Raw genomic sequence first — 72089 nt, 5'->3', positions numbered from 1 at the left:
ACTCGATCATCATATTTGCCTGACAGTGAATGCAAGTAGTAGAAGAAAAGTTCAAGACTTGGAGTTAATTGTTGATCTATTTTACTTTCTCTAGGACAGTAGCCAGTAGGGGATAGATGAGCAGATGAAAGAAATAATCTATACTCCATATTTAATAAGATGAACAATTAATGAAGCATGCTAATCTCTGGTGATTTATACTTGTTAGTTATTAAATTTTGCTTATCCAAATATTTAATTAGCTTGACTAAAAAGTAGATTTGCCTGACAGATACCACATGTATGCATTCATAGATAGCACAGCAATATCTCAAAATGCTCCTTATAAAAACAAAAAAGAATACAAAATTCAATATTTCTATAGCATCTCGTTCCCACACAAATGCAAAAATGTTATAGTATGGCATGACTAATAATTTTTTTTTTGTTTTTTTTAAAAGCAGACATGTGAGTGTGATAATGTTGTACATATGTGATTCAAATCTGTTTTTTTTTCATGTCCATGCAGGAACAAAAAAAAAGCGATACAAGATGGATCTGAAAAAACTACCCCTGATGTTGACATTGATTTCATTTTTGGAGCTAACATAGATACGTCTACAAATAATTCAACCTTTTGCACTCAGGTGGATCCTGTTGAGCAGCGAGATGCTCCTAGCATTTCAGAGGTTAGAATGTCACTCAAAGAGACACACGTATGCTATATGCTTATGCAACTTAGTGCATATATACTTATGCAACCCATGGCATATATGGTTATACAACATATGCTTCTACATACTATTACATTTTGCTTCTACGTTTTGAAAATATGCTTCTACGAAGGAGGAAATATGCTTCTACAAGAACAAATTTTTCTTCTTGTTCATTGCATATATGCTTATGCAACTCATTGCATATATGCTTATGCAACATATGCTTCTACAATACTACTACATTTTACTTGTACCTTTTGAAAATATACTTCTACATACTATTAAAATTTGCACTCAGGTGGATCCTGTTGAGCAGCGAGATGATCCTAGCGTTTCAGAGGTTATGTTGTTACTTGAAGAGACACACTTAGAAGAAATTCAGTAAGTTGTTTATAACACAGAATTGGCTGGTGGTCAAACTGGTACAGAAAGTCTTATTCCAGATGCTACTGAGACAGAAGTGTGGTCTACACCTCAAGGGTCACACATTGAAATGACATTCAACACTATATTAGAAGCAAAATAGTACTATAATTCATATGCTAAAAGAATTGGATTCTCAATCAGGACAAACACATCATGCAGATTAGCATTTACCAAAGAAGTAGAAAAGAGTAGAAAAGGTATAATTTGTTTGCAACAAAGAAGGTAAAGGGAAGAAAAGTAAATCGGAAGAACAAATTGATGAGCTCATATATGATTCTAATGATGATTCTAATTCTGATCAAGAGGAGGGTGCTAAGATGCTAGGAAAAGGAGAAGAAGACAGGGAGCGTAACAAAAAGAGTGCTATCAGCAAAAGGAAGAGGAAAAAAAGTATATGCAATGCAAAGTAAGAATGGTTGTGAAGCTCATTGGTGCTAGGTGGCATGTGATTTATTTCATATCTGAGCACAATCATACACTCATTACTAAGCTTTTACTGACAAAATTTCTTAGGTCACATAAAGAAATTCCTAAATAAGATAAAGCCTTTATGTCTTTTCTGCATGGTTTCGACTTAAAAATTGGGCGTGTTATGCAGCTAATGTCTGAATTCTATAGATCTAGGCTACTAGTACCATATGAAGTTAAAGATGTGCACAACTTCTGCTCAACACTCCGTACAACTGAAAAGTATAAAGATATGCAAGAAACGCTGGAATATTTTGAAGAATTGAAGCAACATAACCTAGATTTTTTTTACAAGTTTAAGTTGGATGATGATGCAGCAAGGAAGGCGTATGAAACATATCATGTCTGCCTGTCTTTTGATATAACATATATGACAAACATGTATGATATGCCCTTTGCACCCTTCATTGAAATAAACAGACATGGTTAGTCGTTCCTAAGAGATGAAAATACACCGAGTTTTGTCTAGCTTTTTGGAACATTCTTGGAAGCAAAGGGAAAGCTCCGCTGAATATTATTACTGATCAAGATGGTGCTATGAGAAGTGCAATTGAACACATGTTCCCACTTGCAAATCACAGGAACTGCCGATGGCACATTATGAATAAAGCATCTGGAACTGTAGGTCCGTTACTTAAGGAAGATAAAGTATTGGAGGACAACTTCAAGGATTGTATAAATTACAGTGTCACGCCGGAAGAGTTTGAGACAAAGTGGCATGCTATAATTCAAAATCATGGCTTAGAGGACAACAAGCATTTTGGGCATTTGTATAGCATCCGATAGAGTTTTGTGCCAGCGTACTATATGCATCGCTTCTTCCCGTTCCTCCAATCCACGCAAAATAAGTGAAGATTTTAACGCAGTCTTAAAGTTGTATGTTAGCCCAAAATTATCAATACTGGATTTTTTCAAGCAACACCAGAAGATTCAACGCGGGTACACATGTCAGCGTCCGTTCCAGAGATAGCAAACCGGAGATAGCGAGCGCTTTTGCATCGATGGAAGTAGCGAGCGGATTGGAGGAGATGGTGAGCCCCAAGCGACAGTGAGTGGAGTAGAGAGCTGGTTGGAGCGATTTTTTTCACCGATCGTTATATGTAGCAACAGGGAGGCGGTTGGCAAACTGGTTGGAGTTACTCTAAGGGTCTTATTGGAACGCTGGAGTTGGAAAACATTTTAATAGAAAAAACACATGAATTTGATAAGGATGCATTTGTAAGGGAGGAAAAGCATCATCCATGAGGTTGGTCCTCATGTTAGAATTCCTCCAATATTTCCTTGGAACAAGCTACTCCATAATAATTTCATACAAACTTCGGAGGCCCAACGGAGAAATTTTTATAGGATTCAAATATCCATTTTTTTCATGTTAAGGAGAAGACCTCACTATCTATGCTGCTGGTCACAAGCTATATTTAGAAGAATAGCCCTAGTTTTAGAGTCCCGAGCTACATATAGCCCTCGCTGCAGTACTACATTGGCAGGTTTCTATAGACCATGACTTACTGCACAACAAAACAAAGGTTTGCTGCAGTGGCGACATGATTGTGCATGCATCTTTCTGACTCAGCGGACTAATAATAAGCATGTCATTAATGTCAAATCCTTGCATAAGTAATTTGCCGCAGGGCGCACTTTTGAGCTGGCACGAAGAAGTTATGGTAGTTGAAGATCCTTGAATATTTAGGATGGGTTTAATCGGAATATAAGGTTAGAAGGGATAATATTATTTTTATTTTTTAATAGGATAAGTCTGTTTTTTATTAGATGGATGAGATGAATCGGCTTTTTTTTAGTTGATGAGATTAGTGTGATATAATAAGTCAATTTTATGTTTGGTTGGATGGATGTACAGATCAGTGACATCATAAGAGGAGATGAATTAGGACACTTAGAAAACTAACTAAATTAGCTCCAAAATCTTCACAAGATAAATGTATCTCAATTTACATCTAAACGTGCTCTAGATTTATCTAATGTGTCTACTCTACCATTTAAAAGAGATTGCAACATATCTTGGAAGGTAAATTGCAAGAAAGTAAACACAGACATGTAAATAAGGTAGAGAGAGTAAACTCGATACAAGAGATTTTTATCCTGTAGTATCAATGGCATTAATGACACTTATAATTCACGTTAGAGCTCCACCAAGATATGCTCCCAGTCGACACCCGATTATGACTCTTGAGTTACCAAGGCAAAGCCTCAAGGCTGATGAGCCACCAAGCCAATAAGGCAATATCTCACCATTAGTCTCTCTTCCAGTCATTTTCCACCGTGATCACTTCGGAGCTTGAGCCACCAAGAAAAGGGTCTTCACGTCCTTGTACACGTGTCTTGCTGCTGCTCCATATTAAATCGGAGGGTCAACAAGCTTGAGCCATCAAGGCCCAGGATGCCGACGAGTCATCAAGACTCCAAGACGTTGGTGTACCTCTTGGTACAAGCTCGGATCACTCCTTGATTCACTCTCTAGGTAGCAATCACATAGCAACACTCTCTCTACACCTAATAGCACTCATCACTCCCTAATCTATGTGCTAATTGCCTTGAATAATCACTTTTAGCACTTTGGTGGCTTGGATGTCTTCTCAAGTGTCTCTGTTTTTCTGGACTCAAGCTCCTTCAAATGACTGAGTGGAGGAGTATTTATAGCCTTAAACTCGCGCACTAGTCATTAACCTAATGGCTCTTAGAAAAGCTGTTAACATCGGATGATTCGGTAATAACAGTAGTACTAATACCGGATCATCCGATAAGTACATATTCAGAATCTAGTCGTTGGACGTCCACTTAAAGCCTCTTTGAATACCAGACATTCCGGTGTTTACATCATCTCCATCACCGGACTATCCGGTGAGTACATTTGAGCCATTCAACCCTATATAGCCTCTCTGTGTAAATTGCTCTGGTGTAAACCTCTGGTGTACGCAACACTTATCACCGGACCATCCGGTGAGGTATTCTTCGATCTTCAACTCATGAAACGCTTCTGTACAAAATACTCCGGTGTGAAGCATCCGGTGTGTACAACACAAGTACCAGATCTTCCGGTGAGTTGATATTCGTTCTTCTATGCTTGGATTCTGCTCTGTAAGAATTAGTCTGGCGTGATCCTCCGGTGATTACTGGACCATCGGTGAAGCCATCTGCATTCTCCCCTTTGTCAACAATGCTCCGCTGCTTCTGCCCATTTAATATAGGACCATCTGGTGAGGTATAACTGCCTCTGGACACAAAGCTCTAGTGCGTACAATTCTTCTAGCACCGGACCATCCGGTGAGTACATTTTTCCTGGGACTTCTCCAATTCAACTAAACTTTGTCCCGATTGCGGTGGCTTCTCTATGTATTGCATCCATAAGACATACTAAAATATTTACTTGATAAATATGTTAGTCCCATTGCTTATATTATCATTAATCATCAAGATCACAATCATGATCTAATAGGGTCATTTCGCTATAATCTCTCCATTTTTGGTGATTGATGATAACACAATGAAAGCAAATGGCAAATAATAAATTATGCCAATTGTAAAGAGCAAAAAGCCTTACCATATTGCTGGGATCTATATTCTTACCATTTAGTCTCCTTTTGTTATGGCTCCCTCTTTTTCTATTGCCACTATATCCCTTTAACGATCCATGCAAGAGCTTCTCTATTTGCATGCTCTTGATGTCAAATGTAGATGACTCACCCTTTGTCAATATTGGATTTCTCCCCTTTGTGAATCTTGCCATTCTTAGGCATCTTCTTTCTCTACTAGGCATACCTCTTTATCATCTTGTTTCTTGTTTTGGTTGTCAAACTTCTACCCCTTTGTTAATAATCTCAAAAAGGGCTACAAACATATGTTGAACTCTATGAAGAGTGTTAGGGCACATAGGAGAGAGTACCATAAATTATGATCCATAGAAATGATACCAATTGAAAAGTTATCATTTGTGAGGATACAATTACAAGAATATGGTACCAATTGAAAATGAAAGCACACGGATCACAAATCATGAAACTCACATAATATGATTTAAACTCCATATATATATATATATATATATATATATATATATATATATATATATATATATATATGCATACATATGATAAGAGATAGACATATGCACAACTAAACAATATATCAAGATAAAAGTTTAAGCCATCTTATTTTTGAAGGTAGCTTAAATGAACAAATGAATTGATAATGATACCAATTGAAGACTTTAAGCATTGCATACCTCCAGCGTGTTGATTGCTCCATAAGACTACAAAAGATGTAACTTGCAACATATATAGTCTCAAAATCACAACCTATAGGATATACTCCCCTAAATGGGTGCATACGTGTATTGAATACTTGCGAGACATATGCACTTTTTATTAATAACAATAGGGAGGATACCCTATAGATTGGTTCATGTCACATAAAAGATACTAATTGTAAAACTAGTACAATAAAAATAACTTACAACTAATAAACCATGCAGGTTGCTCATAAGAAAGAGAAAAATAAAAATAACCTACCATATAAAAACCTACATTATGCATTACAATAAATTGAAATATGCACATGCTATCATAGACAAAAACAAATAAGCTACAATAATTGAAAGATTTTGCATCTAGATCCATTACCTCTTTTGCTTTTGGATGAGGATTTTGGTATATGATGATTATAATCTTTATCAATACGTTTAATCTTGTACAATTAGCTTGTTTGCTTGAATTTTCACTTCATCTTTTATGCCAAGTCTCCAAATTCTCGAGTCGTGTGGATTTCAAGTCTTCTTTGAAACCTAAATCGATTGGACCCCCTTCATATTGGTGATGACTACCTTGGGCACCCAAATGGGTTGGTTCCACTCCGGTCCTTTCGCCCAACCATATATGCAACTACCTTGCCATTGTCTTTTTTCTTGAGCTTGTAGTGGTTGCTGTTGGTCTTACTATTATAGTTGGGCTTGGTGTAGCTGTTGAAGGTCTTTTTGGGGAGGTTTATTATTTTCTTGTCCTCCTTGGTCTCCTTCTTGACTTGCTTGTATTGGAACGATTTGTGGCCATCTTGATGGCACTTAAAACAAGTCACGATGGACCTCTCCGCAAGCTTGTTCACCATGGTTGCATGATTATCTTGAGAAGGTTGGGACATGATTCTTGTCCTTTAATCTCGCCAAGTCCTTCTTGAGCTTCTCCACTTCTTGCTTGAACTCATCATTTTCTTGTGCAATAAGGTCATTAGATGGCTCTACAAAAATATTCTCAATACATTTCTCATTGCAAAGGGGTGAGCATGATATATCAATTAAATCATCACAAAAAGTAAAAACATCTACCTTAGAATTGAAATTAAATAGAGAGATAGAATGCTTCAAAAGGACCTTAGTTTGAGATTTAATGCACTCAAATTTTACCTTAAGCTCTTCATACTCCTTTGTGTTAGAAAATTGCATTTGCTCAATAATAGCTCATAATTAGAAACAAAGGTAGCATGAATGTCATTGAGGGCATTTAATTTCTTAAGCTCTTTAGATTATTTTTTAAGGGCCCTTTGTTGCTCATTGATTAAATCAAGAAGTTCTTATTGAGAGAGAATCATCATCAGATTCATCATCGCTTACATCGTTTTTCATACTTTTGGCCATAAGGCACTTATGTGATGACAACTTGCGTGATGACAATCTTGAAAAAGAGATTCTCTTGGAGGAGTGGGTTGTGAAGCCCTCATCACTTGAGCTTGAATCTTTATCTTCAGTTACCTATCTTCCTATGCTTGCAAATGCTTTGGCTATTCCCCCTGTCTCTCTCTTGCTCTTGGTATTTTTCTCCTTCTTGATGTGATCAATTATTTTGACAAAGTCTTTCATGGAGATTCGATGATCAATCATGGCATTTATCTTCTTGGTGTTCTTCTCCACTTGAGAGGTGAGCTTGGTGACTTCGGGATCTATCTCTTCATCGCTTGATGTGCTTTTCTCATCATCTTCATTACTCTCTTCATCTTCATCTCCATCTCCATCATCTTCGCTTGAGTTTGACTCTTGCTTTTGCTTTCTCATCTTTGCCTTTATATGTTGGTATGATGCTTGCTTGCTTGTGAGAGTAAGATTCTTGGCATCGGATGAGGAAGAAGCTTCTACCACATGTTCATAATCATCTCATAGGCAGTGATTTGCTGAGAATTTGACTTAGAGTCATCTTCTTGATATCGTTGTTGTCGTAGATGATAAAGACAATCAACTTGTATTTCGAAAGAGGAGCTTGAAGTATTCTTCTCACCACTTAATCATCATCAATTTGCGTCAAATCTAACTCATTGATCTAATTGACTAGAACATTCAAACGTAAGTACATGTCATTAGCATTTTCATGGGGTAGTTGTTTGATGCCACTAAGCTTAGTCACAAGCACATGATATTTCTCATTGTGCACATCCTTTGTGCTTTCATGTATTTCAATAAGGCTAGTCTAAATATCATGTGCATTGGTGAGAGAATAAACACGATTAAATGCATCAATATTAAAGCTAATAAAAGGATACTCTTCGCTAATGCATATAAGTGCCTCTCCTTATTGGTGATGTGAGGTCTCATCCCTTCCTCGCTGACTCTCCAAACATCTAAACCCCTGGCTTTCAAATAATAAGACATTAGAATTTGTCAACAGGAGAAATTTGTGCCATCAAAAAGTGGAGCACTATGGTTATCCATCCCAACCTCGAACTTCAAAACTCACTAGGCGGTGAAGCCTAACCGATCAAAATGAGACGGGGTCTCAAATGCTACTTGAATGGCATGCCCTGACTCTGATACCACTTGTGAGGATCAGTGACGTCCTAAGAGGGGAATGAATTAGGATACTTATAAAATTAACCAAATTGGCTCCAAAATCTTCACAAGATAAACCTATCTCAATTTTTATCTAAATGTGCTCTAAGTTTATCTAGTGTCTCTACTCTATCGTTCAAAAGAGATTGCAACCTATCTTGAAAGGTAAATTGCAAGAAAGTAAATGCGGATCTGTAAATAAGGTAGAGAGATCAAACTCAGCACTAGAGAATTTTATGTATTGGCGAAGAGTTTCTGGAAGTTTCTAGCTCTTTGTATATGTAGGTTATGTATATATGCTTGTTTTAGAGTTTATGCCTATCCTAGTATGTGTAGACTTTATTGCAATCTTGTCATGTCTGTTTTATATATCCATACATGTCTTGATTGCTTTCTAAGTGTGCTATGAATTTATTTCTAAGTGCATATAGCTTTTTCTTACCAACTAGTATCTATAGATCATATAACTAGTATGTGTAGGATGCATTACACTTTCATGTGTTGATAGTGGTTTTGGAGCTTTATTTGATCTTATTTGTCTTATTGAATTTTATTTGGCTCTCTTTTGTAGATATTAATAGATTATCACATTATGGGGAAGTATTATGTTTTATGCATCTTAAATACCCATAATTTGTGAACATTTGAGCAATACCATTTAGAATTGATATTATTGTTTATCTAGCATCTATGTGGTATGTCAAGTTCATATAAAGCTCATTTTTGCAAAAAATCCATTAATTGATCTGCTTTTGGTTTAAATTGAAACTTGAGATTCGTGGTACTTATCTAGTGATCTTTTCAATCTCAAGATTTTAATTTGAATCATTTGTCATTCGGATCAAATCAACTATTATTTTTATTTGTGTTTTCTTGTAATAGTTGACTTTGTGAAGAATGTGTTTGAAGCATGATGTTTAATTTATAAAATCTTTCTTCTCGTACTTCTTGAAACAAAGTTGATCCATGCCTTATTGTAATCATCAACTTGTGAAATCTTCATATACCATTATTTTTTTACAATTAGTAGTAATACAAGTGGTAATCCTTGTTGATCATCTTTGTTTCAACTTTTGCTTCTAAGTGATTTCTTTATTTGTGAAAGACCATATTTAACTCCTATGATTAGGAATATTAGTTTCTTTAAGAAAACTTTCATTTTGGAGTTTTCGGAAGCTTGATATCTCAATGCTTGAATCCTTCTCCATATTCTTTACATGCTCAAATCTTGCTTAGTTCATTTGTTGAACTTTGTGAGTGATCATTTGTTGATCTTTTGGTCTTAGATGTAATTTGGACAACCTTTTGATATCTATATTTCAATTGGTACATTCAAGTCTTATATGCGATTTTTGTCCAAATTATATCTTTTTTATCTTGAAAGTGATGAGCATGTTTGTTTGACTTAAATGTTAAAATCTATAGCATGTTTGCTTTTTTTATCCTACATTTAGAGTAAGCCTCTCTCAAGTGCTTTTATTGTCTAAAAGTTGCATAGAGCTTTCATTTGACTTCAATTGATATATACCTTCATTCGGTATATATTTTCAATTGGTTTCTATCTATTGGTATGAATTTCAATGTTATCATTTCCATATCATATCTATATGCACATGTTTATGGGAGAGCTTGCTATATGTTGTGAAAACCTACCACATAGAGTTTAGCTATGTAGGTTTCACTAACCTTTTTGACCCAATGAGTTTGTGGACCAAATTGTACTTGATTAAGTTTAGGTACAATAAAGATGCATTGGATGCTTGGATTAATCATAATGAAGGTCCTTTAAAGTAGAGGATCATTTCAATTGAAATTCATGAAGATGATTTTTTCCTTTCAATTAGTATCTACAAAAAAGACAATCCCCTTCAATTTCAATTGGAATAAAAGGAATGACCATATCAAAGTGAGCAATTCAATGTCATTCCAAGTAATTTGCTCTTAATTCATGCATTTAATGTCGAAGATTCAATCTTGTGTAGATTGCATCATAGCATGAAAATAACTTGCGAAATTTTATTTTTCATGCAAATGTTTAAAAACCTCTTTATTGCAAATATGAGCAACTTGAAGTAGCATATTTTTGTAGAAACTTTATAATCATGTTTATGATTCATACAATCCCAAATATACAAAATATTTCATATCAAATGATTGAGTTGCTCCTATATGCAATATTGATGAAAATTGCAAAATCCTTTGCTTGAGGTTTATAGTCCGATTTAAATTGTTCTTTTGGACATATATGCTCATGTGATGTTGACACTTTGTGATAAATGAGAAATTCGTTATATTGTCAATAATTTTGCTATGTTCAACTTAGAGCCTAATCCATTGTACTTGTGCTTTGGATATTTATTTCGGACTCATGCTTGATTTTTCTTCAATTGAATTTATTTCAATTGGCATCAATTTCAATTGGAATTGATATCTCTTTCAAATGGAATGCTTTGGATTTTCAATTGGTATCTCTTGTAGGTATGCAATTAATATCTTTTGATTTTTGATTTTTTTTTTGCTATGGCATTTGATATCATTTTTCAATTGATATCTTTTAAAATCTCTTTTGGCATCCTTTTGAGCCCCTTTTCACCTATTGTATAGCTTATTCTCCTCACATAACTTATATTTGAATAAGTATATTTGGTTTAACTCAAATTATGAAAAATACACATATCATGAGGAGTTTACACTATACATGATCTTGCACTAGCTTTCAATGATTCCTTCTGTGGATAGAGCTAATGTGCTTCAAATGATTTTTGGGAAAATTTCTCTTTTAGCATGTCCTCCATGATTCTTGTTAATTTGACATCAATTGGGGGAGAATTTGTTTCGATGATTCTATTTTGCCATTGATGTCAATTGGGGGAGAATTTGGACTATATGTTATATTTTGTAAGAGGGCTTTGCTTATGGAGAATAATTTGCTCATAGGGGGAAGATGTCAATTAGGGGAGAATTTGAATGTTTGCCTTTGAGAAATGAGGTGAAAGTTTTGCTTTGCATGAGCATATTCATCTTCATACATACTTTATCATGCTTGCTTGATATGTATAAAAAAAACTTTATCCAAAATTTGAGATAGACAATATATGCAATAACATTCGAGATTCATTCACACATGCATAGATTGTGGGGGAGTTTACTATATGCATATGTTGGTTTTTACTAACATCAAAACCTTTGTATTGTTTGATTCTAGTAAAACTAGTTTTGGTAATCTCAAATATCTTTGTGATATTTGATATTTCCAAAAATTGTTCTTTGTATACATTCATCATCGGATTATATGTATACTTAGAATTTTAAATTTTGTCAAATATAATTATCTAGTGAGATTGTCATCAATTACCAAAATAGGGGAGATTGAAAGTGCATCTAGCCCCTATGTGTGATTTTGGTAATTAATGATAATATCTATGGACTAACAATGGTGTTGAGTTTATTAGTAGGTTATTCCATAGGTGATGCATGGATGAGAGATATGCATGAGCTCTAGGTGAATGGGGAGATTGAAAATGCATCAAGATGAATGAGCTCTAGGTGATGCTCGGGTAAGTGATGACAATGCCTACGGACTAACAATCATATTGAAAATTGCTATTAGGTTATTCCATAGGAGATGTATAAATGATGAAGCATAGATTTTTTGAGAAATGCCATGAGTTCAAAGAATTGCATAAAAAGTCATTGATATTTTAGTGATGCTCATAAAAAGAAAAAGAAGCTCAATAAGATTGGCAATAAGTTTGAAGGCTAAGTTACTTGTGGAGATCAAGTAACTGAAGATATGACTTGTCAATAGAGTTTTATGGAGTAACTCGTGTGCTATGTGTTTAAAAGTGAGTTGGGGTTAGGATCCATAAGAAGGTATAAGTTGAATTGAAATCATATGTGCCAAGAGGGAAGAACACACTTCATATGTTATAAAGTAAATTCCTTGAAGATGTAAAATGTAAAGTGGTTTTCTATGGCAAGACGGTGAAGGGTAAGTAAGACTCGGCTGCGATAGACCATCCGGTGGTGAAGGGCAAGCAAATAGCTTTGCGCCGAAGAACCAAAGCGGTGGTGAAGAGCAAGTGAAAGCTTTGCGTCGATGGACCGTGCGAGGACATGGGAAGCTATGGATGATTCACATCAATCATATGAAGAATCAACAAGAAATGGAGTGAAGAATATATGGAAGTTGGCAACCCTCAAGGTTTCAAAGAAAGAAGCGGTACTTGAAAGTTTTCAAATGCTCAAAGTGGTTCATACGAGTTTTATATTTGAATTTGAGTATAGGTATGCCGCACTATTAAGAGGTATGCAACATGAGCTAATTGCTATGTCTCAGTGCTCAAGAGTTTCTTACCAAACCCGTAGAAAGAGTTCTTTTTAGAAATCTGAGGCGGAAAGTGTGGAAGTGTCCGAATTGGGTTCCAGAGTCCTAATTTGATCGTATATGTTTTAGGTCATGAATTCAGTTGGGATGTGTAGCCCTATGAATAATCTTTCCATAGAGTCCAAAATCGTTGAAATCGGACTCCGGGATCAAAAGTTATCGTCGTTTTTCAGAGGTCAGCTATGCTAAACCCACATACTTCGGGGTAGGCCGGATACTCCGGGTTGTCCAGAGTCTCCGGGTGAGGCTTCGCCAGAGAGTCTCGGGTTGGGCTGTTTTAGTTGACCCGGATACTCTGGAGTACCCCGGATACTTCAGGTCAGGCTAGAAAAGTCTCTAACGGCTAGTTTTTTGGAGGTGGGTATTTATATCCCCTCAACCCCATCCTTTGAGGTTGCTGCCAGGGCACGAAAGAAACATATTTTAGAGCCAAAATAACTCCTCCCCACTTCATTATAGTGTGTGATTCGAGAAGAAAAGTGAGTTAGGTTAAGAGGTTGGAAAATTAAGAGCAAGTGAGCATAAATCCCATCTTGAGCACTCGAGGTCATCGGCAAGAAGTTCGATTACATTTGTTACTCTTGGAGGTGAAGCCTCCTAGCCGGCTAGGTGTTGCCGGCGAGCACCCAAGTTTGTGGTGTGCCACGGAAGTTTGTGAAGGCTTTGATTTCGCCTCCGCAAGGGAAGAAATCAAGAGTGGATGGAGGAAAGCGGTTGAAAGAGACCCGGCTCGTTAGAGCTTCCTCAACGGAGACGTAGGATTCACGGTGGTGAATCCGATCTTTGGGAAACAAATTTTGCTCCTCTTTGTTCCTCTACTATCGAGTTCTTGTTCAAATCTTTGTGCATATTACTCGATCTACTTGTTTGTGTGTATTTGAGTGTAGGTTCTCTATGGATCTACTTGAAATCATCTCTTGGAACACACGATATCACTTGGTTTGAGCTACAAATCTTTAGACATCCTTTTATTTTAGTTTCGAGCTCTGTTCGGTACAGAATCCGGAGATTCTGGATTTTCCCGGAGACTCTGAACCTGTACAACCCGGAGTATCCGGACTACCTCGGATACTCCGGATGAACAGTGATTTCAGCCATTTTTCAATTTAAGTTTTATTACATATCTCTCGCTTGATTAGAGTAATTCTTGTCACCCTACGATTGTAACTTTCAAAGTTATTTAGGGTGATTGTGCACTAGTTGAGCCTAGCATATTTAGGTTTTTCACTTGTGAAAAATCCGTTAATTTATATTCTGCTGTAAGTTTAGGCCAACGGTAAAAGGGGATGAATTTTTGTAAAAATACTTATTCACCCCCCTCTAGACGACATCATTGTCCTTTCAGCCACCGCTCCACACCAAGTCAAAGGATCAACAAGCTTGAACCACCAAGATCCAAGATACCGGTGAGTCATCAAGACTCCAAGGCGTTGGCGTACCTCTTGGTACAAGCTCGGGTCACTCCTTGATCCATTCTCTAGATAGTAATCACCTAGCAACACTCTCTCCAGACCTAATAGCACTAATCACTTCCTAATCTATGTGCTAATTGCCTTGGATGATCACTTTTAGCATTTTGGTGGCTTGGATGTCTTCTCAAATGTCTCTGTGTTTCTCTGAACTCAAGGCCCCTTCAAATGACTATGTGGAGGGGTACTTATAGCCTCAAACTCGCGTATTAGCCGTTAACTAATGGCTCAGAAAACCTGTTAACATCGGATGATCTGGTGAGAATAGTAGTACTAGCACCGGATCATTCAGTGACTACATCTTCAGAAACTAGCCGTTGGACTTCCACTTAAAGCATTTGTGAATACCAGACACTTCGATGTATGCATCACATCCATCATCGGACTATCTAGTGAGTACATTTGAGCCATTCGAGCCTCTGCAACCTCTCTGTGTAAATTGCTCTGATGTAAGCCTCCGGTGTACATAATACTTGTCACTGGACCATCCGGTGAGGTATTCTTCAATCTTCAACTCATGAAACGCTTCTGCAAGAAATACTCTAGTGTCAAGCATCCAGTGTGTACAACATAGGTACCGGACCTTCCGGTGAGTTGATCTTCGTTCTTCTGTGCTTGGATTCTTTTCTGCAAGAATTAGTCCAGCGTGATCCTTTGGTGATCACTGGACCATCGGTGAAGCCATCTGCATCCTCCTTTTGTCAAAAATGCTCCGCTGCTTCTGCCCATTTGACACATCCGGTGAAGTATAACTTCCTCTGGACACAAAGCTCTGATGTGTACAATTCTTCTGGCATCGGACCATCTGGTAAGTACATTTTTCCTAAGACTTCTCCAATTCAACCAAACTTTGTCCCGGCTGCGGTAGCTTCTTTATGTATTGCATCCATGAGACCTACTAATACATATACTTGATAAACATATTAGTCCTATTGATTATGCTGTCATTAATCACCAAAATCACAATTATGGCCTAATAGGGCCATTTTCACTACAATGGATTGAATGAGCTGAGTTGATTGTGATCGGACGATCCAGAATCTAGAGGAATATTCGGTGTAGTTGGATGACCTTATCCACCCTGAGTCTACTAATGAAACACCGGGATGAGTACTATTCATCTGGATGGGATGGTCCCATTCACCCTTGTACAACAAACCAAACACATCCTTACTGATTAGCTAAATTACAGAAACATAAACAAGAATTCTCAAGTCCGACAAGTATCCCTACCACCTTTGGTCTTGTCAAACCACCACGAGAACACGTGGAGACAAAGAAAACCAAGGACAAGACACAAAAATTATACCAAAACCAAATAAAGAGACTTCGACATTGGAACACCGCAAGATATGCATGCAGATGAGCATAACCTCAACGCTGACCAACTCCGACACACGCAAGATTTTATGAACATGCATCTGCCACCATCTTCGGCTCATCCGCCATGGCCCATTGAGCCTGGATTTGTCATGGCAATCTTCAGCAGCAGCCTCGGAGAATAGTTGTAAGACTTTTCGAAGCTTCCAAATAGTATCTTTAACGCCTTCTGCTTCGCTCACCACGTAGTATGTTAATTGATCAGCATACCAGTCTTAGTCTGCACCTCCCCCATAATTGATTTTGGCGACAAACAAATATCTATGCCAACAAGGGTGATGATGAGTTGAGCTATGAACCTCGCTGAAATGTCGCCTAAAGGGGGGGGGGGGGTGAATATGCGAAATCTAAAAATTCTGCAAACTTAAAACAACAGATTAAAAAAGTTTGGACCTTCCGCACTTTTGTTCGGAACCTCCGCACTTGTCCGGAGGTTCCGAAGAAAAGTGCGGATACTCCGGACTTTTTGAGAAAGCTTGAACTGGAGTAAAATCTAAGATAATGAGTGACGATTTTATAAGTTACCAAGCATCAGTAGATGTATGCCAGCCTATAAGACTAAATACCTGCAGCTCAAACTCTTCAACGAGATAGATCTGGTTTAAACCCTAGAATTCTATTCAAACAAAAGAGTATAAACAAATGCTAGAAACTGAACAAAGTTGACACAAGAATTTGTTTACCGGAATTCGGCCACTCCACAAAGAAGTCCCTACGTCTCCGTTGAGGAGCTCACAAAGAGCCAGGTCTTTTCTAACCCTGTCATCACCAAAGCGAAGATAAAGATCGAGCTTCGGGTTTCTTACTCAACTTGTCAGGGTGATACAAACTTCCCGAGGCTCACCACAAACTTGGGAGCTCAATGGGCAACACCTTGCCGTCTAGGTGGATGAACCACCAAGAGTAAAGAACTTGAAACCACCAGCTTGACGAAGAAACAAGTGCTCAAAAGATGGCTTTGTGCTTCATTAGCACTCTTGCTTAAATTCACTCAACCCTAGCAAAGATCTCAACAAGAATCACAAAGGGGAGTGGAAATGAGCTTTTAATGTGCTAGAAGCCTTTTGTCTTAAAGTTGGTCGGAACTAAAGGGCTCAGGTGCTATTGCATTGAAGGATGTGGGGTTTTTATACTCCACACTAAAAAACTAGCCGTTATGCTCTAAAAAGTGCGGACCCTCCGCACAAGTCCGGAACCTCTGCACTTATGCGGACCTTCCGCAGAAAAGTGCGGTCCTTCTGCAGTTAGTCGAGAACTCACTAAAGTGTGGACCCTCCACACAAAAGTGCAGACTTTCCGCACAAGTGCGAATACTCCGTAGAAAAGTGCGGACCTTCCGTATTTTTCTGAAACAAAAGTTTTAGGGCTAACTTTCTATGACTCTCATGGGTTTGTTTGGACTTTTGAGCACTGTCTCTGTACAACCAAGTAGATTTCATGTCCCCTTTATAGTACGGCATCCTAAACTCAAATATAAAATATAAAAGAATTTTAAAAGTATAGGAGCCAAGTCGCTTTCCTTTATCCATTTTTGGGGGGTTCACAACGCGTCATATTTTTTACTTGATGGAACTAACATCTGTTCATAACTCATAAAACTCATTAGTTCTTTAATTATTTTGTCATTATCACCAAAACCCACTTGGGGACCTAGATGCACTTTCACTCGTATCAACGGCGTGACTCACATTCCTAATAGCCTCTTCACTGCATCTATGTGGGGTGTGTCTACTGATTAAAGAATAGTTCTCATATTTCGGCTTATGTGCTCATATGAAGTAAGGACAATTCAGGTGCTTGGTACATCTAACCTCATACTCTGTAGGGTTAGACCGGACGCACTTATGGTCTCTTCTTATCATTACAGCATAGTTGCTAATCAAGTGGATGACATCCCCTTGGTTATAAAACTGTTGCCCGACCTAGATATCGCTATTTTGGTATCCCTAGTTAGATAAGGTGTTATACTCAACGATGGCACAATCCAGCAGCCCAGCACCACGAAAGTATTGGATCGTTGGCACCAGGTCATCATTGTTAGCAGCTTCTTCATCCCCGCTACCATTGACTTCATCATCCATGCATCATGCATCTATCTCAGAAGGGTCTACTCTAGTTCCCTCTCTACCGGAACTGCCCTTCCCGACATGCGTCCATGCTCTTCATGCATCACCTGCTGGCCTGAGCCTTCCACGATAGTCACTGCATCACCTTACACCAGTTGTGGCACTATGTTCATGTACACCCGCATATCAAAGTTCTCCTCCAATACCTTGCGTGAGTACAACACCCATGTATTGTTCCTACTCATCTCGAACAACGTATAGACAACAACTGAACTGTCTGTAACAAGAAGTAGCCGTACACCCTCCAGGACAACAATATAAGACTATTGGTTCACAATTCACATGCAAAAGGCTCATAACATGTGATTTCAGGCCATCTAAATCAATAGACACCTCAACCGAACTCTATGTCCTGATAATTCTGAATTGTTACGAACCTCCTATACAAAATTGCGAGACGTTCTCCATAATAAACATGGAAAATCATACCGTATCTGGTAAATAAATGTACCTGTAATAAAATAACTGCTTAGATGTATATACGATACATAACTAATTATACTCCTCGATAAATAATAAGAAAATTAACAATGCTAATTAAATAGTACAGCACTTAACAATGCTACATATTTAAATAATTAACAATGCTAATTAAATCATCAATATTGAATTCAAATAAAATAATTAATTTTTAAGATCAAATTAAATTATTAATTAATTAATACCTAGGAACTATTATATAACTATTGTGATTAAAAATTTAATATGTACTAATGCTTTTTGCTAGATTTCACTTTGCAAAATTTTAATTTGACAATTTTTTTCCCCCATGCAGCTGCTAAGGTAAGCAATACATCATTTCCTTGATACAGAAATGATACTCAATTTACTCTCGCTTTATTAGGTCAATTTTAGATATCTTTTTCTTTATTTTCTCTCATTACACTGATACCCTACTTACAACCATAGAGAATATGCATGCACTAGATCATAACTCTACACCACCACTTACACAAAGTGCCACCAGAAGGGGAGACACCGATGGGCATGTGTGGCCACCACCATACATCTATACTGCTACACACCTTGCATCTATACTACTTCACGGTTCCACTAAACCTAAGTGATTAAACTAATTAATCATATAACTCTAATAATTCTGATTAAATTACACAATTACTCTAATTATACTGGTTAATGACATTTAAATAATTGTACTAACGAAACAATCTAATTACACTAATGAATAAAATTCATGTTTTTAAACTAAGTAAATAATTTAATCACGCTGACTAATCAAATTCATATAATCCAACTAAGAAAATAATCTAAGTACTATAATTACATCTAAGATGAAACAATCTACTTTCGAAGGGACTAATGTACTTCTGAACGGACTAACCAAATAATCTAATTACTCTAGTATTACTAACCTAAGTATTAACTATGTAATCTAAGTACTTACCTGAAGAAAAGTGAACTCTCTCAAAGTATTCAACTCACGCTGCTGCTACTTGCGTTGCTCCTCTCCTGCTGTTTTCTCTACTCGAGCTGCTACTACTCGTGTTGCTCTTCCGCTGATGCTCCTCGCGTTCCTCCTTTACTGCTCCCTTCTCTTCTCCCTTCTCTCCTCTGCTGCTCGCTTCTCCTGAGCCAGCGAGCTCATTTTATTCAGTACAAAAGCAACACTGAGCTCCGCAGATGTCATAACCGCACCAAAAGCACTGACACGATGAGACGTGACGTGATGAAAGGAGCACACGGACTTGGCCGATGTGATTTCGGCAGCTCAGATGCCAAATACGACACTGTATGCCATATTCAACACCTCAATTACCGAATACAAAGAGCTTTCGGCACCTGATTTGTCGAAATTAGTGGGTGTGAGCTGTTTTCGGATTTTGAGAGATCTAAATCAGATTTTCGGATTTTATGGTACCAATACAGTTGCTAAACTTATAAATACGCTGATATATTTTTTATTTTCACAAATATATTGACATATGTTATCTATTTTTGTATTTTTAGCGCTCTATATTGCATTTACAATTTGTATTACAGTACCCACCACGAGCCCACGACAGCCGACCCACTGATCCGCGGGCCCCACCCAGCTCTATCTACTCACCTTAAATCCCGGTCCGGTGTCAGAGCTCCGACCTGAACCCCTCTCCTCGGCGTCCTCGCCTACCCTCGCGCATCGGAGGCGCCGACACAGCGTCACCGCTCCGCCGCGCCGCCGCCGATGGAGACGGCCGCCCCGGTCTCCTCCGCGCCTCGCACCGTCGAGGACATCTACAAGGATTTCAACGCCCGCCGCGCTGGCCTCGTCCGCGCCCTCACCTCCGGTACGTACGTACGCGCGGTCTCCTCTCCTCCCTCGCGCTCGCCTCTCTTCTCTAGATCTAGTGGCGACGGCATCCTCGGTCTCACCCCATGCGGTTCCTTTAATCGCAGATGTGGAGGAGTTCTACGGCTTGTGCGATCCGGGTAAGACCCGACCGGATCTGAGCGCTTTGCTTTCGTTGGGTTCCCATTGGTGGGGGGTTTGATTGGTTTCTTCTCGGAGCACTTGCAGAGAAGGAGAACCTGTGCCTGTACGGGCTCCCGAACGGGGGCTGGGAGGTGGCGCTACCGGCGGAGGAGGTACCACCGGAGCTGCCGGAGCCCGCAGTCGGGATCAACTTCGCCAGGGACGGCATGCACCGCCGCGACTGGCTCTCTCTCGTCGCTGTCCACTCCGACGCATGGCTGTTCTCCGTCGCATTCTTCTTCGGCGCGCGGCTCAATGGCAACGAGAGGTACATGCTACGGCCGCCCCGCCCCACATCAGATTGGGACGGAGGGAGCACTCTGCTCTCCTGCTCTCTGTGTTAAATTAACCGTCTAGGTTGAAGATATCGTTTCTCAGGAGAAGAATCTAATGGTACTGTCGAATTGGATTCTTGTCTTGTCTGCGTGATGCTGTTCCTGTTCGTGGGGTTTCTGGATTACTTCTTTTTTATTTCACCTCACCTGCATCGTGTGTGTGTGTGTGTGCAGATGTTCCTTGTGTTTCCTTCGTTTCTTTCCCTACCTTTTCTTCATCTTTCTGCTGTCAATGGGGCCATGTTTGATCACTTTGTTTGCTTTATTCTCTTTTAACATTTTGTTCCTTTATTTTTTTTACTGTGGCCATAATGTACAAATAGTATCAAAGCTCTGTATCTTCGTTGATTCAAAAAAAAAAAAAGAATGTATCCTGTGTGATCCTTACGAAATGCAAGTCTTTTGGCACATTGTGGTTGGCATCGATTTCCACGTTTGCAGGTAATATATGGATATGCCGTGCTACTCTTTATTTTTGGCTTAGTATACTTTCTGTTGGTCGACAAATTATACTCCAGCTGAATGTCACAATGTGGACGCTTTGAAATTCCATAAGTTTTGAGCTTTCCATGCTGTTTGCTCTTTAGCAGCTTGGATGTTTTAGTTGAGTTTCTCTGAGTGTACATTTTATTAGTGGGGTGAATTGATGATTCGCCACTCCGAATATTTGGATTTTTAGGATATTCTACTACAAACGAGTTTATACTCAGGGTATGCCACTTTGATCTACTCTCATTTTTCTTTTCTGGTTTAATCCGAATTGCATGCCTGGAAAGATTGAGCTTACCATGGACGGAACTGGTTGAGCCTGGCCAGCTTGGTTCGGCCACTTAAGGTCCTCACCAGCTCCATGGTGTCATAGAGCATGCACAGCACCAGCACAAGATCAAGTGGCCGACATATGCACGCATGTGCACTTCAGTTTTAAAAAAGTGAAATGAGGGAATACATCTAAAGTGGCACATCCTGAGTATAAACATTGTTGAGCTGCAGCACTAAATTTCATGCTAAAGAAGTGGCACAACCTAAAACTCCGATTTTTGGAGTGGCAAATAATTAAATATCCCTTTTCAGAAACTTTATAGTAAAGGTTTTGAAATTCTGGACACATCAAACCACCAAATGCAAATCCAGTTTTTTAAATATAAAATGCCGTGAATTTATATTCCTCCTGAGGTTAACTAGAGCTTTTGAAAGCTATTTGAAATGTCCATTTTTCTATTTCTCTTCATTCTATTGTTTAGTTGTAAAAATGATTTAGTCATGTAGTTTTTTCAGTCCCCTTTATTCAATTTTATTAGTTCAGTTCACCTTAATGTTCCTGCTAATGCTTCTTGTAATCTTATGTCTTATTTGTCTTGTGCAAGAAGCATGATGATCAAACTGACTGCAATTAAACTTTTCGGGCCATTGACCTACTTGAATTGTTGACTGTCATGCCCATTACAAGATTTGTGATGTTTGTTCTCATCGTCCTTTGACACAATTTCTTTGTTCATCAATTACACTTGTTGGGCTACTGCTGCAACTTCATATTTGTATTGTCAGTCATTGTCATTTGTTTAGGTGCTTTATGAATGAAGTAGTCTTATTATTTCTGCCAGTTAGGTTTTATATGCGTTCCTTCTTATTTCCAATACCTAAATACTCTCCACTTCCTTAGTGTTTTAGCTTGACTCTGTTCTTATTGTTGAAAAATGGTTAATTTTCTTTTGTTTTGTGCTACTACCTGTTACTGTAGAGGGCCAATCAATTGCCATTATGAAGTCATGCTATTTCCTCCTATTTGTAGTTTTTCATCTTACTTGAGGCAAAACAATTTACTAATTTTTAAATGCACTTCTCCCTTAAAGAAAGGAGAGCCTTTTTTTAGGCAATTTGATCTGTCTTAGCGGCGATCATTTCCTAAACTATTCCCAGAGCTGTTTCTGTTTTCCAGTAGGCATGCTGTCAGCATGTATCTCATTGATACCGCTTCATTGTATATTACATATATGCATAGTTCTCATGGCGTAGGGATATCGTCGCCATAACGCCGATATATCAGCGTGGAGGAAATCCCCTTGTCGCCATAGGGACACCATGGCTCCGCCGTGTATGGACTCCGCCATAGCGATGTGGCTTCCCCGCTCACCCCTGCCCGGAACTCCGTCCGCCTTGTCTAGATCCCGTTTGCCCTCTCTCGCCTGGATCTCGTGGCCTCGCCCTCGCTGTCTGCTGAGCGGGCTGCTCACGCACTCGCCGTCTCTTGAGCCAGCCGCCCCCGCCCTCCTTCGGCCCCTTGCCCTTGCGCTATCTGCCTCTCCGTCTAGATCTCGCAGGAGGGAGCATGGGGCGACGGCGGGAGCTTATGTTGTGGTGGCAAGAGAGAGAGAGAGAGAGAGAGCGGCGGTGGGAGAAGTGCTCTTGCTGCTGGAGAGCGCAGGAGAGGCGGCGGAGCACGCGTCGTGCTTGGCGGCGGCGGGTTTGGTGAGAGGTCGAGGGAGACAAGAGAAGCAGCGACTGCAGTGATGCGTTGCTTGGCTGCTAGGGCTAGAGACTTAGATGAGACATGGGCTACGAGGGCTTCTATGGGCTGGCTTGGTGGGCTGGGCCAATTAACAAGTTCCTCGTCCTAGTCTTTGCCTTTTCCTTTGTATGTTTATTATACCTATAAATATATTGGTGCATATCTGATTTACATAGTAAATATCTGATTTACACACTAGCATATCGCAGTTAGCACTTTAGCACACTAGTTCAGCTCAAGCTCTAAGTTGTAGCCACATAGCAGTTAGCACACTAGGTAGCCCATAGCAGTTTAGCTGCACACTAGTTCTTCAGTTGAAGAAGATGAGGAAGAGGGAGAGGGAGAGGAAGAAGAGATCATTGTGGATGATAATATCCTAGACTATAATGTGCTTTGCCACGCCAATGTGTGCATGGTGTCACCACACCGCGTGCCATAGGCGCTATAAAGTTGTGAAGGTGGTGGATCGCCACGCCATGTCACACTGCCGTAACAACTACACATATATGCTATGTCATTGTATATTTCCTTTGGATGAAGCCGTACTTTATCTAGGTTGACTGTCTCCTGCCTGGGAATATGATCTTGCTAAATATTATCCTTGATCTAGTGTTAAGAGAATCTTCTGTGGTAGTTTCTTCATAAGCTTGTTACCTCTTTCACTTTTCTACATCAACAGATTACACTCTGTTTTCACAATATAGGTTAATTATCATACTGCACTAAAATTGTTTTCAGGTTTCCAGTAAGCTAATACTTTGTGATTACCTTTTTATGATATTCTTAACCAATCCTTGTTATGCTGACATTTAGAAATAATGGCTAGCTTCATATGTGGAGTACCTGACGTCCTTGATTCTCATACTGATTTAAAATTACTGCTACAACATCCATCACTGTTTTCTAAAGAATCCAGTGACCGTGGTTAATGAAAAATGTGCTTGAACGTCTTTAACTGAACCCTTCTACTGCACTCAGTTTGTTACTTTTTTATTCTCCAGGAAGCGATTATTCAGCTTGATTAATGAGCATCCATCCGTGTATGAAACAATGGTTGAGCGGAAACAAAGGGAGAATAAGTCTGGTGTTGATAACAGTGGCAAATCCACAAAGGTGACATGTTAATGCTCTATTAGTTTATTTGCTCTTGTCAATACATTATCCAACCGTCTGCCTTTGATTTTTCACAAACTGACATTTTTTTTTTTTGTTATGCAGCGAGCAAATGATGGGCACACAAAGAACTTGAGGCCAACAGTTGTGGATGATGGTTTCGAGGACGACGAAGAACACAGCGAAACCCTCTGTGGTACTTGCAGTGGTCGCTACAATCCAACTGAGTTCTGGATTGGATGTGACATTTGTGAGCGGTGGTTCCATGGCAAATGCGTGAAGATAACTCCGGCGAAAGCGGAGCACATAAAGCGCTACAAGTGCCCTGATTGCAGCTCCAAGAAAAGCAGACAATAAAACCTTGGAGCTGCTGGCCTCTTATTGCTGACCCAGCTGATCAACCAAACAATACTCTCTCTCTCTCCCTCTCCCTCTCTCTCCCTCTCCTCTCCATCCACCACAAAGTCGGAGGGGCAGGGGAAAATGTTTGAACGTTACTAATTTAGCTGTGTTTTAAAGATTTGTTATTTTAGTTCATATGTTATTAATATATATGGTTTTATCTGTCAGTGAGAAGATGGTATTTTATTGAAAAATAGCTAAATTAATGGTGAGCAAACCCTCCGGAGGGGCTGTGGTCTATAACCAAGAGACCACTAGGGTCGGGTCGGGTCGGGTCGAGTCGATTGACCCTTCCTCCATCGACTCACAGAAACCCACACCGTTGTCTTGTCGTCGCTCGCTCTGACCGCCGCAGCCTGATTCGATTGCTGCCATCCACTGTCGCCTTGGGTTGTCCTAGGTGTGCTTCGATGAGTGCAGAGCAAACCGATTCTAATCGCAGTGGCGACTGTCGCGGCCGCGTTGGAGCGTTGCTGGAGCGTTCCTTGTCAACTCCGACCACGCGGCTGTTGTATTGATTCCTCTTTAATTTCGACCACATGGCTCCTGTCTTGCTTAACTCTGGCAACTGAGAGATGATAGCAACTCTCTTCCCTTCCTCCTTATGTTTTTTGGTTGGGTAAAAACACTAGTTGGGTGAATTAGTACTTGTTTCTTTGTATAATCTATATTATGATGTTGATAATTGGTGAACCGTTAATCTTATAAATGTGTAGGATGAAAAGGAGATGCTTTAGACGAATCACAAAAGAACATATGGAGATTTTTATACAGGTTTGAGTCTCCCTAAGAATAATAATCCTAAGTCCTGTTTGTCTTATATTGATTTGAGCCTTCTACAAGAGAGTATGTAGCTAGGCTATACGGATCTAAACTTAGTCAGTGATTTTCTTGCTCGGCTTCAGATTTCTAGTTGATCGCGCTTATATTGCTTGTCCTCCGTAGGGTCTAGACTCTCTATATATAAAGTGTGTCGTACGTTCTATGAAGTTTTTCTTCTTATTTTTGAGATAAACTTCCTATTTGTGAGACTAGGTACCTACGGGTAGTTTCCTTCCATCCAGATATCCTCTTTCCAAAGATAGAGATATGCCCCGAGAATTATGAAAAACTCTAGGGTGTCTGGATATAGTAGTTATCTAGTAATCATTATCAAGCCCCGATCATTACATGAAATAAGACTTCGACGGATCAAGTACATGGCCAACAAAGATAAGCATTTTGTCTGACCATGTCATCGAGTAAGACTCAGGTTTTTTATTAGGAGGTTGCATCTAACCGGGTTTTCTAGGTTCTTAGATCATCCACTCAGGATTTCGAACGTCTCCGAGTTCTCAAGCGAGTCCTTGAGAAGGTGCTCCATCTGATTAGGTTTTCTAATCGGCCTGAAAAAATCATCCCGTCCTTGCACAAGTACGAGAGATATAAGACTCATAGCTGGCTAGGTTCGGAAGTTGAATTGTCACAGCGGAAATTTTATATAGTGGTGAAGAGATTCTCTAGCACGGGCATGACAAAGTTAATGTTATGTCTTTTTGACTACTCCACACGCTATGGAAAACCCAGCAGATAACAATAGCTCTGATTGACTGCCTCTTTGTCTACGCAAACCAGCTGAAAAGACACAGCCTCGACGACCAAGCATCGCTTAGGTGTTCGCGGTTCATAATGTGACCACACTCAGAATTAATGCTAAGGAGATGAAGTGACATCGTCTCTTGGCCTATTGGCCTATATAAGCCACCAGGTGCCAAAGCTCGAACGCATCAAACCTAAGTCTCATCATGGAACCTCCTCCTTCGCATGAATACACACCTTCTTCTCCTGACTACTCCCCTTCTTCCCCTGAGTACTCATCCCTCACTTCGCTGTGATCTCCCACCGAATGTATTTCGGTAGTGGAGGTTATCGACATATCCTCCGACATGGAAGCTGAAGAGAAGGCGGCAACTCGCGGCACACCTGTTAATGATGACAAGCCCTCGACATCCCCAGTCCAAGACGAGGTAGACTGGGACCGCTTGAGGTGAAAATAGAGGAAGAAGAGGTGGTGAATAAGGTGGAGGAAGAGGAGGCATCCGACAGTCTCTCTATTAAAGATGACAAGACGCCAGCCGCTTCACCCTCTTCATCCTCGTGTTATTCTGGCGAGGACAGCCGGAGGGAGTAGCCAGAGCAGCGACACTAATGATGATGGTGGCGAACGAATGCCTGTCCTAAACCCATCGTTGTTGGAGATGTTGATGATCAGGCAGTGACACCAATGAGTTCGGAAGGGGCCGAAACGTCAGTGACCCCATCCTCTCTGTTGTTGTCGATGGCTGGAGAGAGTTAGGGAAGTCTCTCATTCCTCTTGCAACGTCAGTGAAATCTCTCTGGCATCTAGTAGATCTTTAGGACTTCTTGTAATCCTCTTTCCCTTAGCTTATTTGTAAAAGAGCTCAAAATCTTGTTAAATAAAAAATTCCTATTTTTATTGCAATGCTTGTGTATGACTGTGAATTCCCTCATGAATACAAGGAAAGTTCAAACAAGTGTTTGGCCTTTATTTCTTCCGAGTAGTTTAGGGAGTTTTGAGATCTCTTATCGAGATATTCATCGCGATTACCTTAGGTCAGACTTCTAGGAGAAAGCGTCTCAGCTTTCAGGCACTCGGGGACATGATAAGGTTCTTCGCGATCCCTAAAGATATTTTTTCGATTCCCCTAAAAAACATGGTGCACAAGTTTTGTAGTCCTAGTATACATGAAGCCCCAACTAATTATCGGAGAAGAATTCCTGGATGGGCAGTCTCAAATCCCCAGTACGTGTGTGGGCAAACAACCCGAATAACGGCTTATCTCAGTTCTTGAAGGCATTGGATTGAAATATGCAAATGACATATATTGATAATATGACAACTAATGTTACAAAATATATCCTAAATACTTACACATAGAACTTACAAAGCTGGTTGATATTCCAAGAATTTTTAAGGACTTGACCATTCTCCATAGCTAACCTATACGGCCCTGGTCGGTTAGACTCGACCACCCTATAAGGACCTTGCCACTTCGGAGATAGCTTGTTGATGTTTTTCTAGCTCTGTACGAGTCGTAGAACCAGATCTCTAGGTTCGAAGGATTTATTGTGGACGTTTTAGTCATGATAGCGTCGGAGAGCTTGTTGGTACCATGCTGATCTTATCAACACTTGCATCCTTTTTTTCTTTGAGAACGTTGAGTTCGTCTTGTCTTCTCGGTATTTCATCCTTGTCGACGTATAGCTACACTCGGGGGATTTGATTGTTAGCTCACAGGGTAGCATTGCTTCGGCCCTATAGACTAGGAAGAAAGTATTTTCACCTACCATCTTGTAGACTAGGAGTGCCCAAAGCAAATAAAGCAACTCGGAAGCCCATGATTTAGCGTAGGCGGATAAGCGGTTGAAGACGTGGATCTTGATTCCTTGTAGCACTAGACCATTCGCCCGCTCGACTTGTCCATTACTTCGTGGATGAGCCATGGTCACATAGCAGATTATGGTGCCTAGTTCTTCGTAGTAATGGATGAACGCTGTACTGGAGAACTAAGTGCCGTTGTCGGTGATGATCCTACTTGGGACGCCAAACCTTGTCATGATGCTCTTCATGATGAATTTCTTGGCGGCTATTGAAGTGATTTTACCGACTGGCTCAACTTCAATCCACCTGGTGAAGGTGTTAATTGCGACAAATTGGAACTCGAAGCCCCTAGGCGCTACCGGGAAGGCCCCTGGAATATCCAATCCCCAAGTAGCGAACGACCATGATAAATGGATGGTTTGTAGGGTTTGAGCGGGTTGATGTATACGTTTGCTGTGAAATTGACAGTTGGTACACCTTCTTATCAACTCGCTTGCATCATGGAGAGTCGTAGGTCAATAGAAACCTAGTCTAAATGCATTTTCGACCAGGGTTCGAAAGGAAGTGTGAGCTCAACACACCCCTCCATGAATTTCCTCAAGTAGTTCTCTACCTTACTTCTGAGAGATGCATTTCATGAGTACTTTGTGAGTGCCTCTTCGATAAAGAACACCATCCACTAAGGTATACATCTTGGATCAACGAAAAATTTACTCGGTTAGTGCATCGCAGGTACAACTCAATCTTGAAGGTACTTGCGAATTGGGTCCATCCACAAAACTTTGCTTTCGAGTTGCGCCACGAGTTCCCCCATGACTCCTTTGGGGGTGTCGATCCCTAGCGAGCCCACGAGCTTGTTATAGGTATCGTAGACCACCACTCTTTCGGCTGTGTCATCTGATGATTTCACATACGGCTTCTAGAATTTCTGTATGATAAATCCCTGGTTGTCCTAGAGATCGTGAGGATCTAGGCAGGCAAGATTATCGGCGAGGCAGTTATCCTTCATCGGGATATACTTAACCTCGAGTTCGATGAATTTCTTTTTCAACTTCCTCTCCTCCGTGAGGTAGTCCATCATGGTCTTATCTGAGGTTTGATACTCCTTACTAACTTGCTTCACCACAAATTATGAATCCCCTTTCACAAGTAGGTGGTGGATGCCAAGAGTAGAAGCTACTCAGAGTCTAGTGAGTAGACCCTCATATTCCGCTATGCTATTCGTGGCTAGGAAATCAATCTACAAAGCGTATTGCAGGCTTTCTCCCATAAGAAAGATTAGTATAATCCCAGCCCCCGCGCCTTGAAATGTGAGTGATCCATCGAAGAATAAATTCCATACATCTGATAAGTTGTTGTGGTCATCCTGGGGTTTATCGAGTCCTGTCCATTTGGCCACGAAGTCGGTGAGTACTTGCGACATGATTGTTGTTCGAGGCACGAACCAAACATCGAATTCCCTGAGCTCAACGGACCACTTGGCAATGCGACCAATTGCATCTCAGTTGTGCAGGATCTCACCGAGTGTGAATATCATGGGTACGGTGATCTTGTGAGCCTAGAAGTAATGTCACAGCTTGCGAGAGGCCATAAGTACAACATAGAATAGCTTCTGCACTTGTGCATAGCATTTTTTAGGACCATGGAGCACTTTACTGATGTAGTACGCTAATCGCTGGCTTTTCTCTCACTTGTCTTGCACTTCTCTTTCCACCACCAATACCTCATTCACAGCACATGGTCCAGCCATGATGTATAAGAGTAGATCTTCATTAGGGTTGGGAGCGACTAGCATAGGGGGCAAGAAAGATACCTCTTCAGATTTTTTAATGCCTCATCTGCTTCTTTTGACCACTCAAGTTGTCGTAGTAACCTGAAGAAGAGAAGTTCTCAATCTCCAAGCTAGGAAATAAAATGGTTAAGGGGTGAAGATTGACTTCGATCCCTTGGTAGAACACTAGGTAATAGAGTAGCTTCCTCGCATCGACTCCAAACATGCATTTCGCTGGGTTCAGCATTACTCAATTCTTACAGATTGTTGAACGTCTCTTGTAGGTCAGAGATGAGATCTTCTTTCTTTTTGGTTTTGACAATGAGATCATCGACATAAACCTCGAATTCTGGTCGATCTGATCATGGATTGTTATCTGTATTCCTTTTTGGTATGTGGCACCAGCATTCTTCAATTCGAAAAGCATCTTGACATAGCAATAGACTCCAAATGAAGTAATAAAGGAGGTATTCTCATACTTTGGATGCATGCTAATTTGGTGATAACCGGAGTAGGCATCGAGAAGGCTTAGATAGTCGCAGCTCAAGGGGGAGTCAACTATCTGATCTATTCGTGGCAGAAGAAAAGCGTCCTTAGGGTAGGATTTGTTGAGATTGGTGAAGTCAATAAATATTCACCATTTTCTATTTGATTTTTTGACCATGATGAGGCTTGCAAGCCACTCGGGAAGATCCACCTTCCGAATAAAACCTGCATTGGTGAGCCTTTCAATTTCCTCATTGATGGCTTCTTTCCGGTCGGGCGTTAACCACCGAAGTTTCTACTTGACTGGCTTCACGTTGGGGCAGATAGCTAGTTTATGCTTAATCACCTCCCTGGGGATCCTGGGTGTGAGGAACCGTCCAAATAGTATTCTAATTAATCATCAGGAGGATCATTGTTCATAATCACAACCTCGACGATTAACCAGAATACCATTCCGGTAGTCCCGGCACGTGTTTTGTGCCCAGGATCAGAACACATGTCTTCCAACTCAAATATCACAACACAGTTTAATAGAGAGCAAGTAATTAAGCTGTATTACAATACTTAAACATGCAATTGCTTCCACAATTTACAACAAAAGAGGAACAACAGCAACTACACAACGAAGGATAAACCTATACAACAAAAGAGTATGGAGCTGGATGCCCTTAGGCTTCATACCAAAAGCGCCGGAGTTCGGAGTAGAAGGTGCTACTCCTGCCCGCCACCCTGATCGGCAGGCACAAAGTAGCCGAACACTGTCTCTTCCTCGCCAACCTGTGAACCTGAAACTTAAGGGCAGTACCCTTAGTACGAAGGTACTAGCAAGTCTTACATAGTATGAGTATATATATTCTCGACTCCAAGGATCATGCATTTAAAGCTGTAGCAAGGATTAAGACATGTTTAAGTTCATTAAGCGGTAAGGAACCTAGATTCTAGGTGTAAGCAACTGACTTAACCAACCACCCACTCAAACCCTACCAGCCAACTGATCAGAACATATATATAAACAACAAGTGTATAAGAGTAAACTATTACCACCAAACCACCGACCACATACCGACCAAACCACCCAAACCAACCATGCCACAACCCACATAGAAACTCTACGACCAAAACATGGTCGCTCGGTGGAGATAAGCGATAGCAATGCTCATGACCGAGAGCGCGGCAGTTCGAACTGATTATACACCCTGCAGGGGGATACTCTTGGACCCACACGACACAGGGACCATACGGCTTGTGCCACCCGCTAAGATGCACATAAGGGGGTACCCGTGACAACCTTTCCCAACCAGGTCCAACCATGTGGATCAACCATAGCTCAGCGCGGCGGTATTAGAACTACTCCCCGAGCAAACTAATACCGCTAAAAGCCCGGACTCAAACCGGACTCACACCGTCTATGACGAGGCCCACATGACCACGTCTGCGAAGGTAATCAGCTCGCCTACCATTATATCAGCATGTGGTGAGTAAGGTAAGTGCTAAAGCTGACTACACCGACGGTCAGTGCTTAACCGGTGCAAGCGGTCTACGATGTCTGGGTTCCCTCCCCGAACTGCCTGAGGACTCCTCGTGAGCAGATGATACCCCTAACACCGCCCACACCTCGTCTCAACTCACCACTCACTAAACCGACTCATCATCAACACAAACACAAGTGTGAACAAGTAATAAGTCCTAGGCTCGCGACAACGGTGGACGCTGTCGTCGACTTCTACCGGAAAGCCTAAGTACCACTAAGCATAGCGAACTATAATTAGACCTCGACGACACCACTAGGCTCCTAGGAACAACACATGACACGTGACCAAAATGGGATAATGCATCAGCATAGGTTCTACCCAACTCGGTACCCGACACATGCAATGTATACATAAGCATAGATAACATATTAGATTTCGAATTGACATGGTGCAATATGATAGATGCTTGCCTTGCTGCCCTAGCTGCTGCTCACAGCTACCCGAACCACGATCACCACCGTTAGAACCTCCGGGAAAAGCCTCGCTCGCCTCTGTCGTCGAATCGACGTTCTCTATAAGAATAATCGCGCGCAATGATGAGTATGAAAGACATACAACAACGAAGGTGACATGCATTATGCCCTGCGCTTAAAACATCAAATATTTCCTAATTGCAATTAGCGTTAACCATTTAAACATTTCCTGAAATACTTTAAAGCATAAACCAAAGCTTAAACCAAAATGAAAAGTTAATTATGCTTAACATGAGGGTGTATATTTTTACTGAACAGGGCACAATTTAGCAAGATTCACAAAATTGGATTCATCAATTTTGGGGCTACCAAGATTTAACTATGAATTATCAAAGCCTAGATATATTCCATTAATTCAATAATTCACAGCACACATTTCATGGCCACTGGTATTTTTAATGGATAGATCATGTCATAATAAAGCCAACAAAATTGGTTTCATGAATTTTGGAGCTCTACACAATTTCCTACGCATTTTTCAAGATTCCAGCCGATTTATCAACTCAACAGATATTCATTTCGCAATTTCTGATTTCCTCTAATATTAAAATGGGCCCACGTCTTTTTCTACCGGTGCCCAACTAGCCACAGGCACAGATAGTGGGGCCGGGCTCATTTTGACTGGGGTCAAAATTGAACCCCGCCCAGCACACAGCGCAGCGCGGCAGGGCGGGGCTCGGGTTGTGCCCGCCGGCGGCGAGCGGCGCAGTCCAGGCGGCCGGGAAGGGCAACTATGGCTCCAGCATGTGCGCGTGGACCCAGCTGAGGCATACGTGGTCACCAGCGACGGCCGGAGAATGGCCAGTGGCGGTAGACGGCGGAAACTACACGGCGGCGGCACAGTTTTGACGCGCCGACGGCGAACGGCGACACAACAGACTCGGACGAGGGCGGCTATAGCTTTTACGAGGACGCGTGGACCCAACGGCGCGGCTGAACACTGAGGAGCTCGGCGGTGGCTCGGCTGACGGCGTGCGCCGTAGGCAGCGGCGCACGGCTGCACGGCGGAAGGCGCGCCGGCGACGGGCTAAGCCCCAACGGACACACGCGCTAGACTCAGTGGGGGACGGTGATGCTTACGGTGAGTTCAGTCGCCGGGGAAAGGCAGCGGTTCGCCGGTTCAACGGAGAAAGGTGGAGACGGCTGCCGCCGTTGGGGAAGAAGACGCGGCCGGCTCAACCCGTGTGGAAAAATGGCCGGGGGAGGAGGGGAAACGGCGGAGGAGCTTGGGGCGCTCCTCCCTGCGGCTCCACTGGGCTCGGGCTCGACGGAAATCATCGGTGGCGCGGTGATTCTTGCCGGCGGCCGGTGCTTGTGTGCGTGTGCTCTGCGCCGGCTGTGCGAGAGGAGGAGTAGAGAGAGAGAGAGAGAGAGAGAGAGAGAGAGAGAGAGAGAGAGAGAGAGCAGAGGGCGGGGAGGGGAAGATAAAGGCACGGTGTCGTGTCCCGGTTTTCCAGCGACGTGGCCTGGCCACCGCAGTCAACAAGGGCGGCGCCGCTTGCTCTATGAGAGGAGATGGCAGAGAGAGCAGAGAAACCGGAGGGGGGATGACAAGCGGGTCTGATGAACAGTAACCGGCCGGTAAAATATCCCCACTACTTTAGCCATCCATTTGAATGCCTTCCCAAGGTCCAAAATGGGTAAAACAATTTTTTTTGAAACTAAAATTCATAAGGAACCATTTGAACTTGTTTGACCCAGAATGCTTGAGCCAATTTTGAATGAAAATTGTTCAAAGATGCTATCTTTTCCAACTTGTGATAATTTTTATGCCTTCTAAATATTTCCCAAAAATTTGGGAAAATTCATTTATATTCTTCTCCTGGCATCTACTAATTTCTAAAATTATCACTAGCCCTATGTTCCATAGAAGTTTTGGGAGATGCTTTACAACGCATCAGTTAAACCTGGTTTAACCAAATTCGGTTTAATTCACATTGCATGTCTATACTGCTCAAAACAAAAACAAATGATGCTAATGATGCCCATTAGCACTTAATTACATGTTTAGAAACTCTGAGCCGTGACACTGGGAATGTCTGACAGTTGCCATACAAACACGTCGGTGTTTGTCTGAAGGAAGGTGATGAGGCGAGTTCCTATTTGGGATCCAGGTTGGAGCTGATCTGAACGGTCCTGGATGGCTCCGCTTGGTCCAAAGGAACTACGTTGACTTCGTTGTGTGACTTCATAACGGATTTGGGCCTTGAGTTTTTTGTCTCCTTGCTAGGTTGATGCTACATACATGGCCATGTCATGACTTCGCTTGTCACACTGCTTGCCTTCTTTAGGGTAGTGAAAGATTGAGATGTCGCCTAGAGAGTGGGGGGGGGGGGAGAGGGGGGTGAATACGCGCTCCTGAAAATTTAAAACTTCATAGCAGATTAATAGAATCTGAAACTTTTGGATTCAGTCCAGAACTTCTGGGTACCAGAAGTTCTGAGTTTAACCCAGACTTTCCGGATAAACAGAATGAAATAAAAAATGAACAACACCTAGGTACTTCTAGTTAAATCTAGTTGTTACCACAGGTTCCAAAGTAAGTGTAAAATGTTTTCCAAAGTAAGTGTAATATGGGTTGACCCACCCCACTCCGCATCTTGAATGAATCATGTGGATCAGTCTACTTCGCTCTAGGGTCCAACCATTCCCACCTTTACAATCTTACAGTAACCTGATTACGACATTCACTGTTTTGAGATTAATGTCGGAGGACAAGTGACGTTCGTCTAGATAGTGTTATACGAGGAGACATATATGGTACCATTACATATTTTTTTCTCTGAAAAATAGTGTTTGGATTATAGCTGTGCCAAAACATGCCAAACACAGGGAGGAAAACGATTTTTGATAGCAGCTATGCCAAAAACATGCCGCAATGTGAATATAACATATGGAGTCTATTTATCATCTAAATAATTTTTTCATCACAATATAGCCAAGCGACATCTTCTTTTCTATATTTAAATATAAGGAATATAAAAATGCAAACGGATGGCAAATTGAATGTACGATTTATGAAAATATGATCATTTGAAGCTAGCTAATCTAGAGATCTAAGCATTGGTTTGAGTGGTTAGTGGAGGTGATTGTACCCTTACCTATCACAGATTAAACTCTATATTTGTTGTTAGTGTGTCTTATCAAGGCAGTTTTTTTTTCAGTGGTAGATGACGTACCCACCGGTAATAAGGCGCTTATGGTGACTTCATTGATCTTCAAACTCTGTATCTCCGGTCTTCAGTAGGCACTGATATAGTACGTGCGTCTGCGTGTTATACTAAGATTTCTCAAAAAAAAAGATAGCTAATCTAAGAATTTAGCATTTAATTCAACCAATTAGGCGCGGCTATCTCACGAGGGTCAGTGTTGTTGGCTCTTGCAAATGAACTTGTGGGCATTTGCATAGACATTATTGAGGGCATTCCTATTTTTGGAAACAGTCCAAACACTAACCAATTAGATCTTGTTTACTCTGTTGAGATGAGATCATTTTTATTGAGGGCATGCCTATTTTCTAAAAATTAATCATTTTTATCTTTTGGAACTCGAAATTAGATCTTGTTTACTCTGTTGAGATATGCATAAGTAGGAAGTGCTTTCTAGCCCTCATCCAACGGCCCAAACCTGATGCCTCTATCTCTAGAACACTAAGTATGAAGCTTAAAAAAGATAAGTGTTAAGCATAAAAATATAATTTTTAATGCAAACAAAGACTGCATATGCTTAAACATAGTTAGTTATCTTGTTAACACTAATATAAGTAGTGGTATTTAAGTAAGCATATTACCCTCCTTCTAAGTACATGTCTTACTACGGTTAAGAAAAAAAAAGATTTTTTTCCTTAAGCTTTTCCTTTAAGAACCCCATTATACATGCTCTAAAAGAGTGTGGCTTTGTCTCCAGATAACCATTATATTTGATTTTAGCCGTATGACACTATGAATTTGTAGCTTTGTTTTTAGGACACTATAGAAGGGGAAAAGACATTGTGCTCTTAGCTTCACACCTGAATTTTTTCTCCATATATAGATTATAATGCATCCTAAAAATTTGCAGAATGATGTAATGCTCTATTCCCCATGCGTGCAATTTTTTTTAGATTTTTCATGGAAAATCTGCAAAATGAAACTTGCATAATGATCTTTCCCCTCCTCAAGTGTCCAGGAGATAAACCCAAAAATTTGTAGTGTCATACAACCAAAATCAAATATAACGGTGCCTTTGAGACAATGCCATACTTTGTCTGTGTACTAGGGACAAATTTTCCATCTCTTTATTGTGGATGCTAGGGAGTTTGTAGACAAGTTAAAAAAGGCTGAAAAATTAGAGCTTGTTTGGGTGATGCCTGATGAGCCCATCAAAATTTTCGCAAAAGGTAGGCCAATATTTAACTCCATAACATTTTTTGTGAGCGGTACCTCGCCCTTAGCTCGTGATGTTTGGTTTGGTTGGCATTCTCAAATTTTTTTTACCAACAAACACAAGTAGCAAACGAAACGTCATTGGTAGTACTACAATTGGCTCGGTTTGCGTTGATACTAAAAATTTAAAAGAAATCACTCTTAAGTTGATTATTTGCAACTTCCGCCTTAGATGATTCTAAGTTGGTCAATGGTCAAACCGCCGCCTGTCAAAATTACTATTCGCCCCTCTAGCGCTACCTAATAAATCAAACCCTTCCCATTCCTCTTTGCAGCGTGCGGCGGCGACGAGAGGCCACGCCACCGATCGACGCCGGCTGTCTTCCTCCCACACCATCGTCAAGCCTTCTCGGCTCTCCGCACAAGCCTGGGTGCCTCCACGCCTCCCTCCCATCGAGGCCGGGCACGAAGCCCACATCGGAGGAATTCTTCTCTCTTCTTCGTCACGTCATCCGGGCTTGGATCGATTTCTTCTTCTTTTCCTTGGTAAGTAGCCTACCGCGGCCTTTTCGCCGCCTCCCTCATCTTCTCCTTCTTGCTCCACCAGTTCGCCGCGCCTCTCCTCCAGCACATCCCATGTACGTGCCCCCGGTCCCTTGCTTGCTACCCAGTCACTTTCTGCCCCTAATTCTTGCCCGCGCTGTTGCCTTTTTTAGTCCTGAATTGCTGGGATCGATCGACCTTGTTGCCATTCCTATCCGCAATTTTGTGGTGCTACTAGGTAATCGTGACGTCGCGTGCAAGATTGGCCTGGCCCTTGGCTGTTTTTGGTTGGGAGATGAATTGGGGAATTCCCGAATGGCCACTAGTTAGTCCCTGCTCTGGTCAATCCATTTGGCGTTCTTACGCACGCACAATCTCGAATTAAAACTTGATCTAGGTGAAACCAGGGCACCCTTAATATTTGGGGGAGTATGAAATTCCCTGCTTGGGAAGTCAGATAATTTCATTCCCTTTGCAAATGAATGCTCTACTGAATATTCAGAATTACAACATTTCTCCACATCCCTCAAGGCTCAAGATGCTAAGGCGTCTTGAGGTAATCCGGCGGCTCCAGGTCGAACGGCTCTCGTACCAAGATGTTACGTACCAATTTGGGTAGCAGAATAGGGAACTGGGAATTGGAGAAAAGATAGGGGAAGCGGGAAGAACAGCAGGGACTGGGAGGAAGGATAAGGTAGATTGGGGGAAATTCAGTTCAGTGTTTACATTGGAGTTGCCTTCTCCTCTGATGCACACACAGCTAAATAACCAACACACACTCTGGCCTAACATTCATTACAAGACCCAGTCCAAAGCTGGGTACAGCTAATTGGGCTTTTGAGCTCCAGTTCCCAAACGCTAGCCTTCAGGTCTATTCTTCCTTTGGCTTCAACTCTTCCTTTGTCAATCTTGCCTGCCTTCCCTGATGTATACACCGTGACAAAGCTGCCTAGTAAGTCTGGAATGTACTGCATTGCAGGGAGACATGCATTTGATCATACACCACCAGAAGAGCATATTTTTAGTAATAAATTATTGCTTTATAAGTTTGCCCAGGTTGTCTGATTTTCCTGGCTCCATCACTGTAAGTAGGCCCTAGCTTGCTTGGATGGATTGTTTTGGGAGCGATTCTCGTTCTGCAGGATCTTTTTTGTTCCCTGTGACATCAAATCCAAATCTTTTCTTCTTGCAGGGTTGGTGCGTGGTGCCAATAGCAGTTCCCAAGAAATTTAAATAAATCCCGGATTGGATTGAGATTTGTCGAGTTGTGTGGCAGCAGCTGGAGTGCGCTCGGACAGGTTACCTTGGTTTGGAGATGGCGGATGGTGATTCATCTGACTTCACCTTCTGCAAGGTATGTGAGGTTACTGCCTGTGTTCCTTACACCCTGCTTTGTGTGTTGGATCAAGTGCTTGTTATCATTCAACATCAGTGCTAGTCCTGCTAGAGGAGTATCCCAAGATCTTCACGATTAATTAATCATGTTTGTTGGAGTGATAAGAGTGTATTATGATCATATGGACTCTATTTAGGGCATGTCAACATAAGAACATATGGACGTTAGTCCTGTGTCGAATGATAACATTATGCGTCTTACACGCTGCACCTTGGTGATTATTTATGTGCTGCTGCTTTGTGTGTTTGGTCCTGTGCTTCTTAACATTCGACATCAGTGCAAGTTCTGCTTGAGGAGTATCCCAGCACCCTCAGTTCCTCACAATCAATTAATAGTGCTTTCTGGAGTGATAAGAGTGTATCATGAACATGTTAGCACTACATAGGTAGTGTATCCATGTAAGTTATTTTGGAAACCAGTCATTACATAGGTAGTGTTCGAACATTATGTGAATAAGTCAAGGGAGGAAAAAAGAAAGGGAGGGAACATAAGAATAAAACAGACAGAATGGCAGGGGTGATACACTGACTGCTTTTTGCTGCTCTTTGCTCTTTGAAATATCTGTCTTGATGCTGCTATCTCAAGAAAGGCATCAAAGCAATTGTTCTTTTTTGTTTCCTGTTTTTATAAATTTCATAGTTGCGCTTTCTGCAGCACAGTCAATTGTACATTTAGCTGGTCCATTTCCGTTGAGTTGTCGCTTCATGACCCTTTTCTTTATGGTGTTTGCCTTTTGAATTCTGGATATTGCCATGAATAGTAGATAAGTATGTACTATTTACCATCTTCTCCTTCACTGAACACACTTAATTGTATATTTGTATGATGACTTGTTAATCTGTTTTTCAAATTATCAAAATCTTCTGTAATGAATATACAATGGCTATTTCTCATTCAGTCTTTTGAGGGTCTCCAGTGGCTTGATTTAGAAACTTACAGGTAGATTTTTAATTTTGCTTTTTTTTCTGATCAAACTTTTGTGTTATATTTGTTATGTAGGTTAGTTCTGCAGAAAATGATGATCAACTAGAATCTCCTAAAACGATTCCTGTGGCAAGTATGACACTCGAGGATGTTCGTGATGATAGTCCAAGCATTTCAAAGAAAAGTGAGATACAAACTAATGACACAGATAAAGATGGAAGATCTAGCTCCATATCTGGTAGTGTCGTCAGTGTTCCACCACAAGACTGTAATGTAAAAGAACCAGTTATACAAACAAGTAGGGGAGCAGAATCAAATGTATCATCTCAGCCAAAACCTTCATTAAAGAAACCTGCAGCACGCGCAAAGGTTCCTTTTGAGAAGGGCTATAGCCCATTGGATTGGTTAAAGCTGACACGTACTCATCCTGATCTTACAGGTAATCTGTAAAAGGCATCATTTGGTGCTGTTTGATGATCTTTGGCAGTTTGGGATATCTGGTTGTTAATGGATGGCTGGATGCTGCCACATATATTAATGCCTCTCCCAGGCCCTGTTTTGGAGTCTGGGAATTGCTGTTAAGGGATATTACATTTCTAAAACCATACCATTTAAATGTGTTATAATTAGCTGACATGATTAAGCTCATGAAATTTTTCAGCAATTACTTAGCTTCTATCTTTTGCTTGTGAGCAATGTATTGCTTAGGAAAACTCGTATCTTTTGTGCTGGCTAGTTAGGTTTGTATTAGTATAAAAGAAACATTGCCAGCTTGAGTGATTCAATTTTTTACCTTGATGAATAGTTCAAATCAGTGTTTTGAAAACGGGTCTACTAGGCTGTGTACTCGGTTGTGTACAAGGAATGGGTGCCCCTACCTGTTAGGCCGCGTAATCGCCGGGTAGGTCGCATAATCGGCCTGATTATACCATAATCGATACTAGGTGGGTGGTCGGTTGAGTACCGATTTTCAAAACCTTGGTTCAAATCAACTAATTGGAGATCCATTAACCATTCCGATTATTTTTTCTCTGGAGTTTTTTTTTCTAATCGAACAGTCGTACCATGTGGTCCTTTTGCTTGGGTGTCGAGTCAGTTAGATTATTCTGAACTTTGAATTGGATGGCTGATGGCTGTACTGGAATACTAGCTCCATATTTATGCTTTATGTCCTATATTTTGGTTTTGTACCACGATAAATGCTATTGGGTGCATAATCATTTTACGGAAGGGCACAATTATATGTTTCCTAAAGAGCGTTTGATGAAGAGCTAAATGAAATGGTCTTTTTTCTTTGTACCCATGGACATAATAATCTTGAGGGTTAGGTGTATTAACTTCCAGTGATTTTGCGAGACAAGTTGGTGGTTGCATAGTTTCCTTATGTAATCGTTAACATTAGTGTAAAATTATAAACAGGCTAATTTTAGTGTCAGAAAAATCACTTCTTTTATATGGAGTTAGACACTGCTCACCTCCATAATGCCTAAGGTATAAAGGGTTAGCTAGACACGTCTCAAGATCTCGTAGATCGTTGTACTTATCGAAGATTGACCAGAAGTATATCCCTATATTATAGTTGAATTCATGTTTTCTCATATTTGCTCAATTGATCATACTGATGATTGATGAAACAATTGTTTATTTCCTTTCTTCTATAGGGTTGAAGGGGCAGTCAAACCGAAGGTTAATTTCCTTGGAAGAAGTTAAGCAGCATAAAACTGGAGATTGTATTTGGACAGTTCTTAAAGGTCGTGTGTACAATATTGCTCCATACATGAAATTTCATCCTGGAGGTAATCATAAGTTTCAACTCATCCAGAGTTATTATGTTTGAGTTTCAGAACCACTGTTCACCCTTTGCAACCTTTTCTATCGGTCCTTCAAGGTGCTGTATCATCATAAATTTGCCTAACGTACGCTGAGTATTTTTGAGTACATTTTCAGGAGTTGATATGCTTATGAAAGCCTCTGGAAAAGACTGCACCACTTTGTTCAGTATCCTTCTACTGTTATTTTCCTACCGTCACTGAAAATATCTTGCTGCTTGTTGTAGACTGACACTGGAACACTATTTTTTCATGGAAGTTGGTGTGGTACCAGAACCGATGGCATACTCAGCGCATTATTTGTGGTCATATGATCACTACCACGCTTTTGCAGCTTTATTTCTTTCATCTATTGGTGATTGAGCTGTTGACGATTCGGATTGTTAACTGTTTCAAACTTTCAATTATTGTGATTGTTGATTATGCATGCGTTTATAATTCTTGATATAATTCCTTGACTTTGCTATAGATAAATACCATGCTTGGGTAAATGCAGAGTTCCTCTTGGAGAAGTGCCTTGTCGGATTCCTTGATCCCAACGAGTAGATCTGTACAATTCAGGCCAGCATGGCATGTTCTCATTTGTATACTCCTGGTGCTTAGGCGCATTGGGCGATGAATTAAAGAATGTAGATGTTCTGCTGCATCACAGTGGGAATATGATGATTAAATTCACTTCGAAAAGGAAGAGAGTAAGAAATAAACTTAGTGACCATTCTTGTGTACAAATTTGTTGTCATTGGTTCTGCAGATGGAGCGAAAAAATCCAGCCTTTTACTGGTATTTCCATGAGGTGCGAGGTAAATTACAATGCCTAATGAAATACATATCATAGCCATTCAACATCATATTGAGGTCCAACCCTCACTCCGGTTGAATTATAGGTACTGTGGTTGTATGTATATGTCCATAAAGAACAAATTGTTTACATATGCCTGTGTTTAAGCATCCTATCGAGCATTATAATGTTCATACGATTGTGCCAATGCGTTCTTGCGTAGCACGGATGAACCATATGCTATTGAGTTACATGGCTGATATTGGAGAATAAATAAATGCATTCATGCACACGAAGGGCTTGTTAGGACAATCATTTGCGAGGAGGACAAATGGGTGGTGTTGGTTGTTAGAGGAGGGATTAAATTATAGATTGGGAGATAGAATATCAAGGAAGATTTAGAAGAAGGGGATTGGGACATAGATTGGTTTCTCTTACTCTAACCATGAATGTTATGCCATTTTATATAGGAGTGGGTTCTAACAATTTAAACTAAAATATTTGATATCTAAGACTAACTAATATATTTTATCTCTAACTAATCTAATATGATACTTAATAACAAGTATTATCTCTTACTGGAGCTACAGTACCACATATATTGTTCACAGGAGAGTTCGGTTCATGCGCATAACAACTTCACCTTTCCTTGTAAGACAACTTGTCCTCGAGCTATGGTGGTGACCTTGATGACATAGTATAGTACCGGATCGGCTGTGGTCACACAGAATCTTTGTAGCTTGATTCTCTGTTATAGATCATGTGGCATAGTCGCACAGACTCGGCACAACTCGGGCGGCGGCGCGTGATGGCTAGAGGCGGGTAACTGCGCAATTGGATCCTAACGCGGAGGGACGATTGCGGCGACGAGGAAGTCGGCGTGGTCGCGGATCAGATGGTGTGTTGAAGGAGGTGGTTGGTGCGGCAATGATGGTTGTGACGACAAACTGACTAATGGCAGATTGGTCTGCAAGGAAGTCAATTGACTTGATGTTGCTGATGCTTTCTTCTCAATGGCCGCCAATTGCAAAGCCATCTCGCTCATCCGCGTCTTTATATTGGCAACAAGCTTAATCAAAGCTTCAATGGCTTGCGAAATGGAGCCCTTGCTGGAATCAGAACCTTTAATCTCTGATACCAAATGTAAGGATAATCATCCGCTGGAAGGATAGCTAGGCGATGTCAGTTGCTAGAAAAGGGATTCTACTATATAGTAGGAAAGACTTAGAAAAAGGGAACCGAGAACTAGATTAATTTATTTATATTGCTTGATTACAATATATGTTATATCCTTTATATAGTAGCCGGCTATCACAATCTAAACTAACCAATCTTATCTCTGAAACTAACTAATAGATTTTCTCTAACTAATCTAATACGATGCCTAACCAGTAATCTTATCTCTCCTGGTACTGTTCACTTGGATACTGTTCACGCACATAACAGGGCTGAATCCATGTGGATGGGCTGACCGATTATCCATTGTTATTTTTATCTTAACTTTCATATTTATTCAACATGATGTTCGGCTGAATTGCGAACCAACGAACTGGTTGCAAATTCCTGGAGGAGATCGAGCTATATGCTAGTCTGATCAAGGTTTAATTTATCGACAGTAACCGATTGAAATTCGCGGTTACTGAGCTTACCGCTCCGGTCCGCTTTCAAAAACTGAACCGTAACTGAATTTGAATTCAAAAAATTTAAAAAAATAAAAAAAATCCTAAAAAAAACTAGAGACAATTCTAAGACTTTCTGTGAAAACTTTTTAAAAAAAAATAATGTTGTTTGCATCATATTCTATGGGGAGGAAGTTTGAAAAAAATAAAAAAAGTTGAAGCGTGCGGCTCAGTTATTAACTCATGTTAAGGAAAAGCTTAACATGCAAACACATTTTTTTTTTGTGTAGAACGTATCTTAAGAGGATCTTTAAAATTGATTTCACTTCATTTAGAGTTTTATTAATTTCTCCATGATTTTTACAAAGTTCACAAGCATAAAGTGAATATGTTAAGAAACAACACTGTAATTAACTTTTTCATGTCTACTACTATTTTTTCTACATAAAGCATAGTATAAATAAACTAATAAAAGTGGTTTCACTAATTTTGGAGGTGTGATGTGTCAGTTATGAATTAATCTAGTCGCAACACATTTACACAATCCTGTATGTTATAATAACTAATTCATGAGTTCATGTAATTTTAAAAGATATAGGATCATGTAAGAAGACTAACAAAATTAGTTTCATGATTTTTGGATTACTAAAGAGTAAACTATGCATTTAACTTGGTTTAACAAATACATCTTCTCACAAAAAATTTTCAACTTTTTTATGAGTATAATTACTTTTATCATGTAGATCATGTTACAAGAAAACCAATAAAATTTATTTCACTTGATTTGAAGTTCAGATGAATTAGTTATTGACTTTACAAGATTGAGCCAATTTTAGGGGTTTTTTGTTGAACTTCACTGAAAATCGAGAAAACCGTTTGATAAATCGAAAAAACCGAACGGTTATCGACAATACGGAAAATTCAAGAAAATCGCTCGATAAATCGAGAAAATCGTTCGGTAATTGGTCTAATTTGACGGGTTACCGAACGGAGAATCTGGCATCTTTTTGTCTAAATTTCAAATTTTACAAATGAATTTTATGCGAATTTCAGCTGAATTTCAAACGGTTATCACGTTAACCATGCATTTTTGTTACTGCTCCGGAGCGATTACCATTTGAAAAACGGTAAATTGAACCCTGGGTCTGATCCATGTCCCAATTCAAACTAGAACGAGCTAGCTCATGATCACACAAATTATAACTACTTGTCTTGAGTGATTAATTGGATGCTCTTGACAATTACAAAGATTTCTTCCAGATTAATACATTATTTTTGTGGTTTACTTGCCAAAATGGTCTTTCTTGCCAAAACCGTCACATGGAACCGGCTCCTGTGCGCGCACCGCGCCTGTCAGGACCCCGGACCCGGGTTCCCCTGTGCCTCCTGTATCAGTCCCTAGATCAAGTAGCTGATACGCACAAAATTCAACAGAATGATATCAAATACATACTTCGAATACAATTAAGTAAAATAAATACCTGAAAAGAGAAAAGATGGTCTGGTGGACAAGAATCCACAGCAGACCAGCCAGGCAGAAGAGTCTACAGCGCAGCGGAGCGAAACGACGATGCAACCCAATGCCACAGGCAACTCGGGTGCGGACGCGACCTTAGACTTCTTCTCTTCGACTTCATCTGGGTTGAGGTTGATCTTCAACTCAACAATCTGAAAGCAACAAGACTGAGTACGGAAGGTACTCAACAAGTCCTATACTACTTCAAAGGGTTGATAGATGCATAATGAATATTTCAAGGATAAGGCTTTACGGCATAGTTTTAAGCGTAAAGCAGGTTTTATGCAGATATCCAGTTATATTCTCCACCGTTAACCTTTTTGAAATAAATGTAACAAAGCTTTTGAAAACAAAGGCAGGCATCTTCTGTTGGTACTGAGTATCACCTCAAGTCCCCAACGCATTAGAAGGTAACCTGATAACAAAGCTTTCAAAACGGTTTAGAAGTAAAACGGTTCAGGCATCTTCTGTTGGTACTGAGTATCACCTCAAGTCCCCAACGTATTAGAAGGTGACCTGATAGCAAAGCTGTCGAAATAGTTTTAAAATCAAAACCAGGGTAACAAGTTGTATCTGGGGGTTTTCAGTCCTGGGAGGGGCTATACCTCACTCCGCAGTCCCTTTTATCACATCTGGTGTACCTCTAGTACCACACAGCTTCTGGCGGATCGAGCCAGGAACCACATCACACGGACATCTAGTCCACACACTTACGCATCAAGACACACGCACCCTGAGTCTAGTCAACTTGATTGCTGCTTTCGCATGTCCATGACCGTGGACACAGCTATTCGAATAGTTTTACACTCTGCAGAGGTTGTACAACTTTACCCACGCAATATGCTCAGCCTTCCATTGTTGCATGCAGGGGAGCGAATCATAGCGAGACCCTCCATAACACCTTTCCTGCCGGGCTTTTCCACGAGACACGCCCAAGTACCAGAGCTGCATGCTTCCGAAGGCCAGCATCCCTTTTTAAGCCTTGGCCGGTACTAGAAACCTCCAAGCATGCGGGACAGGATAGTACTTGCCTGCTCGTTGCTCTCAGCCTCCTGGTATGATGTCCGACCCAGTCTAGTGAAGGAAAGTCAAGTCCTGCCCATACAGGACGCATGGTTGTACGTAGCGGCTAGGCTAGACGGGCCGCAATGACTCGGTCCTTAAGCGGCCGGGGTGGGCATCTCCCAGCACGAGTATTCCCACAATACCACATGCCCCCAAGAGCATCCCTTCCCACAGAGGACTACTCTACCTGCCCCCGCCAAAACAGTTTTCACCCATTTTTACACATCACCTTCCATGTCCCACACGACATCAAGGATTTCACCACAATCACGGAATTCACAACCATCAAGGAATCATGGTATATGAGTTATCTTTGATAACAGTAAATCTTGTCTCCGAAGAGAAGTGTTTTAAAAGCAATATTTCCGAGGAGATGTATTTTAAAAGCGACATCTCCGAGGAGATGTATTCAATCCTAAGCATGCTATATATCAAGGTGTCGTCCATCGTTAATATATTTAACAACAGGTATTCCTAGGGTTATATGTATTCTGGATGATGACATGTATGGCATGACAGTGTTGATAGGGTTAACTACTACAAGGAGTTTGAAAGAAAATGCAATATATAGCACATGCGATAATAAGTCCAATTTTAGTTGATCATATATATTATTTGAAAACATAGGTTCAATATGATCAAGGAAATAGGACTTGCCTTCTTGAAGGGTTAATTCACGATTGGTCTTGTCTCTTGAGTTTCCTGGGGTTCTTCTTCATCGTTGGACCTTGCCTTCAGTTCCTTCCTCGCGTTCTTGCTTTGAACCTTGACTTCGACTCTACGCATATTAACGACAAAAAGCGCACAACGACTAAGCAATTGAACACCAGAACAAAACCAATAGAATACCAAAGCGGAAGAAGAACAACGGAGAAAACGACGAAAGCTAAATCTAGCGGAAAACGATCGGCAACTCTAATCAACACAAAGCTAGTACACAGAGAATAACGGGATAATCTAGCGAAGCTAGGCTAAGCTATTAACCTAGTTGTTTTATCAACTTAAGAGAAAACCTGAACAAATCACGATTAACTATGTGAACTCTTATTAGATTAACTGTCGAAGGACGACAGCTAGGGATTCTACGCGTAGGTGAGTGCATGTGTACATACATGAATATATGTGTAATACTTACGTTTATATGTATGTGAGCATGTATACATATATACGTAAGTATAACTCTAGACGATTATATGTGCTTAAGTGTGGAGATTAAATACTCTAATCTATAGCACTAAAACATGGTCATTTAGCAACTAACCTTAATTACCTAGTGTTGTTTAATTGCCACACTAAATAGGGTATATTTATTGCTATCATAAAAGCATACAGATAATTAATTAATTAGGTTAATCTATCCTTTGAATCTAATTAGTTAATTATCAAAAGGTTATTCAATTAATTAACTATTAATGTGTAAATTATTCTATCATATTCTAATGATTGCTATTTATTTATTTAACAGCTACACGAGTTAATTCATTACCTTAATTGAACTAAGATTAAATCTATAAACTATCACATAGAATATCACATGAAATATCAATTTATTCTTAAACACTTAATTGAAACAACATTTAGTTATTCTTATTAAGAAAAGGAATTAACCTACTTAAGCTAGGTTATCACATGCGACAATATTACGATTACAAACTAAACATCATCATCGAATTATTTAACTTCAACTTTATCTATTAAAAGACGAGATCTAAATCTAAATTAAATACTACGACAAGAATCAAATACCGAGAGAGAATGTTAAACAAACTCTAAAAATTACAAGATTTGGCATGAAGATAGATTATGATTTTAGAGGAATATTGACGAAAGAATCGCCGAAATCGGAGTCAAAACGGAGGAGTTATAGCGGACGGAAGATTGCCAGAATAGAAAATCCTGGAATTTAGAAAATGCCACTGTTTCACGGACTCGGTCTATGGACTTTGTGGACTGGAGGGCGTTTGTGAGTGTGGTTCACCGTAGACCGGGCTGTGGGCTGGTGCGGTGGGATCGGTTCATGAGCCGGTGGACTCGGCGGACCGGAGTTGGGCGCGGCTGTGTGGTCCACCATGGACCACGGCCGGTGGACCGGTCCGTGGGCCCACACGGCAGAGGGGCTGCTGAAGGGATAAGGCCAGCCGGGCCATTTTGCCTGTGCGGCTCAGAGAGAGGCGGAGGAGACCGGAGTGAGGGGCGGCGGCGGCGCTGGAGGGAGAAGGGGAGCGGCCGGGGAGAGAGTAGAAGCCGGCCGGAGAGGAGAGGGAGGCGGTGGCGGAACTCGCCGACGACGGCACACGGTGGAGCTGCGCGGCACGCGCCGGTGGAGATGGTGGCGCCGGAGAGGGAGGAGGAGCCGGAGATGTGAGGCCGGCAGAGGGAGAGGACGCCGGGGGGGTTGAGGCTGGAGCTCGCCGGAGGGATGGTGGCCGGCCGAGGCAAGTAGGCGGCATGGCGCACGCGGGCGGCGGCTGTGCGCAGCGCGGTGCGGCTGGGCGCGGCGAGGCAGCGCGCGCGGCGCGCGGACGGCAGCACGGGTGGCGCGACCGTGGGAGGAAGAGGGGAGGGCCGGAGGCGCGGTGGAGCTGCAGTCCGATCGGTGGCGCGAGGTGACGGCTCGGCCACGACGGAACGGCGGCCAGAAGGGCTATGGCGCGACGAGAGGTGTGGGTTGGCGAGGCAGGAGGCGGCACGTCAGCGCGGCGCGGGAGGGAGAGCAGTGGAAAGGGAGGCAGGCTCACCGTGATGAACGGCGATGGCGCGTGGGTGGCACGGCACGACTGGGTCGGTGCGGCCGGCTGGAGTCGAGGTGGGCCACGGTGGCTCGGTGTGAGCGGCTTGACGCCGTGGCGGGCTCGGTTCGGCGGGGTGGCGCACTGGCTGGACGTGGCCGAGCGGCCGAGACGGTGCCGAGGAGCTGAGCGGCGGTGCGGGAGGACGCACGGGTGCGAAGAGGAGAGGCAGAGGAGCCATGGTTGAGCACCTGTGTGTATGTATGCTTGTGTGTATGAATGCTCGTGTGAGAGAAGAGCAAGGAAGGTGCTGCTGCTGTGCTTTGTGTATGCATGTATGTGTGTGGAGAAGCTTGTTTGAGAAGGGAGAGGGATGAAGAGAATTTGGTTTTGCCATCCTCAGTGAGAAGATCAATGAGGCATGGGGATGAGCTTGTGGTGGAAAGATTAGAGGGAGAGGGAGAGGAGCATGGGCAGGAGAGAGCAGGGTATTGGGTTGCATCGTCGTTTCGCTCCGCTGCGCTGTAGGCTCTTCTGCCTGGCTGGTCTGCTGTGGATTCTTGTCCACCAGACCATCTTTTCTCTTTTCAGGTATTTATTTTACTTAATTGTATTCGAAGTATGTATTTGATATCATTCTGTTGAATTCTGTGCGTATCAGCTACTTGATCCAGGGACTGATACAGGAGGCACAGGGGAACCCGGGTCCGGGGTCCTGACAGCGCCCGCCATGTGTTCGACGTGCTGCCGGTTATGAGGAGCACCCTCTCCTGGAACACGCTCATCTCCGCGTATTCGATTGGCTGCAACCGCAACGCAGCAAGGACCACGTTCGCGCGCGCATGGCCGCGTATGGGGCCGTGACTTGGATGGCACTGCTCTCGGCGCTTGATGTGCTTTGGCTGTGTGGGGCAGTGCCCGATTGTTCTGTGAAGGGCATATCCATGTCTGCCTGTTCATCACAAACTCGTTAGTGTGCATCTACGTCGCTTGATGTGCTTGCCTGGGTGGAACAGTGTGGCGGATTGGTGGGTTTGGAAGAAGGAACAAGAAGCGCATTTAGGTCATTTAGAACGATTTCTCTCTCCAATTCAGCAAAATACTGTATTTTAACAATCATAGTGTTTTCTAACAAGTATCCATATTTTAAGAGTGTTTTGTAGCAAAGATAAGAAAAACCAATGTCCATAAACAAAGACCATATATTTTGAGTGTCTAGAGCAAAATTTCCCTTTTCAAAAAGATGACTTGAGAAGAATTGGGTTTTAGCAACCCACGTAGTATTATCTAGGATCAAATATCAAGAACAGTACATCTAGGGAGTGTTGTGTAATCAGCTGTTGTTGAGTTTGTTCGGTTAAGTTAGTAGAGTTGGTCAGGTTAGTTAGTTAGGAAGTCCGATTCTTCATTCAGTTAGCACGTCAGAGCTTTGCCCGTGGTCTGTGCGGTCATCTCGCGTCCGTTGCTTCACGTTGGATCTCGTGGGATGGCACGAGAATCGCTCCATCATGGTCAACCACGATCGTTTTATTTTGTGAATAAAAGGCAAACAGAAAACCAAAAAGGTTGCAGCTTCAAGTGGCGCAAAAACTATCTGTGAAAATCTTCTGCCTAAAGGTGCTCTTCAGTTTACTGTTGGGCGTCTGACACTTTGCTGATTTTTGTCAGAGAAGAAACAGAGCGAGCGTGAGCACAATCCAATCATCCATAACAAGTGGCATCAGGGCGGTTCCGATCCCGGCCGACATGTCATCGCAAGCTCCATCGTGATTGATGACTCCCCCAAGCAATCACCATCACTCGGCTTCAGCACCTCCTCGCCGAGCCAGGCAGCAAAACGCTGGTGGCTTGCAGATTCCTATCCAACATGTGGTGAAGGAAATCAAAGATGTGGCAAGCTACCCAACCCTGACCCGAACAAATTACGGGGATTGGGTGCTGCTCATGAAGGCCATGCTGCAGGCCAGGGGTCTATGGGCAGCGGTCGAGCATGGTGTCGACATCAACAGTGAAGCCGAGTACCGCAACAATCGATTGGCTCTCGATGCGATTCTCCGCATTGTGCCCGCAAACAACGTGGCTCCCCTTGCCATCAAGCGCATGGCTAAAGAAGCATGGGAGACTCTCAAGACAATAAAGATGGGATTTGAGTGCGTACGGAGAGCAAAGGCCCAGACCCTCCTTCATGAATTCGATGCGGTTCAGTTCAAGGATGGAGAATCCATTGAAGAATTCTCCATGCACTTGAGTGGTATGTCAAACATGTTGTCTCGCCTCGGTGGCATTGTCAACGATGTGTAGGTTGTGTAGAAATTCCTTCGGGTAGTTCCACCACGGTACGCGTAGGTGGCACTCTCGATTGAAACATTGTTGGACCTTGATCAGCTCTCACCAGAGGAAGTGACTGACTGACTTAAGGCTGCCAAAGATCACCTCAACTCCAACACTGGTGAAAATTCCAACCGCGTCTGCTCCTCACCGAAGAAGAGTGGTTGATGGCCATGCACAAGTAGGCTCAGAACGGCAACCCTGGCAACAAACACCACGGTGCACATACTCAACCAATCACCGACAAGGAGCATGGCTAGTGTCACTCCATACAAATCTTGGCACAGGCATGTGCCAGACATGAGCTTTCTTTGCACATTTGGGTCGATAGCACACGTGAAGAACACCAGACCACACCTAAGGAAACTCGATGACTGAAGCACCCCGATGGTACTCATTAGCTATGAGGAAGGCTACAAGGCATGGCGTATCTTCGATCCTATGACACACCGAGTTCATATCACCACAAACATAGTATTTGAGGAGGAAGAATGATGGGATTGGGGATAAGACAACGCTGCGATCAACCACATCGATGGCCCCAGTGTGGAGAGGGAAATCTTCACCGTCGAGTACATGACGAGCGTCGAGCCATTATCTCCATTGACCTCTACGCTGGTGGCCGAAATACCTGATGCTGAGTCCGAGGGGATCCTAAAATTGGAGTTGTTCGGGTTGGCCCCAGAAGAACTGGCATCCTTCAAGGGAGCAGATATGCACGGGTGTTGGCAGCATGTGATGCTCGAGATGGCATCAATTAAGGAGAACAATACTTGGACACTCACAAACTTGCCTGTAGGGCATCGGCTAATTGGCCTTAAGTGGGTATTCAATATGAAAAAGGATGCAAATGGCCCGTTGGTGAAGCACAAGGCCTGTCTAGTGGCAAAAGGGTATGTGTAGCAAAGTGGAGTCGACTTTGAAGATGTGATTGTGCTGGTGGCCCGTCAAGATTCCATATGACTTCTTTTGGCCATCGACGCATAGAGGATCTTAGAGGTTCGCCATCTTGATGTGAAGTCAGCCTTCCTCAAAGGAGATCTTGAGGAGGAAGTATTTCTGGCTCAACCTCCTGGTTTCATCAGGGATGGAGAGGAGCACAAGGTGCTATGGTTGAAGAAGGAACTCTACAGACTACGACAAGCTCCTAGGGCCTAGAATGCTAAGTTAGATAGCATGCTGGTATCACTTGGTTTCCAGAAGAGTTTAGCTGAACACGCCATGTAAATGCATGGTGAAAGCAAGGCATAACTCCCACTCGGTGTCTATGTGGATGACTTGGTTGTAACTGGGGTCTGTGGTCTGGAGATCAGCAAATTCAAGGAAGAAATGAAGGCAAAATTCAAGACGAGTAACCTGGGGACACTATTCTACTACCTGGACATTGAAGTTACACACATGCCTCATATACACATAAATGCCATACTATTCACATCATTCCCTAGAAAAATTAGTTAAGCACAAAATCTAATTCTAACGGCGTGATGAGAACACATTATCCTTAAAACCCCTAGGCTAAGGAATACATAGATCGTATCTATGAAATCGCTATGAAAACCTCATCGGACTGATCGTATCAAATCAATTCTGAGTCATTCACAATGCCTCAATTTCCACAGGATCAATCATATTGATCATCGCGTGAGGTTTTTCTGGAAACGATGACAACAGACACAACCTCGATCTGCTGTTCATCCAACCATGTCGCGACACACGCTGTTAGCCTTGATGGTGATTCCAGCCGGTAGGGGCAAGTTGCACGCACGACTAGGTGAGAGAGCGAGCTAATCTTTTGGCCATATGGTTCCATCGATTCACACCTCATCCGACCCTAATTATATCAAAACGTGCATCAACCGATCCATCAGATGAACCGATCACAAATATAATAATAGATCCAATCTATTACTACAACATATCATCTATATATGATGGATCCAGATAAAAAACTACGCATGTAAGATCTGATAACATTGTTGAAGAACGGGTAGGCTATGCTAGCATAAAATAATTTTTTTCTATCGAATTCGACCGACAAACTATGCTAGTTGGAGATCATAGATCGTTACCACTAGACGTGCAACACAGCGAAGAAGAGTTGGAGTAGACCGATCCAACATCGTGCGCATCAATGTAGAAGAGGCAACTCTTCGACTAGTTTTGAGCGAGTGCATCGTGTTCCTCAACCAGTTTAGAGTAGCAATCGCTCTCCTCGACCACCGAGTAGCAGTCGCGCTCCTCGACCAGCTCCGAGCAGCAATCGTGCTCCTCGACTAGCTTCGAGGATGACCACCTTCGAGCACGACCAGCTCCAAGCACGAACAGCTCCAAGCACAACGTCGCGAATTTTACACCGAGGGGATTAGTGCCGCAATAGTAGCAACACCTCTATAGTATCCACACGTATTGGGTAGGATCACCGTGCGCTGGTGTGCTAGCACTGCACACACAGTTAGCGTTTTGAGAGATCAGGTGGAAGGTTATGGCTAGGGTTTTTCCAGAGTCACCACTCGTTCGCCCCCCCCCCCCACACACCTCTCATTATATAGAGCTCGCTAATGGGCTCCCACGCAAGAAGCCATTTAGGACTCCAACTCCTCATGGATCACAATCCAATTAAACCCATATATGAATTCAATCCGTATATTTTGTTCCAACCTATTAAGTGTGTGACCCATTAGGTTCATGTACAAATAGCTACAACTCGGAAACCCTTTTCGAACCAAAATCAATAGCGGTCCATAGCAGAACATATTTATTTTCGAGAATATACATAAATGTTGGTTGGACCTTGATATACATACGCCGATCCCTTTGCGTCACGATATAAGTCAAGCTCAAGGCGAGATATGTGCCACCCTTTGTGATAGCTTGACCACTCACTCAATCGTGTCATGGATAATCAAAACTGTGATTAACTCTTTAATCACATTATGATGGACATGCACTTTCTTATCTAATGACATTGAGGGGGCCAGAGATATCTCTCTTGTTATCAAGGAGAGGCAAATTCCATCTTGATCGTTCGCACCCCACGACCTATTTCATGGCAAACCCGAAAATTACCTTTTACTCAATTACGATGTAGCGTTTGGTAGCCCCAAAATATGTCACTACACATTCTGGGAATCAATAATAATCTCAAGTCTAAGGTTCTTACAGGTACACAATTTGATATAACAACTGATGACACATCATAAATAATAATCTTAGCAGTATCTCAAGATGGGTCTATCTAACATCATATTCTAAACTATGATCCGTGAAATATGATCATTAATCAATACATGTGTTGTCCTTATGAATGTCACATTGATATGTGATCAAGGATCAACTTAGAATAACATCATGATACAAACAAAGGGTTTCACGAATAAGTTACATGCATGCTAATTAGTGTAAATGATTATCATTCTTAAAAAAACACATTATTTAGAACTGCATAAACATATATGTGATACAATTATCTCTATAATTGTATCTAGGGCATATCACAATCAATAACAGCTTTTGGCTACAATTTATGATGACACGTATACCATAAAAATTACACAATGCTTCACATACATATAAAAGCCATACTATTCGTATCATTCCTCGTAAAAACAAGATAAGCGTAGAATCAAATTTTAACGGCATGATGTGAACACGTTATTCTAAAAAGCCATATGCTCGAATAGCACGACGATTTTGGGTATAGATCTTATATGTGAAAATGCTATGAAAATTCTATCGGATTGATTGTGTCAAGTCAATTCCGTGCCATTCAGGATATCTTTATTTTTACTAGATTAATTATATTTATGTGTTTCATTTTATTAAGCCCGTCGTGTAGAACTCAATGGTGCAAATAAAACTGAAAACAGACACTCGAGAAAAAGTTGTGGTTGTTTAAAGGGATTACGATAAACTAGTATAGGCATTGACTTGTGGTGATTTTATCCAAAAGCAATCTATGTTGTTTTTTTCTATTAACGTGGGGCTAGCAGAAATCTGGAAAATTCCGTGGCCGGGGAGCGCATGCAGATTGTGAGCTGCTACACATGGAGAGGAATTAGGATTTTTTTATTTTAATCCTTTTTTAAATTATTATTTTAAAAATAATATGTAAAATATCAAATTTTTAGGAATAGCTCATTTTATCATATAAAAATTAATCGTATGACTCATTAACATAATAATATCAATATATATAACGTGATCAAGATGATTACAATAACTTAATCACCTTTACACGTAGGTAGGCCGATGCGGCAGCGTCGAGTTTAGCGTGACTCTGTTGGAGTCCGACTTTTCCCTGTGTCCAGCGGGCAGACAGTTTTTTTTTTCCTTCGGTTTGGTTCAGATGAGGAAAAAAATCAGGCTGCATGTGGGCTTCGGCTGTGATCAGGCTGCAGGCATCGGTACTGGTGCGCGCATGGCTGAGGATGTCCGACTTTTTGTGGTGTCCCGTCGGTTGGCTGGTGGGTGCCATGTCAGGTGCTGCATGCTTCATGCATGCTGGCTTCACGGGAGCTTCATGCATGTTGGCTTCAGGACTGCTAAGCTGGCCTCATGGGTAAAAACTATGGGTTGTCGTTAGTGTGATTATTCTGATCATGTCGATGTATTTGACGTGATCGTAAACTTTGATATGATAAAAAAATAATTTCTAAAAATTTAATATCTCACGTGCTAAAAAAATTTAAATAAACAAATCGAGGAATTGCGAGGGGAGGAAGCCAAATCAGGAAAGCGACGTCACGTTGCAACGGGAGGAGGGCTCGGTTCGCGTGCTTCCCCACTGCGGCAGGGGACACCGGATATCCGGGTCCATTGCTAAACCATCTATTGTTTTAGACATATACCATCTAATTTTAGCACAGTACTCACATGGAACCATCTAATTTTACACAAACAACAGCACCGCCCGGCCTCACGGCCTCTACACACCTCCCTCCTCCCATCTCTTCAGCAGTCTATCCTATAAAGCCACTATTCAACCGACAGCATCAATTACCTTCCCAGTTAGACTAACATAAACATTAAACAAGTATATAATCACAGAACAATGACCAAGCCGGCGACGCAGGCCTCCTTATTGCTTGTGACTCTGGCCGTGGCAAGCCTCCTCCTCCGCACCGGCGATGCCACTGGCGTCCCAGGCCACAACCAGCCAGGCTACATCAGCTACCGGGACCTGAACGCCGACCACATCCCAGGGAGCGCGGTGCTGCACCGCCCGGGGGCATTCGCCAACAAATACACCCGTGGCTGCGAGAAGGTGGAGCGCTGCAGGGACAAGAGGACCTTATGACAAATGATCACTTCATAGACAGTATTTTGAGCATTACTAAGAATATTTGATGTTCTATCTACTTACTTTTTGCCACCTTGTTCGATCGCCCACTTATGGGGACCAGGAAATTTGTTTCAAAACTTAAGTAAATACATAATTGATTTCATTAACTGCATGCGCTATGATACATTTGTTGTCACAGCTAATCGTGCATGTGCAATACACCTTTTCTCCAATATATATTTTGCAAACACCTTTAATTTATACAATATATATTGTACATGCTCTGTAACCGGCTATAACATTCTCCGATTTCGACTCATAGAATTTTTATTATCGTATGAAGGAGAGTGGATCATTTAAATGATTCATAGTTAGATATCAAAATACTATTGTAATGTATGTACATTGTACAACCAGGAACGATGACTAAAGAGGATGAATAGACACCTTACAAATTTCTTTCAAAACGGATAGACTTCTCCTATTTGCTCACCCAACACATCTCAAAATAAAGCGGAAGCAAAACCGGAGAGAAAACATGTTGCAACTAAAAATATCAAAGAAGTCATAACTCTCTTGGATATACATATATAAACCCTAGGTTCTATTGAAACTTATTCTAAGAGTCATAACTACAAAAGATAACAACTAGAAGGAAAAACACTTCAATCCAAAGAAGAAAGCACTTGGGGGAAGAAACTCTCCAAGTTAATAATTTAGAGGCAAGAGAATTTAAGACCTAATTGTATATATTTGTATATAAATTTTATGCCTCTAGTGACAAGAAAAATGACACCAATAAGGTGAAATTTTTTATCACAACAACAAAAACAAAAATCATCAAGAAAATCACAGAACTTGCAAGCAAAACAAGGGAGCTAATAGAAGGAGACTAGAAGGAGATGAACATAAGTATGGGGAAATCACAAGATTCATTACTCAAAGAGGAATGCCCTATTTTGATAGGTTACAAAGTGTATTTGCTCTCAAAAAGTTCTCATCTATTACAAAGGCTAAACTTTCATCCCTTCCTCTCTTAAAACTTAACCACATACAACTCAAATGGCTTGCTCAACCTCTCCCTATAGCATTACCCCTCTAATTATATGCCTTGAGAGCTTCCTTGGATGCCAAATTTTCTTGTTTCTAAAATACCCCTTTCTTGTAGTGCACTCATACCTACCATCGAGAGTATTTTGGTCCATTTTCTCCTCCATCTATTGGACAACCGTGATGCCTTCATGACTTAACTTCGCCTCAACACAAGCTTCGTGATGATGCCACGTGCACTCCATCCTTATATGGTTTTGAGGCCAAATGGTGAAACCGTCTCATACGCTTCTCAAAGCATGACTCACTGCCACTTGCTTTCACCTCAAGAAAGCATCCCGATATCGACACATATACTCTGTCTTCTAATCTTAACCACCGACAAGTTTCTCCCGCTTCTGATCCCTCAGGTTCCCTTGTCACTTGTATCGACATCCCCTTCGCTTGACGTTGTCAACATATTATCTTCATCCATCTTTTCATGCTTTGCTTGACCTCCAAGTGCATAACTTGGATCACCCTTGACTCCACCTGGCCTCCTTGATCGTTTGGCACCAAGCAAGCCGCTTGGCCCTGATCATCCCATCGTCGACGCCAAGTTGCAACCATCACCAGCACAACACAAGATAAGCAAGCATGCATCTTCAAACCATCTCCAGTTAGTCAAAATCAAAATCTCTATTGAAAGAGACATAACACAGAAAATGTGAATGTTGGATGATGTGTTGTTCACTCCTTAGTGATGGACCATCTGACGTGTTCAACTCCTCAGTTCGGCCATTTTGCAACCTCTCTGGAAGAATTAGTCTGACGTTCACTTATCCCCATCACTGGATCATCCAGTGTATTCATTCTTGCTAGAACCCATTTTGCACCCTCTCTGAAAAAATTACTCCGGCGAAGCATCCGGCGTTCATTGCTTTGAGCGTCGGACCATCCGGCGAGTGTAACTTCACCAGAGCCAACTTCTAACATTTCTAGAATAAATGCTCCGACGTGCACTGCTTCCCAACGTTGGACTATCCGCCGTGTATTTCAACTTTTTCTTCTGAACTGAAATGCTCTGGCCTAAAATCTTTCTAAACGTTGGAGCATCCGACATGTACAAAATCTCCAACAATGGATCATCTAGCATGTATAATTTTCCTAGACTCAGAGACAACTGCCAACTCTATTTTCTTTGCAACTTCGGTTAGTCAAGATTATGATTGCAACACATAGAAAAGTTTATGCAATCCCAAAATCATCAAACCAAATCAACAATATTGTTAATCATTCATCACATATAAACCAATGCACATTTCAACTTGGTTTCTCAATCTTCCCTTCATGAGTGCATTGACAACTCTCAAAGCACAAAGATTTTGGTTTGAAAACTTTCAACAAGAGAAGCTCATCCAAGTGACCAAAAACTCAAAAAAAAGCACAAGATGTCACTTGGTATAAGAAGATCGCAAAAGCTCGAAGAGAGGTAGAGACAAGTCAAATGCAAAAGCTCCCCCTTGATGAATGCACATATTCATGATTCTTCTTCTTTACGATTTAGTGCATAAGTTCTCCCTCTTTGACAATGCAAACATCAAAAGATATCGGCAAACTGGTGTTGGGTATCAATGTAACATAGGTCAATCTCTCTCTTTTCATTGTGGTCATGCAAGAAGTGAAATCTCACATTTATGTGTTTGGTTCTGGAGTGTTGGATTGGGTTATTAGCTAAGCTTATGGCACTGGTGTTGTCACACAAAAGTGGCACACTCTCGAAGTCTAACCCAAAATCCCTCAAGGTAGCAACCATCCATAAAATCTATGAACAATAGTAGCAGCAACAACATATTCAGCTTCCGCAGTTGACTATGCAACACTAGCATGTTTGCGACAAGACCAACACACAAGAGAAGTACCCAAGAAATGACAAGACCGGAGGTACTTTTCCTTTCAATCATACAACAAGCAAAATTTTCATCCGAAAAACCACGAAGAGAGAGAAGAAGATGCAGAAAACCAAAGACTATACTCAAGTGTGTGTTTGAGATACCTCAACATGCGCTTTACCACTTGGCGGTGAGATATCCTTGGTGACGCTAGGAAGCTGGAACATAAGCAGATGGCAAAGTGGATGTCAGGTCTTGTCACCGTCAGGTATAGGACGGAGCCGATCATGCTCCTGTACTCGTGCTGGTCTACCTCCTCATCATCTTCATCCGGATCAAGCACGGTCGAGATAGCCATTGGTGTTGCCAGGAGCTTCGTATCTCTCATGTCAAACTTCTTCAATAAATCCTTGGTGTACTTTGTCTGGTGGACGAATGTACCTTGCTTGCATTGCTTGAATTAAAGCCCAAGCAAGAAGTTTAGCTCGCACATCATAGACATCTCAAATTACCTACTCATAGTTTCTGCAAACTTGGCCACAAGAGCATGAGAAGAGCCAACAAAAATAATATCAACAAAAATGATATCATCCACGTATATCTGAACAAGTAGAAAGTCATTGTCATGCCTAAAGGTGAACAAAATTTTATCAACTGACCCCATCACATACCCATGCTCTAACAAGAAGGATTTAAACCTATCATATCAAGCCAAAGTCATCTGCTTAAGCCCATACAAAGCTTTCTGAAGCTTGTATACTCTATGTGGGTATTTAGGGTGCTCAAAGCCTAGGGTTGCTTAATATAGACCTATTCCTCTATGAAACTATTTAGGAAAGCATTTTTGACATCCATTTGGTACAACTTGAAACCTTGAGATGCTGCAAATGCAAGAAGAATGGTAATAGCTTCTAGTCTATCTACTGGTGCAAAGGTTTCTTCAAATTCTATCCCCTCTATTTGAGTGAAACCTTGAGTGTTGAGGGAAAAATAAACCAGCATGAGGATAATGGTGGAAGATCACCATCCAGGTCCCTCTAGAGCCTTGATCTCCAAACCCTCTGTTGAAAGCTCGATCTTTGATGTCATCAGATCCCTTCACGGTACCTCTTCATACCTATGAAGCCTTCCCTTGGCTCCGCCGGCTCGATCTCCCGAAGCCTCCCTAAAACATGATCTCCTGAAGCCTTGGTCCTCTGAAGCTTTGGCCCCCCTAAGCCCTGGCCCTCCGGGGTCCTGCTTCCCAAAGCCTTCACCTCCCGGTTTCATGCCTCCCGAGGTCCCCGCCTCGGGCTGCTCGGGCCGTCTTCCCAAAGGCAGCAGGGTGAGTCAGCAGGCCTTGGGAAAGATCTGCCGGAAGGGGAGCACCGATCGTGCTTTGCCTGCAAGGAAGTGACCGGCATTAAAGGCCTAAGCTAATGGATGCCGCTTTGACACCCCAGCTTGATGGAGGCTATCCTGACACCCCTGATAGTGCGGCGCCGGGCCGCAATCGACGAAAGGCTCGCCTCCTTCAAGCGGCAGGCACCACGATAATTACCACGGTGGATATTTATCTCCCTGATAGGGTAGAAGGTAGTTATCCGAGATAATGCCTAGTAATTTGGTCATGTCCTGGATATTTGTACATTATGATAAATTGTACGCCAAGCTACGCACGACCCTATAAATAGGAGGCCATGGTCCTCTAGGGAGGACAACGAGCAAGACAGCAAAAAAAAGACGCAAAGGTGAAAACACACCAAGTCACGCTGTGATATTGCTCCCAAAGTGATACATTTTTCTACCATCAATACATTCGTGGTGTTCCTTCCTCTCAAACTTCGTCTCCAAGCTTGAGTCTCCTCCTTAGAAGAAACTCTCGCCGTACTTGCTGGGGCAAGATGAACTCTTGCTCCAATAGCACGCCGTCCGTAGGGACTCGAACACAGAAGTGCTAAGAGAGATAGGAATCCACCAGGAAAACAACCAAAGGGTTAGCTAAAACCGCCATGCCCACTGTTGCAAGCATGCAACAATATGCATGGCTGCCTCAGCCATACGCACCGTATGCATGCTCCAGCCCCACTGCCGTGTGGGACGACATTCCTCCGACCTTGGCCAACTCAGAACCCTGGTTCGGTACAGGAACTCCAGACGGTGTGGAGGCCTTCCAGCCTCTGCACGACGAAGGCCTCACCGCCTTAGGAGAGGATGCGGCCAAAGCCACAGCCAAGCAGGCTGCCTTCCAATGGTTTTGGGTGGTCCAACCCAGGAGTGCTCCCACCTGGACTTGGTCCCCAGGTATCCTCTTCGATCACACCTGGGATACCCCGAGCGAGCAAACATCTTCGGAAAGTTTGTCCACCCAGCGCCCTCCTTGGGCCCCTCAGGTGAAAGAGGGTTCCAAGGAGACGGAGGGCTCCGGGGTGCGCGGACCCCTCCAGCGCCTCCGACGCCGCCTTCACAACGCCAACCACGCACAGGGAACCCCTAACCCACTTCGTCCGGGGAGGCATAGTCAAAACCACTTCAGCCCCAAAAGCCAATGCACCGGGCAGCCTCGATGGTCTCACAAGGGGGAAGCAAACCCAGAGGATACGGTGCTCTGAGGAATGCTGTCGCAAGGAATCCTCTCTACGCGACATGCTTATATACCGCAGGCGCCGCTTGTGCCTAGGTCACCTACAAGGCAGATTATGCCCTGGGTGCCCTAGAAGGCATTGCATAGCTTTGGTCATATAAATGCCATGCGCCAGGGCACATCCTTGGTGGATAGTGTTGCAGTGCACCCCGGGCGTTTCCTCGAGAGCACGACAAGCCTACACACCGCAGGTGTAGCATGCCTAGATCACCTAGAAGGCAAGACTACCTAGGTTTCCTGGAAGGTATTGCGTAGCTCCGATAGTTTGTAGGACCTTCGGTATTAATACATGCCAAGGAGTCTTACAAAACCTCCAGCAAAAACAGAGAACCTTACAAAAACCTCTGACAAAAACGGAGAGTCTTACAGAACCTCCGGCAAAAACGGAGAACCTTACAAAAACCTTTGACAAAAACGGAGAGTCTTACAAAACCTCCGGCAAAAACGGAGTGTCTTAGAAAACCTCTGACAAAAAACGAAGAGTCTTACAAAACCTCTGGAAAAAACAGAGAACCTTACAAAAACCTCAGACAAAAACGGAGAGTCTTACAAAACCTTGGACAAAAATGGAAAATCTTAACAAAACCTCTGGCAAAAACAGAGAGTCTTGCAAAACCTTTGGCAGACACGGAGAACTTTACAAAACCTCCGACAAAAATGGAGAGCTTTACCAAACCTCCGGTAAAAACGGAGAGCTTTACCCAACCTCCGATAAAAACGGGGAGCTTTACCAAAACCTCCGGAAAAAACGGAGAGCTTTACCAAACCTCCGACAAAAATGGAGAGTTTTACCAAACCTCCGGTAAAAATAGAGAGCTTTACCCAACCTCCGATAAAAACAGGGAGCCTTACCAAACCTCTGACAAAAACGGAGAGCTTTACCAAACCTCCGGCAAGAATGGAGAGCTTTACCAAACCTTCGCATAATGGTGAGCATTACAAAACCACTCCCGCCTAGCCTTCGGCTTCGCCTCCGACGCGCTGTCACCAGGCTCCGAACGGAGTACCTCTAGAGCTGGGCAGTGGCTAAGGGCCGAGGGGGACGTGGACTACCTCTCCCACCTAGCCTTCGGCTTCGCCTCCGACGCACTGTCTCCAAGCTCCGGACGGACTACCTTCAGAGCCGGGCAGCAGCTAAGGGTCGAGGGGGTCGCGGACTACCTCTCCCACCTAGCCTTCGGCTTCGCCTCCGACGTGCTATTGCCAGGCTCCGGAATACCTCTAGATCCGGGCAACGGCTAAGGGCCAAGGGGGTCACAGACCACCTCTCCCGCCTTGCCTTCGGCTTCACCTCTGACGCGCCATCGCCAAGCTCCGGAAGGAATACCTCCAGAGCCAGGCAGCAGCTAAGGGTCGAGGGGGTCGTGGACCACCTCTCTTGCCTAGCCTTCTGCTGTGCCTCCGACACATCATCGCCTTTAACCCGGGCAGTCGCTAAGGAACCCAAGGGATCAAGGACCACCTCCGGAGCTCTTCTCCGAAGGTTTCAGATGGACTTCACTGAGTCGAAAATCAGGAACAAATTAGGAAGGAGGCCCTACAAGTCCCTGGCCCGAGGAGTACGCAATAACCGCAGACGACGAGGTCGCCACTGCTCTGCCCGGTTCTCCTTAGTTACCCTACGTATCCATCACCACCAGATTCTCAAGGCCACCTCTCCCCCAGAAGGAATGAAATCAGCGATGATCTATGCGAAGGCTCGGTGCCCCGGTCATCAGAAAAACTGGCCATCACCTTCGAAGGGAACGAAGAAGCACGGTTTGGAGGCACGAAAGCACGCGCACATGCGGTCACCCATTCGAAAGATCCCCTCACACTCCGATACGGAAGGAGACACGGCCATTCCCGAAGGTCCATGTTATATTATTAAACAACTAGTACATCCAAGGGATACACACTAAAGCAACAATACAGAAATTGCCATGAAGAAGATAGATCCCTACGGAGCAAAACAGGGCTAGAAAGAATACAAGGTGACTAAGTTCAGCTGTGACATGGATATATCATGGCGTCACCAAGTACGCCATCCAGGTGACCGTCTTCACCTCCTACCGGTACTGGCAGTGGCCAGGCATGGGACGGCGTATGCGCCTCATCTACGGCCTGCCGCTGCGAAAGCCGATACAGTAGCCGACTCCTGAGCTGTCGAAGGACGCTGAGGAGTCCGAGGAGGTCATCGGCGGGGCCTTGTCCCTCGCCTTCCCGGCCTCCTCCTGCTTCACCGCTGGGCCCACAGACGCATGCTCACTCTCCCTTCGCAGGAGATCCCAGTCGATCTCCTCATCGTCATCGGAGATATCGATGATCTCGACAGGCATGGCCTCCCCGGTCAAAGGTCGGGCCGGAGCAGCGGGCAATCGCCTCCCCTGCAGAGATGGAAGCGACGTGGCCACCGGTGCCTCTACCGACGACTGAAACGGTCCGGCTCCCGAAGAAGCCGTCGAGATCATCGACATCTCCGAAGAGGATAAGGAGGAAGACGATGCCATACTCAAGTCAAGGTTAACTGCTCGCTCGTGGGGCTGTGGAGACTCCAACCTAGTAACCCTGGCTTTATACCCAGGCCACGCAGCCACGTAGGTCCGGAAGATGAAGCGGGACGAACATCGACGTGTCCTCCCATTGAACACCTGGGGGGGGGGGCGTGGCCATATCCGAGTTTCCTCCAACACGTGGCCGTGCTCCACGACGAATGCCTCATTTTCTCGCACGAACATCCCGTCACTTTAATAACCCAAACCCCTTTCAGCGCGTGATAGGGACGTGGGCACAAGACCCTAAACAACTCCCCGCATTATCCAGTCAGAACGCAGCAGTGGCACGTCTTGTCCCGCCAGACGAACGCATGGGATTCTCCAATCCCACACGTAACCTCTACTCTAGCGACCTCAAAGGACAGAGAATTGCCATCAGGCATCCTAGATATTATACTAGGCTAGGGTTGATTTTTCCTCTACATCCTCTCCCCCCTCTGAAACATCGGTGCCCGAGAATGAGGGGGTACTGCTGGAGGGGGGAATAAACCAACCTGAAGATAATGGTTGAAGATCACCATCCAGGTCCCTCCGAAGCCTTAATCTCCAAACCCTCTGTTAAATGCTTGATCTTCGATGTCATCAGATCCCTTCAGGGTACCCCTTCGTACCTACGATCTCCTGAAGCCTCCCCAAAACACGACCTCCCGAAGCCTCAGTCCTCCAAAGCTTCGGCCCCCAAAGCCCCAGGCCTCCGGGGTCCTGCTTCCTAAAGCCTTCACCTCCCGGTTCCATACCTCCCGAGGTCCCCGCCTCAGGATGCTCGGGCTACCTTCCTGAAGACAGCAGGGTGAGTTAGCAGGCCTTGGAAAAGATCTGCCGGAAGGGGAGCACCAGTCGTGCTTTGCCTGCAAGGAAGTGACCGGCATTAAAGGTCTAAGCTAATGGATGTCGCTCTGACACCCCACCATGATGGAGGCTATCCTGACACCCCTGACAGTGTGGCATCGGGCCGCAATCGGCGATCGGCTCGCCCCCTTCAAGGGGCAGGCACTAGGATAATTATCACGATAGATATTTATCTCCCCGATAGGGTAGAAGGTAGTTATCCGGTATAAGGTCCAGTAATTTGGTCAGATCCTGAATATTTGTACATTATGATAACTTGTACGCCAAGCTACGCACGACCCTATAAATAGGAGGCCATGGTCCTCTGGTGAGGACAACGAGCAAGACAACAAAAAAAGACACAAATGTGAAAACATACCAAGTCACGCTGTGATACTGCTCCCAAAGTGACACAGTTTTCTATCATCAATACATTTGTGGTGTTCCTTTCTCTCAAACTTCATCTCCAAGCTTGAGTCTCCTCCTTAGAAGAAACTCTCGCCATACTTGCTGGGGCAAGATGAACTCTTGCTCCAATATTGTGCAACAAGTCTAGCCTTGTTTCTCACTATAGACCCATCCTCCCCTGTTTGTTTTTGAAAACCCATTTGGTGCCTATGTATTTGGAGGTGGCTCTACAAGGACACAAACATGGATTCTCTCAAAGTTTTCTAGCTGTTCATGCATGGAATGGACCCAATTTGAATCAGAAAGAGCGTGTCCAATATCATGAGGCTCAAAAGAAGCAACAAATGCAAAATCAGTGAAATGAGCATATTGAGTAGATTTGGATCTCATTACCCGTTCATTGAGATCACCTATTATCATCTGTGGAGGGTGTCTCCGCTAAATGTGTTGACGGGCCTCATGTTGTGAGATGACCTCCCCTCAAATGCGGCTGGTTCAGGCTCAAAAGCAGCTAAAGTAGAAGTAGAGGCTGCAGGACCCTCTATCGATATAGAAGAAGCAGGAGCTAGCTCTGAAGCAGGTGTGATTGCAGGAAGTAGTGGGTCATCCTCATCATCATTGAGGGCTGGAAGGTCACCATTTACGAAGATGCTTTCACTAATTTCTTGGTCACCTGCACACTCAAAAGTAGTATTAACACAAGGGATTGATTCATCAAATGTTGCATCACATGATTCCATGATGGTGTCAATGTCAAGATTATAAACCCTTTAGGAATGACCATGAGGCAAATAACCCAAGATAATCCCATCGAAAGAGCGCGACTCAAATTTGTCAAGATTATGATGCTTTTGGATGAACAACGGTATCCAAAAACTCTCAAATGAGAAATCTTAGGCTTCCTCCCAAAGCACTACTCATAAGAAGTCACATTCAAAATTGAGCGCAAGAAAATCTGATTAGAGATATAGAAAGCTGTGCTAATAGCCTCTGCCTAAAACTTCCTAGGAGTCCTATGCTCATCAAGCATTGTCCTAGCCATCTCAACCAAAGTCCAATTCTTCCTTTCAACCACGCCATTCTGCTAAGGAACACGTGGGCAGAAAATTGATGCTCAATACCATGTTCAAGACAGAAAGCATGAAAGAGATAGTTCTTAAACTCAGTGCCATTATTACTTTGAATTGCTTTCAATACACCAGAGAGTTCCTTGAACAATCTCAAAGCTAAGCTTCGAAAAGTGTGAGAATACTTCATCCTTGCTCACAAGAAAGAACACCCAAGAGTAGAGAGAAAAGTCATCAATAATAACAAGTACATACCACTTCCCACCTGCTGAATAAACCTGTGAAGGACCAATAGTGTCCATATGGAGAAGTTCTCAGGGTCGTTCAGTCATCGCCAGATTAACTGGTGGGTGAGAGGTGGCAACCATCTTACCATGCCGACAAGAAGCACAAACAAAGTTCTTCTCAAACTTAAGTTTGCGCAATTCTCGGATCAAGCCTAAGGCAATCAAACGAGAAAGCAAATCAAAATTCATGTGCCCTAGTCTCCTGTGCCACATCCAAAGCTCAGAAGAGGGTCAAATAATTAAGCATCAAGAAGAACCAAAAGTCTCAGAAAAATCAACTCCAAAGACTCTCCCTACTTGAGAAATCCGACAAATCAAAGGGCTCGAGGGATCAAGAGCTCGAGAAGCATTGCACTTGAAGTGCACTTCCGAGTCCTCATCCAGCAATTGAGATACAGAAATCAAGTTGTATCCCAGATGCTCCACCAACGCCACATCCTTGAAAGTGAAACTCGCACTCACTCTTACCATACCTTTGGCCTTCACTCTACCTTTTCTGTCATTCATGAATGTGATGTATTCATGTTGCTTCGTCGGAGTGAGGCTGGAGAACTATGATGTATCTTCAGTCATATGAACAACTGAAGTCAATGAGCCACTTGTTCTCTAGGCCTCCGCCTACTACCTACATATGAGAAGAATAATAGGTAGATGCCTCAGTATTGGGGTTAGACTAAAACATCTTAGGAATCTAGTACTGGGTCATCTGCCCCGAAGTAGTAAAAGCAGGTGTATGCAAATCAACACTAGTGCGCTGAGGTGAGTGCCACGATAGGGAAAATATGGCCCGCCAAAGCGTTGCCACTTAAATTCTCTTACACGTGAACCAAAACCATATGAATCATTGCAAGATTCACGCTGTGCACCACCTCTAGGAGGAGACTTAGAAGCACCGAAACCTCATGAGTAAGAGTGAGAAAAAGGCTCATGTACACCAAAAGAGGGGTGGTACATGTCCTGAGTACTCCACTCCCACTCACGCTACTCATCCCTCCTACGGCGAAAGAAAAACCCAACTAAGTGACCCTCTCTCTAGCAGTAGATGCAGTGGTAGCGTCTCTCAGAAAATAGACTGCCGATCACTCTAGGCTCTCTCACAGGGACTTTCACCTTCGGCTGTGGAGCTCTCTTGGATTGTGGTGTGGGTTTCTTCTTTGTGGCTTATAGTGTAGATTTCTTTTTTGTCGGTTGTGGTGGGGTATTGACCTTGGATTTCTTGGTCTCAAGGGTAGTAGGTGTGGTAAAAACAGTCTTTCCATCCCCATTATAAGTCACCCTCTCAAAACCCAATCCCAAAGCTAAACCCGCCTTATCTGTGTACATTATGATCTTGGCCAAAATCAAATTTATCTTGCCCTTGCCTCTTGATCATTTCTCCATAAGAAAAAGGAGATACTCATTCTTGGCCATGAACTTTTCCACTTGCCCTATAATCTAGCTTAGCTTGTCCTTGAAGATAATGCAGGTAGAACAGTTCGGCTGCACATATTTAGAACACTCGACAATCTCCAATTTGAACTCTAGCTCTTTTATGCGCTTGACTTTCATCTCAACATCCTTTGTGAGCAAAGGGCAATTCTTGCAAGAATCTAAGAGAGTAGGTCTAGACTCCTCCTGATGGGGGAATGGGAGGCCTAATCTTTCGAAAGGTAATATGATAAGTCGATTTGGTGCAGCTTCGACGTTGATGATCTAAAGGCTCTAACCAGAACAGATCGGAAACCTTCACAACCACCACACCACTACTCCGTGGTTATCAACCATGCCAAGACACAGCTAACCTCGCCAAGAAGGCTTTTCCTTCATGTGAATCGAGAACACAAGCAAGAACAAGTAGATGCAATATGAATATTGCTGATTACCAATGAAGTACTCGACTTTGGGGTTTTACAAACCGATAAACGATGAAACTATCTAAAATAGAATAATCTAAGCAAAACCCAAGCCTAAACTATGATGGCTACTATGTATATATAGGGGACATGAGGTGGTCAACCTAGGTTGTGCAAGCATAGAGAGAGGGGTACACAATCGAGACTCTGACTTCGACACAATTACAAGACCTGATAAGGCCCAAAACAGTGTCACAACACCTTATTTCATCTGTCCTGACTAAATTAGAAGGAATATTTGGTCTAGGCTAGATCCATTGGAAAGTGCTCGTCATAAGCTTTCCAGCAATTCCAAGATCACCTCAATCGAACTTCATATGCGAGAGTTATGCCCATTTTACTGACGTACTGTCCTGAGACTCGGAGTAGACTTTGGAGTTCGACTAGGACTTGACTTTGACTCTGAGTAAACTTGACCTTTGTGTGATGACGTCCAGGTGAGATTGTGGTGCTTCTCCCAGGTTCATAAGCAACAAAAAAACACAAAAATTTAGTAGTATTCTAGTCTTTATGATGAAGATATGAATAATGAGGAACGAATTCACCTTGTGTGTGTCCGAGGGAGCCATGCCCTTATCACCTCCCCAAGAAGCTTTTTCTCAGCAGTCTCAAGTCGACTGGCAACTTAAGCATGTAAAGTCTGAAGCTCACTCATGATAACTAGGCAACTCTCACATTCCTCATCTTTGGCCCTACACTTAAACAAGGCAAACTCTATTGTCACACACTCATACCTAGACTTGATCTCCTTCAACTCATGAATAGCTTTCTTAAGCAACCTATCCTGGCTAACTCGAGCATCATTCAAGGTATCAACCTGAACAGAAAATTGATCATAGGTAGGTGATACCTCAGAGGGGTCAAGCTTAGTATCGCAATCGTTGTCGTCAGGCATGAAGCAGAAACCAGTGAAGTCCTTGTTCTTCCTCTTGCTCTTCATGGGCTGCTTTTCCTCCTCTGAGCTCTCATCCTCACTTGAAGAAGTGTCAAAGTCATTGAACGCCACCACAAATGCTCAAGATGTTACCTTGGTTGTCTTCTTGGCCATCTTGTCATGGTCTTGAAGAAGGGCTTCTTGTTTGTCTTGTACTTACCATGGTCGTGGCTACAATCTTCCTTCTTCTTGAGCTTTGGGTAATCCACCTTGAAATGAGTGGTATCACCACACTCATAACAAACCCGAGAGCCACCTCTCCTTTGGTCTCTTCTATTGTTGTAGAAGTGGGTGAACTTCTTCATGTTCAAAGCAAGATCCTCATCATCAAGTGTGTCCACCTGCTCCTCTATGATAGAAACTAAGGAAGACAAAGTAAAGCTATTGGGTGAAGGGTTATCAAAAAAAAAACCAACTCCAACAGGACTACCACCACTAGATCCTAAAACCAATGCCATATTCTGAGACAGAGGTTTCCTAGGCCTATTCTAGCCGTCTTGGCTACCTCAGTGGATTTGAGCTTACTTAAAAGTTCATCACATGCCAACGTATCATAACTGGATGACTCTTCAATACTCGAGATCTTCACTTCCCATATGCTATGGTCAAGAGCATAGAGAAGCTTGATCGCCTCTCATGATCAGAGTAGGGAAAAACAATAGTTGATTTAAGATTGCTAAAAATCCCATTAAATCGAGCAAATATGGCATCCAAAGACTCTCCTCCGCCTTACACAAACATCTGATATTCTTGGTTATACATGCTTTGGTGCCAAGCCTTGATTTAGTTAGTGCCCTCATGAAAGACACTAAGAGTGGACCAAATCTCATTAGCGGTACGGAGGTACCGAACTTTGTCAAACTCATTGTGAGTTATCTAGATGAACTGAATGATTGTGGCACACCCGACAATGACTAGTCCTCTGTTTTTCCTTGGAAGATCTGTTCGACCAGTCATCAAACAAACGGTGAACTGAATTTGGCCTTTATAGTCCAAAACTTTTGATGATTATTTGGCATAAAAAAGTTGTCAACTACAAAGTTATAGATCTTATTGAGATCTGTAATTTTCATATAAAAATTATATGAATATTAGATGAAATTTTTAATATCTAACTACAAACATGCAGAATGACACTTGTTTTCCAAGGCTTCAACATGAACAACCTTTAGTATTGCATATGTTATCATTTCACCTTGTAACTACTACTGTTACAGGTGATAATTTATCTAACTTATATTTTTTTTATCATCCCATATTTCAACCAACTTAGAACTGAGTTGACCATGAAAGTTAGAGAAGAGATTTGATGAGTGTGTCTTGTATATACAACTTGTTAATATTTTTTAATGCTTAAGCATTGCATATATTATTATTTCACTATGTTACTACTAGTTTTATCCTTTTCTATTTAATTTAGGAGTTCTAGGTACTCCCGTAAGTGAACCATGACAAAAGGAATCGAGCCTGATAAGTTGCAGATACCAAGTTGTTTATGAACAAGATATGATAACTTAGATGAGTTCAAACAAAAAAATAACTACACAATGTAAAGACTGGTGACACCCTAAGAAGGCAGTGAATTAGGGATTCAAAAATCTAATCATCTCAAAATAACAAATTAAACTTTAATCAATTTATATCTAAGTGTGCTCTAGATTTATCTAGTATGGCTACTCTATCACAATAAAATTTTGCACCCTAGGTTTCAATCCTACAAACTACAAATTCTAGAAAGGTAAATGTGGAAAGTAAACAATGCAATAAATAAGTTTAGAATGTAAATAAGATAGAGAGTACAAACTCGTCATGATAACTTTTTCCCGTAATATCAATGAGTTGCCTCTCACCACAAGTTCATGTTGGAGCCTATCGCAAGGGCCAAGCTCCCCGATCAGATTACTCTGTGGCTATATGCTCTAGAGCTCCGCACACACCAGTGAGTCTCCCACTAGAGTAGTGCTTTGTTG

The 72089-nt window shown here is 42.4% G+C and overlaps 3 protein-coding genes across 7 annotated transcripts; 2 read left to right on the top strand and 1 right to left on the bottom strand.

Moving 5' to 3' along the window:
• The first annotated feature begins 19867 nt into the window (after positions 1 to 19867).
• On the top strand, positions 19868 to 24759 carry LOC133890630 (PHD finger protein ALFIN-LIKE 2-like). The gene is made up of 5 exons (XM_062331096.1): positions 19868 to 20065; positions 20175 to 20207; positions 20296 to 20518; positions 24096 to 24207; positions 24313 to 24759. Exons 1-5 carry the CDS (start codon positions 19963 to 19965, stop codon positions 24562 to 24564), a joined length of 723 nt encoding a protein of 240 aa, XP_062187080.1. The 5' UTR covers positions 19868 to 19962; the 3' UTR covers positions 24565 to 24759.
• Positions 24760 to 36920: 12161 nt separating this feature from the next.
• On the top strand, positions 36921 to 42163 carry LOC133890728 (cytochrome b5 domain-containing protein RLF-like). 5 transcript variants are annotated; one of them, XM_062331241.1, is made up of 6 exons: positions 36921 to 37163; positions 38440 to 38514; positions 39556 to 39919; positions 41142 to 41276; positions 41428 to 41478; positions 41779 to 42163. In XM_062331241.1, the coding sequence occupies exons 2-6, from the start codon at positions 38476 to 38478 to the stop codon at positions 41853 to 41855; spliced, it is 666 nt and encodes a 221-aa protein (XP_062187225.1). In that variant the 5' UTR covers positions 36921 to 37163; positions 38440 to 38475; the 3' UTR covers positions 41856 to 42163. The 5 variants fall into 5 exon arrangements, with proteins under 5 accessions (XP_062187225.1, XP_062187224.1, XP_062187226.1 ...); XM_062331240.1 differs by having other exon boundaries at positions 38437 to 38514; XM_062331242.1 differs by having other exon boundaries at positions 38353 to 38514; positions 41417 to 41478; positions 41779 to 41827.
• A 6098-nt stretch (positions 42164 to 48261) lies between these two features.
• On the bottom strand, positions 48262 to 49801 carry LOC133890218 (vegetative cell wall protein gp1-like). Its single transcript, XM_062330668.1, has 2 exons — positions 49701 to 49801; positions 48262 to 48931 (listed from the first exon to the last, which is right to left on the bottom strand). Exons 1-2 carry the CDS (start codon positions 49799 to 49801, stop codon positions 48262 to 48264), a joined length of 771 nt encoding a protein of 256 aa, XP_062186652.1.
• Positions 49802 to 72089: the final 22288 nt, after the last annotated feature.

The sequence above is a fragment of the Phragmites australis genome, chromosome 14 (genome assembly GCF_958298935.1).
Source record: "Phragmites australis chromosome 14, lpPhrAust1.1, whole genome shotgun sequence".
NCBI lineage: Eukaryota > Viridiplantae > Streptophyta > Magnoliopsida > Poales > Poaceae > Phragmites > Phragmites australis.
Note: the sequence above shows the minus strand (reverse complement) of the source record. Positions and strands in the feature narration are given on the sequence as shown.

What these genes read in the sequence shown, in the direction of transcription:
- LOC133890728 (XM_062331241.1), top strand. Translation starts at nt 38,476, where the DNA reads ATGGCGGATGGTGATTCATCTGACTTCACCTTCTGCAAG. An exon ending in CTGACTTCACCTTCTGCAAG is followed by an intron (nt 38,515 to 39,555) that starts GTATGTGAGGTT and finishes TTTGTTATGTAG; the next exon opens with GTTAGTTCTGCAGAAAATGA. An exon ending in TACTCATCCTGATCTTACAG is followed by an intron (nt 39,920 to 41,141) that starts GTAATCTGTAAA and finishes TTTCTTCTATAG; the next exon opens with GGTTGAAGGGGCAGTCAAAC.
- LOC133890630 (XM_062331096.1), top strand. Translation starts at nt 19,963, where the DNA reads ATGGAGACGGCCGCCCCGGTCTCCTCCGCGCCTCGCACCGTCGAGGAC. An exon ending in CTACGGCTTGTGCGATCCGG is followed by an intron (nt 20,208 to 20,295) that starts GTAAGACCCGAC and finishes GAGCACTTGCAG; the next exon opens with AGAAGGAGAACCTGTGCCTG. An exon ending in ACAGTGGCAAATCCACAAAG is followed by an intron (nt 24,208 to 24,312) that starts GTGACATGTTAA and finishes TTTGTTATGCAG; the next exon opens with CGAGCAAATGATGGGCACAC.
- LOC133890218 (XM_062330668.1), bottom strand. Translation starts at nt 49,801, where the DNA reads ATGAGCGTGTTCCAGGAGAGGGTGCTCCTCATAACCGGCAGCACGTCG. An exon ending in CGGGTTCCCCTGTGCCTCCT is followed by an intron (nt 48,932 to 49,700) that starts GTATCAGTCCCT and finishes GTCGCGCCATAG; the next exon opens with CCCTTCTGGCCGCCGTTCCG.